This window comes from Pyrus communis, chromosome 9, assembly GCF_041283825.1.
Source record: "Pyrus communis isolate YQ-2024b chromosome 9, ASM4128382v1, whole genome shotgun sequence".
Lineage (NCBI taxonomy): Eukaryota > Viridiplantae > Streptophyta > Magnoliopsida > Rosales > Rosaceae > Pyrus > Pyrus communis.
The window spans coordinates 9,326,933-9,397,479 of record NC_142573.1 but is presented as its reverse complement, the minus strand read 5'-3'; the positions used below and the strand labels follow the sequence as shown (position 1 = coordinate 9,397,479).

Sequence of the window (70,547 nt, the reverse complement as noted above, 5' to 3'; positions counted from 1 at the left end):
TAATTTTAACATAGATATAATTTTTTATCTAATGCATGAGTATGTGAAATGTTAATACGATAATATATTGGGCAACACTACGTGATTTAAAATGCGAAGAGAGACAATGAACCATGTTTGATATTTTATTTGTGTTGGTTGTTTTAAATTTGAGCTTTTTTGAGTTGGATTCATGTGTTTTGTTTAAGATACCATTTTTGGTTTATGAATGGTTTGCCAGTGTGAAAGTTTGCATATTTTTTATGGTTGGATTCATGGGTTTTCTTAAGCTTAGAAGTTCTTAGTTTTAATCAAGAAATTTAATCTGGGTTTCATTTATTTGTGAAACTAGCACTTTTTGTGAAGATTTTCAGTAAATGATTGCTTATTTGGCTTTAAATTTGATCTCTTTAAATTTCCAGGTTGTTCTAGACTTTGTCAACAGTGCAGAGTTGTCTTCGGCAGAGCTCGATAGCAACTCTAGGTCAGTCTGAATTGCCAGTAGATATGATTTTTCTTTAATTTATTCATCTTCTTTCAAATTTATGTGCAAATATTTTTGAAGCCCAAGTGATTCAAAGTTCAAATTTATTTGTAAAGTATAAGTGTGGGTGTGGACACCCAATATAACTTTTACATGGTGTTGCTATCTGGTATTTGATAGAATTATATTGGGGACTGTCTAAATTTTGGTTTTAGCTGCAGATGAAGCGAAATAAAAAGGTTATAAATTAGAGGTATAATTTAATTAAATGAATACAGTAGGAACATTGATTTGACGTATGTGCTTTCGTATGGAAAACTGAATTTTTTGTGTTTATAAGTGCGTATATACTCAATAATTATTTTAATTACAATGGAATTGACTGAAAATTATGGAGAATTAGTGTAAGTTTACACACTTGAAGAAATAGAATGAAAATGTAAGTAAAGAAAAATTAGAATGTAATACATAATATCTTTGTGTGTGTGTGTAAGGGATTGATGACTAAATGTGCTACGTTAAGAGATTGCTTATTTCGTTAGTTAAGGGCAGCAGTTGATAGAAGCATAACCAAACCCAGGTAAGAGTCACATTTTGGTTGCCTTCCTATCCTTATTTTTTGTATTTTTCACTTAGCTCTATGTTGTTAACTGCAAATTTTGGTATTTTGTTCCCTTTAGTTTTATCTGCTAATTATTGTTCTACGAATTGTATTCTTCAGTTAAATAATGATTAACTAGAATGTTCCAAAAAAAAAAAATAAATAAATAAATAAAATCAAGCATTGCAATGTTCGGGATGATAATTTATATCCAATATGATCATTAGCCAGTCGAGAACCTAATTTGGGAATTGGGTTTTAAAGTTTTAATAGTTTTGTTGTGTGTAAATTTCTTGCTTTGCCTACCAAGAATCTAATAACAAAAGGCTTAGTTATTTTCCCCAAATGGTTTTCAATTTGTTGTAGGTAAACAAGAGCTACTGGACTATTATGCACAGGGGAATGGAAGGAAAGTAAAAATTCAAGCTTTTAATACAAATTGGAAATTGAGCGGCACTAAACAAACAATAGGTAAAACTAACCACTACTTTCTTTCCATTTAAATATAAATCAATTGATTAAGTCTGTGTTTTAAAATGAAGTTTCAATTGTTTTCAAATTCTAACAACGATCTCCTACACGTTAAGATAATCTATTTAGAGTTTTGATCCACTTTTGATTACACAGAATTTCAATTTTTTTCCATATAAAGTTTCCATTTTTCTTTAGAGTAAGAGAAGAAGCTTTAATTTGGGTTTACAAGTTTTCCCTTTGTAGATTTTCAAAGTAGGACCAAGCTTTCAAAAGGCACTTCAGGTTCTGGAATTTTTTATTTTTTTTTATTTTTTTTTATGTTATGCTTTTGTTATATCAGGTTCTAAACTGCGCAACACAATTTTTCCCTTTGTCTAATCTACTCCAAAGACAGGCTGAGCAAAAGGAGGAAAGGTTTAAGCAGGTATGTGTACCGTGTGGTTTCATCAATACTTTCTCAGAATGTGCCTTCATTGTTGGTTTCTGTACTATTTTTCTGTCTAAAAATTTGAAATAAATATGATCTTTTCACTATCGCTTCTCCTTCCAAGTTTTTTCCACATATAATAAAACAACAAATAAATATTTTGTTTCCCTTTCTCTACTTTATTCTTTTGCAGCAAAACAAGCATGATTTTGTTGGTACTGCTTATTTAGTGAAGCAACGGTTTCATATTGTGAACTGTTTTGCGTGTTTATCACTTTATTCTTTATGGTTTCAGTTTCCTAAATGAAGTTTGACATGTATGGAATATGACAATTTACAACCATAAACTTCATTTCGCCCATGGACACCTATTTTGTTCCTTATTGTTGATAGAGTTGTAAATAAATTTGCACATGTATGTAAATAGTATTGTCAACTGTATATACGTATATAATTTTTTTAGAACTTCTATACGTGTTATACAATTTTCATTCCCGCAGCAACGCGCGGGCATCCTTGCTAGTAATGACTAAAGGGGTAAACAATAATTTTTTATTTTAGTAACTTTTTGCTAGCATGCATGATCTCTAAATGAGGACCCAAAAAATGAACGCTCGGATTATAGAATTACTTTGTGAAGTATACCCAAACAAATAATTAATGTCGTATTAATTTATTAATCAGTTGAGCACTTATATATAGTAACAAGTAATGTAACGAATTCGCGCATGTTATGAATTTAACACACAATGCCATTTTTTTTTTGTTAGGAAACATAATGATAAAGTTAAGGTTCAAATTTAGGGTTTAGATATTAATGGTAAATGCACGCATAGTTTAAATACAATGCACTATATCAACATGTCAATCACATACTATCATAAGTAATTTATTTCACTTAACAATATCATACTAACTTTCCACATAATACCAAAATGTTCTTTATTTTTATAAGTAATATATAAAATTCTTTAGAGATAGGCCCTTACAACTCTTATTTACTAGACAAAAACGCATCTAGTTTAAAGCATCCAAATAAATTTCTAATTTCACATAAACATAAGCAAATAAGTTACCTATCATTATTATATAGGCCAAACTGCCGATCCCCCCTCTAAACTTTCACTTAGGTTTCGATTTCCCCTTAAAAATTCTCAATAGGAAAATCAAGGACTTAAACTAATTTTTTGGGCCAATTTCTCCCTTACTGCTAGTTTTCCATAGATTCTATCCAAATTAATGTTAACTCTTATCAAGTGCACACCACGTGACTCTGCTTTGAAGACAAAAGTGTCACTTCGCTAGACCTTCAGGCACAAAAGCTATAGAATTACACAAATTTGCATAGGTTAACATTTTAGAAATCTAGGGTTTTCAATTATTTTAAAGAACAAAGCGACTAAACTACCTTCACATGTTGTGCACATCCTTCCATTTAACAAAAATTTGGATGGAATTAATGAAAAACTAACAGCATGGGGAAATTGGCTAAAAAAATTATGTTGAGCAATGAGTCCACATAGTGTTCCACGTGTATATGTTAATACCAAAATGTATGTAACAAAATGTACGAAATGAAATGTATGTACTGGAATATATTATATTGAATTAATATACCTAAATGTCAATACCGAAATGTGTGTACCAAAATATACGTATTGAAATGCATTATATTAGAATTAATGTACCTATATATTTGTATTGATGGATATACCAAAATATACCAAATGAATTAATGTACCTAAATGAAGAACAAACAAATTGTATCCAAATTTATTATAAAACAAAAAAAATTAGTTTACCTAAATGTAGACATCAAATATATTATTATGAATGAAATGGAAATTAAATTTAAATGAAATTAATACATTAAAAATAGGAAGAAAAAGAGAAATAAAATATCAAAATATAATTAATAAATGAGATGATTAAATACATTAGGGACGAGAAAATTGGATTTTAATTTATGTCACATCCCGGCCCGGGGCGAATCACTTCCCGGGCCCGCTCCACCACTGTAGCACGATATTGTCCGCTTTGAGCTTACCATTCCCTCACGGTTTTGTTTTTGGGAACTCACGAGCAACTTCCCAGTGGGTCACCCATCATGGGATTGCTCTAGCCCCCTTCTCGCTTAACTTCGGAGTTCCTACGGAACCCGAAGCCAGTGAGCTCCCAAAATGCCTCGTGCTAGGTAGGGATGAGAATGTACATTTAAGGATCACTCCCCTGGGCGATGTGGGATGTTACAATCCATCCCCCTTAGGGCCCGACGTCCTCGTCGGCACACGCAAGGCCAGGGTTAGGCTCTGATACCAAATTGCACATCCCGGCCCGGGGCTAATCACTTCTCGGGCCCGCTCCACCACCGTAGCACGATATTGTCCGCTTTGGGCCCCGACCACACCCTCACGGTTTTGTTTTTGGGAACTCACACGAGAACTTCCCAGTGGGTCACCCATCCTGGGAATGCTCTCGCGCACTACTCGCTTAACTTCGGAGTTCCCATGGAACCCGAAGCCAGTGAGCTCCCAAAAGGCCTCGTGCTAGGTAGGGATGGGAATATACATTTAAGGATCACTCCCCTGGGCGATGTGGGATGTTACAATTTACACAAGGTTATAGTCTAAAACTCATTTTTTTGAAGAATTAAAATGAACTTTTCTATTGCCACTTAGTACTATGGTTTAGTGGTATTCCTCTTCACTTGTAAGTTAGAGGTCTTATATTCAATTCTCGCCAAATGCGAATTTAAACTACATTATTGCTAGCTCATTATGAGACTAGGGTCACCGTCTTTCCTTAGTGTAGATAATATCGTTTGTTAAAAAAAAAAACTTTTCTATTTAAATAATAGGAATTTTTTTTCTATGAGTAGAATGATATAGTTTACACTAAAAGGAGGAGGAGTTAGGCTAGGCCGTATAATGAACAACCTAATTTGGTATCGAATTCGCTATCTACTAAATTTAAACCTAAAACTTCTCACTTATAAATAAAAAAGAATATTATCAGACTATAATACTATATCATATTTAAATAATATGATGACCAATGACAAGTTTTATATAAAGAAAATTGAGGGTGAAGAGATCAAGTCAACATATAAATCTTATTTTATTAAGTTGTGCGATCAACTTACCTATTTTTACCTTCTACATTCACTTTATTAATTTTTATTTTTTTGATATTTTTTAAATTTATTTGATCTAATATTTAAAAATTAAAAAAAATATGTAAAGACAAATAAATGTGTTTATAGCATCACCCATTTTTTCATTCATTTTTAGATTTGATGTTAACATGATCAGGAGAACATTTCTCGATAATATATATATATATTAAAAAAGAGAATATAAACTAAATATAAATATAGGTCAGTGTGTGGGGGATGGGGGTGACATAGAGAGATGGTAGTTGAAGAGAAATTTTTTATTGTGATGAGAACATAGATAGTACATTATATGTCTTTTTAAAAGTAATGAAAAATTTTATTTTTTTAATTATTAATATTTTAATAATATATTATATTTTTTAAATATAACACGTGATATATCATTTCTGTATACCGATCATATTTAAAAATCTCTCATAATTGTCTGGGGTCACTTTAGCATTTTGGGTAGGGGTCTGTCAGGTCTCTGTCAGTCATAAATAAGGGGGAAGCAAAGCAAAGTGCTCCTGCTCGAGAGAGAGAGAGAGAGAGATAGAAGACAGAGAAATACCACGACCTCTTCGGCCCATGAGTAGTACACTACTGCTCTTCAGTTTTCAGTCTGCCTGCTGCTGTCCGCGCTTTTCCTTCAGTCCTTCCCTCTCTCGAGCGGGAAAAATAAAAAATAATAATCCATTACACGCACAAACCGAAAGAAAAGTGAAAGCAGGAGAGAAAACAATATATCCAGCTTTCTCTCCTCTCTCTTCCTTTCTCTCTCTATCTCTATCCTCTAAAGCTATTGATTCTCTATAGCTTCTACCTACAACCCTTCTCCTCATTTCCCCTTCTTGTTCTCCTTCAAAGAACATCTTCTTCCAATCAAAACGACCATGGCTGTTGCGTTTGATGGCTTCTCCATCCGGTAAGCTTGCTTGCTACCTCAAATTTAGCAACTTTTCTTTGCTTTGTTTTTTGCCGCTCTTAAAAATTTGTTCTTGTGTTTTTGTAGAGAATATGCGGCGAAGATGCGAACCGTGGACGTGCTGAAATGTTATCCCTTCGCGGTTGCGGACAACCACGACGACGAAGATACGAAGAAGAAAAAGGAAGCAGAAGCGGCGGCGTTGCTTCCTCCGATGACCGTGACCAAGTTCAACTGGTGGTCCCACGAGCTCCACCGCTTGAAAAGATCCAACAAAAACCAAGAGGTACTAACTCTTGTCAACAAAGAAAGCTCAGATATCCCCAGAAACGACATCGAATTCACTGCTGTCGAACAACGACTTGACGAGGTTGCCGCTGCTGATGGTGATGGTGCGGCTGAGAGCGAGGAGACCCTGAAATCGTCTGACGACGACTTATCGTCGTTGGTTTGTCCAGTTTGTAAAGATTTTGAGGCGGCTACCGTGAACGGTGTGAACGCCCATATCGATGGTTGTCTTGCGTCGAGGGAGGAGCGGAGGAGGCAGATGAGGAAGGCAAAATCGAAAGCTCCCAAGAAGAGATCTATTGCGGAAATATTCGCGGTGGCGCCGCAGATTCAAACGCATGAAAAAGAAGATCTCTGTGAAAGAGATGACGTTGATGGAGATGATAATTGTAAGGTGTTGGGTGAGAGTGGCAGTGTTTTAAAGGCAACAAAGAAAGTAAAGAAAAGGAAAAAGGAAAAAAGGGTTATGTTATTGGAGGAGGAGAACAACAAGAAGAAGAAGATTATTAAGATGATGAAGAATGATGGGTTAATTGCAAACAAGGTATGTGATCAACTTTCATACCACAAAATATTGATTAAACAGTTGGGTTGTGTGTGTTTTTTATGATTATATAATAAGATTGTTGTTGAAGTTGATTACTGTAGTGTTAGTTTGATTACTTTGTGCATAAAATTATACTGGTAAAAAAGCTGGGAGAAAACTATGGAATTAGTTTGAGGGGAGCGAGTGCGTTTGTTGTGATTGTACCTTGTGTTTTATGTGTTCTTACGGGGTTATGGATTGTCCAAAAAAATTCATCGGGTTATGGATGGGAGAGGGTGGTGATCCAGCTGTACGGTACGGATTCAGCAGAAAAAGGGATTTTATAGGGTGGACGATTTTCTTTGTCCTTGGTTTAGCAAGTATATAATCCTAGCTACACTAATGATGATGTTCCCCCCCACACGCACAGACACACACTGTTTGAGTACTAATCTCTTTGGGAAGAAAATATGCTCCGATTTCGATCAAATTAGATTGACTGGATATTAGATTTAGAAAGAAGTGGGCGTCTGTATAATTATGTTGCTTATTAAAATGTGGTAATAATTTTTGAGAGCTCTACTAGCTATATATCCACTTACGAAGTTTTACAAAGATGGTTGCTGATGAAATTAATAACTTTATACGTATGGTGAACGGGTTTCTGATCATCGGGAAATCATGCGATACGGATGGGCATGCAGTAGTACTGTTTTTTAATTTGTGTGATCTTGGTTGTTGCAAGAGATTGGCAGTGCATTATTTGTGTCTGTCCTTGATTAAATTTGGATCTTCTGATTGGCTTTGGGGATTAATTAGATATCCTTGACCTTGGAATATCTAGAATAATGGATCTTGTCTGCTTCTTGGTCTGATATGGTTTGGAAGACTATGAATGCCCAAGACTTGCTAGCTATATATCAGTACTGGGAAGTTAAGACTATTCGGGTCCACATGATCAACTTCTGAAACAAGAGATTTCAGTATATGTATCACTGTGTATATGTATGGTGTTTGAATGGTTGCAGCAGTTATGGAGGACTGTTTTGGGATCTTACTCCAGCTATTCAGTCGGGGTTTGGTCAAGCAATTATATGCTAGATCCATATGCTGGTTTGTAATTGGATCACATGCATTGAGGATATAATCGATCAAACATTTAAGAGATAATCGATCATACATTGAATCAGCGATCAAATGAGCAGTGGTATTTGATTCAATTTATCTGAATGTCGTAGATTAGTGGAATTATGAATGCTAGACTTATATGCCTTCAGGATGGCATTTTATGTCTAGTGGTAGTGGGATCTTTTACAAATCGTTTGGAAGGATAATTCCATTAAGTGAAGGAAGAGCTTGGAGATAATGCATGCCTGGTGATTTTCATTCTTCTGTCATCATATCATCACAAGAATGTGAGTCGAAAGGTGAAACATCTTTATCGTATGGATGTTATCTGGTCAAGTGGAGTTTATTCTGCACATGTTAGCTTTTTGGCTGGATATTGTGTCTTGAAATCTTGGATTCAGTTAAGAAAGAGAGATTGAATGGGTGTTTGTCCTTGTATATCATGCCTTTAACTTCTCGGTCTGAACAACCTTTGTGGCATGGCTGATAGTTCAAAAAAATGATAGACATATTAAAGAATGATATTTCAGTACTACGCAAGGTTGGTCTAATTGTTCAAAGATAAAGACGATGGATTCCTTTCTGCAGAATAATAACTATCTAAGAATTCTAAAATTGAAGCAACAATGGTCACTTTGATCTTGCGGTCTGAAACAATCACACATGAAGTCTTACCTAGCTGTGCGATGTCATTGGTTCCTACAATCATTCTCTTACCCTAAATCCTTTAGTTAAACAGACTCTTTCAAGAGAAGCATGGAGAATCTGAACCGATCTTTCATGAATGAGCTATGTCCATTAAAAGGTTTAATGTGAATGTTTCGATTGAGAGACAAATTGTTTGGACAAGAACAATCTCGGGGAAGCTGTATTAGTTGCAATATGATCTAATAAGCTATAATAGATGTTTCTTGAATCAGCTAAATTGTTTGGACAAGATAGAGAGGTATATATGTGATCAGACAAGTTACAAGCCTTTGTTACGAAGTAGGATAAATTTCATCTTACTTGCAATGCAGCTAAATCCCGGGACTGCTTTATCTGGATATATGGTAGAATGACTTCAAGTTGTAATCGGGTGATGGATCTATTTGATGGAAACTATCAATCGGCAGTTGAATATTAAAGTTTTTGGTCTGAGAGAGTAAGTATTAACTGTTGCTAAGCACAAACTTCGGCTGGGGTGTTTTATTTATCTTCTTCTTGTTTGGTATTGGCATTTATGCAAAAAGGATGCAAAAAGTGTTTCACATTACGCTAGTATATTTCTGCTGGAATTTCTTTTTTTTTTTCTTTTCTTTTTTGACAGAAGGACATACTATTGGTCTATTCATCATAGATAGTACAATGGATTGTCGGATAATCAATAGCTTTAAGTGAGCTTATGATTTGGCAGTCTAGAATACTTGTTGATTTAGAAATTCCCTTTGCACTTAAGAGTGCTTTTAATCCAATTAATACATACTGATATTGTAGCTAAATAAAATATTTTCTAATGCTTAATTAACTATGATCAATACAAAGTTTTACTGAACCAACGATATAGATTTATGTAAATTTTCTTGTTTTGTTTTAAGAATTTGAATGCGACGGTGTAATGACTTTCTTGTATGAATCAGGACCATTCTTGCAAACTTAAATTGCAAAGTTCAGCCAATTATGCCAAAAAGCTGAATAAGAAGTTTGCACCGGATATTTGGGATTCTGCAAGGACACCAAATATCAAATGTTTATCTGCAAAGAAGCGAAAAGTTGTTCAAACATACAAATCGTTTCCAAAGCATAAAAAACCAGTGTTTGCCGTTCACAGCATTCTCAAGAATCATGATGTTTGTGGGCAGAACTCCACTTATTGCGGCATGCAAAGTGATAGTCAATCAAATCCTTGTGGTATTCAACATTCAGAAAGGCATGTTAAATTTTCTGGGACGGATCACAAACTTAGTCCGAGGAATAATGGATTGTCTTCCTTTGAGAATAATTCCAATTCCTTCGCTAGTTCATCTGAGAAGGACCAGTCTTCTGACAGTAATAAAGAAGCAGCCCCCATGGAGGTACACAGAAGAAAAAATGATGTTTCAATTGACACAGATATTGGAACTGAGTCTTGCAGTGTAATCAGAAGGAAGGAATTGCCTATAATTCCTGATCATGTCGATATTCCAAGTTTTCTGAGGCCACATATGACTCATCAAGAAAAAGTAAATCAAATGCCAGATAAATCTGTGCCTTCAAGTAGTTTTGCGGCTGAAGATAATAATTTGAGGATGTTCGACCAAGGCTACCTACCCCCCACACATAGACCTGCAGATTCTTGCTTTCCAAGACCGATATTTGCTCTAGAAGAATGCCGTGTAAGTACTAAAGGAGCTACTGTTTCCAGAGATTTTGAGCCCAGTGGAAAGATGATTGATCGTGTCGTACATCCTACGCAAGGAGTATCTGCAATGAGTTCAAGGGAAAATACAGGAGCATTTCCTGTCCCTTCTTCATCTAGTTTCATTTTCAATGAGAAAGCAAAGGGGAGGTTTCCATTCCTGTCACAATCTGAAATCGATAAATTCAGCGATTGTGGTCTGCACTCCCAATTATTATGTCCACCCATGGACTTGATGGGTGGCTCATATCCCTTTCCGAAGTGGAAACAAAGAACGGTTACAAATAGGGAAAGGTGTGCAGAAGAGGACTTTGTTGGCTTGCCTCTCAATTCACATGGTGAGCTAATCCAGTTGAGGAAGTCGAATGCTACACCAGGGTCCTCCAATGGCTTGCCTACACAGAATTTTACGCACTTGACAAGTATCAGTAGCTTACCGACACAGAATTTTACCCATGTAACAAATACAGGAGATTGTTCGACTGCATGCAACAAACATTTTTCGGAAAGAGAACTTCCAAATGATCAGTTGAACTTCTTTCCTATGCAGAATTGTGTTAAACAGAATCCTAGGTCACATATTCGAGATTTGTTTGGTGCTACTTACTTGCAAAGTACTCAAAGAGCAGATATACATCAGTTTGATTTTGAGAGCGGAAGCAGCCACTCTTTTCACCCTCTTGTTTCAGACCAGAACCTGATGAATGTCTCTATCAGTGGACGCGGACAATTTGACCAGGTGAAGAACCAAAAGATAGGTGGAATGATCTCTAAGGAAAATTCAGGCTACACACCATTGGGTGTGAATCAACCAACAATGCGGTTAATGGGAAAAGATGTGGCAATTGGTAAAAGTAGCAGAGAGATTCAAGGGTTTGAGGATGGAACATTGTGGACGGATAAGGAAATTATAGCAGAGCATTGTCCTTCAAGTACTGCCTTGGATACTCTGTCGTTGAACAGGAATTTCCAGCATAACTGGTTTCCATGCACAGCATCGGGGAAGTTGAAAGAACCTGCCGCACAGTCGTTTGAAATTCACAGAGAACATGCCCCGCAGCAAAATTTAATGATGAAAGCTCCAGAGTCCAGATTTCCCCACGCTTACCGCAACTGGCAAAGCCATTCCATGTTTGAAAATGGCTGCCTTACCGCCAACAGAAGTCCAAGTTCTAATTTGATCCGTTTTGCTCAGATGCCCACTTCACCTGCAATGTTTAATGGGGCACCTAAATTCCGAGAGCAATTCATGTCTGGAGCTGAATCTCTACAATCCCTACAGTTTGGCTCTCAACTACCGATATTATCTGCTCCTCCTAGTACCTGTGGGCATGGGGTTTTAAGACCTGCTGAACTCAATTACAAGCAGAATCCACCTCATTTTGCAAAATCATCATTCGGCTTCCCTTTCCTGAATCCTGAATGTAGAGACAATAATGTGGAGTCATCATGGTTTCAGAGCTCCTCTATGGGCATGCCGCCTTGGTTGTTACATGCAACACTGCAGGTAAACCCCCCAAATGCAGCTTCTCAATCCTTTCCAAATGTGGATAGCAGACACCATCAGCATATTATGCCGAGAGCTAACTTTTTTAACGAGCATCATTCGTCGGAAATTTCTTATCCTTGCAATTTCATGACCTCTCATTCACAAGTGAGGGAGAATGTACCTACTCAGGCGACTACAGTTATGCCTCCTCTTGCTCTAGCTGTTCAAGGAGTAAATCTACAACCAACATCTGGCACCGACATGGACAGAAACAGAATCAAGATCAAAGACAGATTAAAAACAAAATCTTTCAGTATCAAAGACCCATATCCCTTCAAAAAAACCAAGAGACTAGCAGTGAAAGCTGTAGATTCAACAAAGGCTGCCAACATGTTGCGCTTAGAAACACAAGAAAAGTTGAGTGCTGCTGCAGGATCGTCAAGAGGGAACATTTTAGATGAAATGCAGTCTAATTTGAGAGCACTTGACCTTGACTCCAGTTGGAAGAAAACAAGCGATTTGGATTGCAGCCAACACGACCTTCAAGAGGATGGATTCAAAACCTTTGGAGTTGAGTCTTCCAAAATGGACAGCGTTGTGAGAACTACAGGCCCCATTAAACTTTGTGCAGGAGCAAAACACATCATAAAACCGACTCCAAATGTGGATCAGGATAACTCCAGGTCAATCCGTTCAACAATCCCCTTTGTTGCAGTAACTAATGGTTTCAGAGAACCACAACCTCAGAAGAAAACAACAAAGATTTACAGGTTTTAGAAGTAAGTCTTCTTAAATGGATATATGTTCCTTTCCGCCGCATCATTTTTTGTTTTTTGGTGTCAGATGCTTATAAACATCACATTTTGTGAATGCCACAGGTTCACTGCTTAGGCCAGGATACAAGAATGTTCATGCATGAATGCCAGAAGCAGCATTGTTCATAGGATTTCAGGTTGTTGCGCTTGCAGTAACACTTGCCAAATTAACTGTCGAAAACTTATGTATTTTCACATCTATTTCTTAAGCCATGTTACGATCTCCACATTGCCGGATCTGTAAAATATGACATTTTAGCTTATATGCTTTATCTTACAATTTTATTATTATTTTTTTGTTTTTGCCGGCCGAAGTTAAGATTCTTGTTTTCTTGAGTATAAGGGAAAGTGTTATTGGCACTTCAAAAATCTCATTCTATACTCATCACAAGTTTGGAGTGTAAAATAAGATTTTTAGAGTGCTAATAATAATTTCCTATGTAATTTTCGAAGTGCGAAAATTCTAGTCCCTCCATGAGCAGGAAAAATTTTGGCCTTTTTTAAAAATATTTTTTGTCCAAGATTTTGGTATACTGCAATAGAAATTTCACTTTTGCTGTATTTCTTCAAAGTACATTTATCGACATGCATTTTCTCCAATACTTGAGAGAAAATAAAGCATATATAAGCTTCTAATTACATTGATCATGAAAGAAAGTTACAAAGACTAGAATGCACATCTCTTCTATATGTTTGTAGCTACATAATTGCTGCATCGATCAGTATCTCCTAGCTTCTTTTTCAGCCTGCGTATTTGATCACAGATTCATTAGTGAACTTAATCTTTCTTAGAAAGAGATCAATAGATATTAATTCTTTGATGATGATCGTAATCAGTGTTTGTGCATACCGCTTTGACGACTCTTTCGAAAGCATCATCTCCATGTTGATTGATGAAGCGTTCGACGGACTTCCTTGCGTCGAGGCTCATCATTTGCAGGACCTTCTTCTGACCCGCTGTATAGTTTGAGCTCGTCGTATCCATTCCAAGCTTCACATACTTCCTCACAACGTTCTCATAAATATAGGCTGCCCCATTGAAAATTGGCAACACCAACCAAATGCAAAATAACAGCTTCGTATACGGCCATATTGGAATCCTATACATGCCAATTTCCAAATAGATATATAGTTTAATCAATAGTTGCATGGATAGTTATTAGAAAACTGTATATATCAAAATAAAGAGAAATGATTTCCAGATTCTATTTTTCTAACAGTTGGAATGAATAAATACAAGCAGAATCAAGAGACAAAAACAAAGAGATCGATGAGTGAAGAAAGTGAAAATAAGAGTGTGGAAATTATCTCCCTAAAATAAATGTGCATGCGCGCAGTATTTTGTTGACATACCAAGCTAGGACTTTCCAGCAGGATAGTTCGAATAAGGTTATGAAAGAGTATATAACCCAATATGTTAGCCACTGCTGATCGTCGAGTGCTGAAGGGCTCTCGATTGCTCTCATTGATGCATACCTGTTCATGCATGATCACCAAATGGAACTAATAAATATATCAATAAATTAGTCAATTTCTAGCTGATTATTGCCCTTTTTCGTCGATTATTAAGAATTTACTTACAATGGATAAAGAAGCATAAGGCCTGGCCTGCAAGAAGATCAAAAGAAAAATTCTCAAGATTAATCGGTACGTAGAAATGAAATATCAATTAGTAAGCTCCGGTTATGATATAATAAAATACACATATGTATATATGTTCGTTAATGCATGTTATTATTCATATTTCTTGGATATATTTAAAAAAATTACCCATAATATTAACAATATTGGAAGCTTGAAACCTTCAACTATATATTTAATTAAGATCGTGAAAACTTGAAGGTCAAATAACTGTATAAAATTTATAGATTCAAAAAGCTGATATATATTTCAGATAATCTTACTTATTGTAGCAATCACACGAATATATGTGTTGTCTAAGGCTTTAATGTGACATGAATATAACCAAATACATTTCATGCATATACATATATATTGTACGTTTTTTATACTCTTTTTTTTACTGATACATACGGTATTATTTTTGTAAAATATCTCTGCAAATATATACACACATACCAAATCAAGATTAACATATAAGGATGAAGCCGTGTGTGCTTAATTACTTATTTATTCATGAATTGGAAGTTGACATTATTCAGATGAAGACACCACCCATATAAACTTTTTCCGCACCTTTTGTAATAGACATGCTTGTCACATTAGTATCAATGCATGGAGGATATGATAAAGCAATTATTAAAAAAATAATAAGAATAAAAACAGATGATGATATTTTAGGTGGGTCTTTTGCTAAATACCCGATTATTGTATCCAAATTTTTAGCAATGGCTCCAAGAACACCCATGCTGAAACACTATAATTTGATCTGGTCCAGCCGCGCACTCGTTTCTTCTTAAAAATTAATCCTGAAATATATGAACAATAATTTCCTGAGAAAATGAGTCGATGATGGGAAGTACAAGTAAGTCGTGTATTTAAAGGTCCGTGGATTGTTGAGGTTGATTTGATGAAGCCAAGTAAAGAATTTTTGCCCCATCAAAGGGTTTTCTTTTGGTGATCTCAATGGCATTGGCATATATACCTTAGCTAGCTTTTCTTTCTCTTTAACTTTTCTCCTTTTTCAAAGCTACTTTTACGTGCGTTAGCATCTTATAACATACACATTTCAGTTTTTATTTATTATATATGCATAACATACATATTAATTGGTTATTAAAAAAAGGATAATAATTATAAAGATTGGTGTTTATTAATTAGTGATGCACTCATAAATTAAAGGCTTTGAAAGACCAAGAAGACCCCAATAATCACAAGCTTCATGCTGCAAACTCATGAACTTGTATTGATTCCTCTAATGTTCAATACGCTGCATGCTTATTATATGCATGTTAAGGTTAATAGCTATATGGATTTAATTAGTACAATAAAATGCGTGCTATTAAAAATAAGACCCAAAACACATACTCAATTGATGAAGAAATTTGCATGTAAATGCGTATCTTTTAATTAAAGAACATGTGTTTTTTTTATTTTTTTTATCACGATCACATTCAGTCTCGCATACTCATTAGGTGATTAGTTAATGTGAGAAAACAAGTAAACACATTGCATCTGAATCTCTCTTACTCGGTTACATATGATTTATATTTACTTTTGAAAGAAATAAATAATGAAAAAATGGGATTAAAAAGTTAATAAAAAAGAAAGAGAATTGTTATTGACACTTCAAATTTCAAACATTCTACATTTCAAACTTTCTATATTTAGAAAGAAAAATAGAACGTAGAATAAGATTTTTAAAGTGTCAGCAACAACTCCAAAAGAAAAAAGCAAAAGAAATTAGAGCAAGCAAACCCTGAAGGTGGTGTGTAGGTAATAAAAAGCGACAAGGCATGTGATGGACAAGCAAGTAGGGCAGGGAACAACAACGACAACATATTATTTTGTGGTACAAAAACAGTAGCCTTCCTTAATAATTCCAAAAGCTTTGATCATTACACGTACTTTGTCCATTAACTTTAAGAGGTGGATTGTCTACCCTCTTATTTCTATGCTCTTTCCATACATTCCTGTAATATATGGTCACGGTTAAACCATATTACAATTTTATATTAATTTTTTATATAAATAATAAAACAAAAGGTAATAGGAATATAATCTACCTCCTTAACCGTAACTACACAAACAGAAGTGTATGGAGAAAGTATAGAAATGGGAGGGTAGACAATCCACCTTCTTAACTTTAACTTGATGTAACCCCAACATGTTATGTTAAGTAAGACCTAAATTAGATCCAAGGTTATGTTATGTAAGCCCTAAATTAGATCAAATTATATACGTTGAAGAATGTTAGCTATCTTTTTCATTTGTTTTTTTTTTTTTTTTGGCCTTTTCACTTATTTTTTAAACAGTATATTGTTTGCTTGCTTACCATCATTCATATGGTGGCTATATGTAAAAAAATATCTATTCATTACACTTTAGACAAATAGAGACGCTTAGATGATAGTTACGTTACGCTTGCTGGGTTGAGCCCACTTACTTATAATTCTGTTAACTAGTGCACTCCTACTTGAAAGCTACAAAGGGAGATTACGGGCTGACAAGTATTTAAAAGAAGAAAAAAAAGTTTTTGAAATGAGTTGAAAGCGGAGCAAATGGAGGAGGAGTTGGCTTGTTTGTTGCATAGAGCACACATTAAACTAGAAAGTTAATATTCTAAACTACAGTTTTTTCCCTTTATACCCTAAAAGTTAATTTAAAATTTTTAAAATATAATAAAATTCTAATCTCCTCTCTTCCCAACCTTTCTTCTTCTTGACGAAAAAAATAAAAAATTACCTTTCCTCTCCGTTTCTGCTTCTTACTAGGTTGAAGATCGAATCTTCAAAGTTGATATTCTTATTTCGCCGGATATGTAGAGGAGGGAGGGACAATGCGATACAAGAGGTGGGTTTGTTTTGGTGTTTGGGGATTGAGAAATCTGAGAGAGGGGGGAAATGGGCAGAAGGGAGATGACTGATTTTGTCCTGATTCTTGCCTTCTATGGTGTGGTGTGGAGTGGGCATCTGGGTTTTCCTCGCTTACACATCGTCCATCAGCGATAACTGGCTTCAAGTTACATGATTCGAGATGATTTTGTGCCAGGATGGGTTTGAAGCCAGAGTTGTTGAAGAATGGGTTGTTGTTGGCGATCACCGGATCTAAAACCCATTCGGTGCTACATCTGACATTAAAACGACACTCCGTCATCTGTAATTGAAGCTGCATGGTTGTGGATCCACTACTATGGTGGTTGTGAGGTTAGAGAGAGAGATGAGAAGCAGATGGGTGGTTGGAGAGAGAGATGAGAAACAGACGGAGAAAAGAGATGGGCAAGAATGAAAAAGGAAATTTGGGAATGGGGAAGATGAATATCAAACTCGGTGCAAGGAGGGGAAAAATAGAATTGGGGGACGGAAAGGAAGACACGGGGATAAGGGAAATGGGGTGTGGACCCCACGGCCACACAAAATCCTCACATAAAAATAGTAATATTAAATAAAATATCATAATAATAATATAGTATTATACACTTTTTGGTCATTTCACATAATCACAGTTGTTTTTACATAAAAGTTTACCAAACAGTATCATACTACCTCTTTTTTTTTTTTTTTTTTTTTTTTTCAAAAGCACTTTTACAAAAAAGTTTACCAAATATTCCCCTGCTTTATTTCACAGCTGCTTATTCTCACAGCACAACAGAAGCAGTTTTTTTTTCAAAGCACAACAATACCAAACCAGCCTTATATCTTCATGTTTGGGACATTTTTCTCTTTTCTTTTTTATTTTGTTGTCAAAATGCTTGGTAAGTTATTTGATCATAATTGGGATCGTAATATGCTTCAATATAACATTCCAAATTTTTACTAAGAGAATACCAATAACTCTTTTTGTAACTTGTAAGTAGAATGTATTTATACAACATACAAGTTACAACGAATCAATTATAAAATGACACATACAGAAGCGGAGCTAGAATTTCATGTATGATGAGGTTGGGAAAAAAAAAAAAATTGAATGTAAAGAAAGGTTTCAATTTTTCAATATTATAAGTATTCACCGGCAGAGCCACATTAAGGGCTACCCTAGGTTGTAGCCCATGTAGCTTTCGGTAGAAAATAAAATTATTCATGTAGTTTTAATTGATTTTCAAATGTAGTCCATCATATATTTAGTTACTGATTCGAATTCTCTCGGTTTGATTATATAATACAGTTTACAAACCATCTCTTTTTCTCACATCTTTTTTCTCATCGCTTCTTGTACGTTTGAATTTGTTTGAATAATGAAAATTCTTGGCCCACCTTGTGAAAAATTTCTTAAGCTAACTGATACTGTGAAAAATTTTCTTTGTTTATAAAAATTTAAATCTTTAAGCTAGCCTATCCGGTAAAAAATTTCTAGCTCTGCCATTAAAAGTATTTATTACATGTGGAAACATATCAAATTGAAGATATATGTGCAAAGAAAAATGATAAACTAGAAATATTTGATTTTCGAAAAGCCCCATTCTTTGACTTAAAAAATAGCGAGTTTGACACATAATTCGATGTTCGTAATTCTGAGCTTTACAAATTTTGGCATTCAATTTGGATGGTAAAATGATAAACTAGGAATCAAATGGATACCCATTCTACTAAGATTATTTTTCTTTAAAGAGTTTCTTATTTTTACGCAATTTTTCTTACAGAATTAGGAACTCCATGACTATTGTGAATTATTACAATTTTCATAATTCTCCTTAGTTTTTAAGATCTCAGCCCCACAATTCCCTTTTTACACTTATCAACAAGTATAATCTATTTCAGTGATTCTTTCATGGTCATTACTTGTCACATGAGCACCTCGAAAAAATTGCTAACAAAATATCACATCTCGCTTACGCGTCTACTAAGTTAGCATCCCAAATCCGTGTACCCATGCTTCCAACACCTTTCCATAGAACTTTCTTGCTCCTATTTATAGTCATTCAATGAAAATTATTTGAATATTCTGGTCAGAATAAGCATATAAATTCAACCAGTAGGTAGAAAAAAAATTTAGTGTGTAACTTAAGTTGTATAGGAATTCTTGAAACCAAGAGTTTTTTTTTTCTTTTTTTTTTTTCTTGAAGTTAAGAATAACAAGTTCTTCATTATCTAGAATAGAATAACCACTTAGAATACTGAAATAGATTATACTTGTTGATAAGTGTAAAATTGTACATGGATGCAATCCTTCTTGTGCATCTTGATCAATTTGATTGTTTCTTTGTAGATCTCCATGCAAAGCTTTGTAAATATGTTTCCGGACATTCCCTTATCATTTCGTCCACGCATTAGAGTTCGCTTAGCCTGACCCAAGCCAGAGTCCATCTAGCCTGACCCGAGCCCGAGTTTGTCTTTTTACAATTGCAAGTCAACGGGCAAAGGGACGTCAACATCTTTATATTAATTTTTTCAATTTGTACGTCTTGGCCTCAGTTTTGTGTGTATTATTTGTTGGCTATTGCTCTTTTTCTCCCTTTAATATATTGTAATTTCCATGAACAATAAAAAGGTTGAAAGAAAAAAAAATAAAAATAAAAAAGTGTTTTATTAGTGTTGGCAGGAGCCACGGCAGAAAGAACCCTATCTGAGTTAGTTGCTAGTTGCTATAGAGTCCATGAATCTCAGTCACGAATAATACCTAATTTCCATTTTGAGTATGTCACAAATTATATTATATTATATTTACTAAAAGTTAGTTGAGCCTGGCACTGTTTAGAAATAATGTCCGGACAGATCTACCCCTGGTTTGTTTGGGTTTTGGTGCTGATTTCTTCCTTTTCTATAGTAAAATTCCTACTTTGCCCGCGCTAGGTGGGTGGTTTTCCAGTGGCCGAATTGCCCTTCGGCTTTTTCATGCCTTCTGATTGTTTTTGGTGGTTCGGGCAGGGACAAGCTGGGAATTGTATGTGACACGTGTCGGTCATCCTGCTGTTCTCTTTTGGGGTTTGTTTTGCTTGCTTTTTGTTTCCGTTTCTCACTTGCATTGGTAGTTTTCTATCACTCTCAGCTTCTCTTTTCTTTTGGTTCCCGTTGTGTGCTTCTCTTTGGCGCGCTTTTGTGTTTTGTTCTTCTCAACTGTGGTTTTCAGAACGTCGCAGGTGTTTCCTTTGTCTGTTAACTCTGTGGTGCGTGATTTTTTTTTTTAGATTTTTGTTTTCCTTTGCAGATTTTTATGTTGGTTTGCAGAGTGGGTTTTCTTCTGTTGCGTTTAAAGAGATCTGGACTTCGTTGGTTTTTTTCAGTACATCGTTTAATTTTTTGTGGTGTTCTTTGTTTGGGTGATGGGTTTGAATGGATTTTAGGGTTTTAAACTGTGAAAGAGGTTTTCTTCTGTTGCGTTTAAAGAGATGTGGACTTCATTGGTTTTTTTTTAGCAATTCATCGTTTAATTTTTGTGATGTTCTTTGTTTAGTTAATGGGTTTGAATGGATTTTAGGGTTTTAAATTGTGAGAGGAGTCAACGCCTGTGGCGAGAGAGGTCTAGGTGCGTCATTTGGGGAAGCAAAGGTTGGGGAAAGAGACGTAGGATGTAAGAAGTGTCGTTGCAGGTGAGCATTTGAGGTTAGTCACTTGATGAAATTGTTATGGGTCTGTAGTTTTTGAGACTTTGGGTTTTTTTCGCATGAGGGAGTTGGTATTGGTTCATGAATTAGTTGGCTATTTTTCTGTTTTGATTTTTATTTCTTCTTCGTCCCCTCTACAACACCACCGCCAACATCACTTTCGTTAAATGAAGGTGGAGATATTTTGATATATATTAAGATGCAAGAATTGTATTAATAATTTGGTTAATAAATATAACCTTTTGATACAGATGTCGAGGATCTCTACCATTTGAATGTTCTCCTTTTTTTTTTTTTTTTTTTTTTTTTTTTTTACATCTTTTGTTTGAAATTTTTCCCTTTTTTTTTGGCCTCATGATTGCCGTTTTGGTTACGTGATCAACTCTGTCTCTTTGTTTCACAACATGGATGAATGGATTGCACATCATTTATAATTTTTATTGTTTTTTCTTTCTGTGGGTTTGTGGGAATTTCTAATGTGTCGCTGTAATTTCCTCTTCATAGGATAAATGGATAACATTCGCCCAACTCCTGTTAATCAGTTAAGACCATACACAAAGGCAGATAAAATCAAAGTTCGGATATGCAGAATTTGGAAATCCATGATCCCAGGAACTGTTTAGAAGTACACTGCCCTGCACTGTGTGTTCATCGATGAAGCGGTGAGGAATCATTGTTTGATTAGTTTAATCAAAAGTAGAGGCAATGACAATTAATTGAGTAAATAATGTTCATGTCGAGATGGTTTTTTACATGTCACATGGTTAAAATTAGTTGTCTTATGGTTAGCGAAATGTGTGTGTCGACCATCTGTTTCATGTCTTCGTTTATTTTTCTCAATTTTTCGGCTTCTTTGGTTATGTTTGACACGTGGTGTTTTCTATCTCAAATTTTTGTGCCCCCATAGATTTTTTTTTTTTTTTTTTAACATCTTGCCTCAGATTATTTAACTGTTTTGATTTGTTGAGTTTATTTTATGGTAACAATTTGATTAATGAAATGTGAAGCAACATGCGGGGGAGGGCTGTACATCAGATGGTGATCACAATGTTATGGCCTCCAAAATTGAAGCCGGTGGATGTTATGAAATCATGGATTTTCGAATTGTTAAAATTAGGGCACAATACAAGGTAGTACCGCATGAAACCCTGATTTTGTTCACCTCGAAAACAATGTTTTGAAAATTAGCAAGCGTCTTCCTGCCTATCCCTCACCATCGATTTTTTCTACAAGATTATAACACACTGTACCCTCGCTTGAACAGTGTTGACATTCTCACAGGTACTGTTAATCTATATGTGGATATGCATGGGTTCAAGTGTGTCTGCATTTGTTTTCCAAATTGCTCTTTAACTTTGTTTATGTTTTAAATAATAAGATGCCATTGGACATATAAGCGTTGTACAACCTCTTGAATCCAAACAGATTAATAAGAGGATTGCATACAAGTGTGATGTCGGTATCGAGAATATAAGGTTATATTTTGTTTCATATGGATGTTCGTCACATTTGTTTTCAATATTTGTTAATTTGTTGCATTACAAAAAAAAGTGATAAGTTTATTCGTTGTTCCCTTTATCAACAGGAAAGAGGAAGTGATGGTAACGTTGTGGGGGGACATTGGAAAAGCCTTTTCTTCTTTGTCAATGGACGCGTTTTCTTTGCCCTTTGTTGTTTTCACAAGTCTGAAAGTGAAGCTTTACTTGAGTATTCTGTTTTCTTAAAAACTTAATTTTGGCTTATTTATTTTGGTGTCTGCAAATGTTGTTTCATTTAAATTCTCTAGATGTTATATCGTTTTGCACTTTTATTATCTGTCTTTGCTCCGATTTGTCATTATATGTTTTTCTTCTTTGTCATCAATTAGTTTAGAAGCATCTTAATATATCAGTCGTTACTGATTGCTACTGATCTCTTTCTTACTTTGTTTTCTTTTTTATTCAATCATGTCTGTTAAGTAGATTTGATCATCGGTTTTTCATTAATAGTTAGAAAATGATAAATATTGTGCTATGAATGACTTAGTTGGTTTGAAATGCACCACATCATACAGCTGATTATCCCACGATTTTATGAAAACTTTTTAAACAGTTGGGTATCTACGTATTGTAGATTATCTCTATTATGTAGTTTTTGTCACAAAATGTGATGAGCCACCTTTATTAATATTTTCTTTTTGTTTTCTGTGCTGTGATTCCAATGTGCAGATAAGATCACTTTAAACAGTACTGGTTCGTCCCTTTTTTTTTATTGATCTAGACATCCCCAAAGTCAATGCATATAAGTCAGTGTGAGTGTATTTCTCATTGTCAAAACAAAATAAGACTGTTAATTCTTTTTGGTGGAGTATGGTTTGTGTTTTTTTTTTTTTTTTAAATTGTTAAACTCATAAAATGTTTTGATGCTTGCAAGTTTTTGATTATACAGAACGTTTGAAAATGCTCCCTCCCTCTTCGAAACAAGCAAACGAAGCTGAAATTTTGCAGACTGCTAAAAGGGTTACAATTGATGAATTAGCGTTTTTGGATTCAGACTTGCACAAGGTATTAAACTTGACGATTCAATTTTAACATTTTCAACATAACTAATTGTGTTGTCATTCTGGCTATTACAAATAAGTGACAAAATGTGTTACAAGACGACACATTTCTGTGCAAAGCATCTATTAAGCGTTTTGACAAGTGCTTCGATTGGTGGTACAGTGCTTGCCTGTATTGTGTAAAACAGATGCACAAGGATCTAATTAGTGGCCAGCTCATTTGCCAAAAACATCCCAACCAGATTCCAACGCCTTGGTAATGTTAAATCGAATGTTTAAAGCAAAACGAATAAAAAAGTTGGCTCTTTCTGGGTGTCCTGTGGTTTGTTGTTAGCCAATTGGAACAAATAGATACAGAGAAGGCTAATGACATTCAGTACGGAATATACAAATTTAGTTTCATTCTTTATGCAGTCACACTTCAAAAAAAATTTAAATTTTGGATTGTGAAGTGTTTTTGCAATGGATGTCCAGAATGGTTCCTAAACATGATGTTCTTTGAAAAATTATTTTTGTTACCATTGTTTTCTCTTTGGTTTGTGTTTTTGTCTCATTTACATCCTATAAACCTAAATCTTATAATTTTTTTTTCCTGCTGTGGCAAAACTTTCTTTTTCCCCTTTCTTTCGTTTTCCTTTTTCTTTTTTGTTATATTTGGTTACATATGATCATTGTATAATTCAATAAAGTTTTTGCCTGTGTGTCACATCCCGGTCCAGGTCCCCACGACATCCTGGGCTTGATTCCACCGTAGCAAGATATTGTTCGCTTTGGGCCCCGACCATGCTCTCACGGTTTTTGTTTCTAGGAACTCACACCACATCTTGGGCTCGACTCTACCGTAGCACGATATTGTCCTCTTTAGGCCCTGACTGCGCCCTCACGATTTTTGTTTTTGGGAACTCACGAGAACTTCCAGTGGGTCACTCATCCTGGGAATACTCTCGCCCAAACTCGCTTAACTTTGGAGTTCCAATGAAACCCGAAGCCAGTGAGCTCCCAAAATGCCTCGTGCTAGGTAAAGATGAGAATATACATATAAGGCTTAGATGATCCACTTCTCTAGACGATGTGGGATGTTACACTGTGTGTGATCTATTTTAGTTCTACTTATTTAGGTATTTAGTTTGTGGCAATTTGTGATTCTCAAAAAATCTCATAAGGTTGAGTTTCTAAATGTAGGTACAAAGTTAATCTCATTCTTGAAGATGAAACAAATGAAATGAATGCTTTGATAATCGGTAAATGCGGCGAGAAACTTTTTGGCATGCCTTGCAAAGACCTGGTAATGAATTAGAGACTGGTGGACCAACAACTATTACCAAACGAGTTTCTTAGGCTTATTGGACAAAAGAAGATTTTTCGCTTACGATTTGTTAATAGGAGGAATACTTTTAATGCGAACGATGTGCTCATTCACAATGTGACTGAGGATACGACTATGCAGCGAGTAACTCCACAACCTTTGTCAAGAGAAATCACAGTGTCCTCCACCACTGTTTCATCTTCTACTTCAACAGCTGAAACCACTAAGTAATCATATAAATGAAAGAGGGAATCAATTAGGAGAGCTCTTTTTACTGCTGGCGAACAAAGGTTTGTGCCGTAACAGCTTTTGCAACTATAAATTTCAAATTTCCATATATTCATACTATTTAACATTGGGAACCCATTTAAAATAGTGGAGCCGAGGAAATTTCAGACACAGATCTAAGAGAATTGGATGTAGTGCCGATCAAATTGCTTAAGGAGTCATCCCCGACGGGTGAAAAGTTGAACTCCGCTGCTCCAAAAAGAAGCTAGGTCACTATATTTTAACGTTGCCTTTTTATTTTCTTTTTTTTAGACAAGATTTATTCCATCGTATATTTAATAACGATCTTACCCTTTTAATTTCTTTCATTTCTCTAGGTTGGTTTTTCAAAAATGGACAGTGCAATAGCAGAAGTTGACCGCAATGCCCAAAAATTCTGATGGTTTTTTGTTAATCTGTATCAAACAATATTTATCTTATTTGGTTGTGATGTAAATATCTCTCTAATCTGAACTTCGTAATATTTTTTGCCTGTACATAGACCAGCATTTGCCAATTTTTTGTATCCGAATGCTGGTTGCGCTTGAAAGGTGGTTCCAAGTGCTAAAATCGAACACATGTCTGTAATATTTTTTTGTTTGTATGTAAATAAACAACTTTTAACCTTTTGTATCTGCATTGTACAAATTAAACATTTTCTTTATAACCCTTTTGTGAGCTCTCTATTTTTGATGCTGTCAATGTTTTGTCATGCCATTTCTACATCTTCTCAGCATGATGTTAAGTATAGTTTCCCACTTGCAGTCGGTTTGAAGTAACGTTCGTCCAAACTATGGTAAGGCCTCTTTTCTTGATCTTTCTTATTTTGTTTTTATTGTTTTTCTTTTTTAGATTTTTCATTTACACATACATTTTACATTTAAATTCTCTTTTTATCATCTACAGATTTTGTCTCTGTAATTAGATGCTTCATATCGCTGTCTGGTTTCGTTCTTCTTCACTTTCAAGAACGATCAGTGTTTATTGAAGGTAAATAATCCGTTCAGCCATTTAGTTTTCAATGTATCAAATATTTTGCGTTGTTAATTTTCTGTTACTTTTGTTAATGCCTCTCTTTTTTCTGCTATTTTTTTCTTCTTTTCCCACTTCTCTTTCGCTTTTGTTCAATCCATTGTCCTCAGTTGTAATATTTCATTGCATAAATTTGATCACCTGATCTATTGTCAAGCAATATCTTACGTTTTAACTGTTTTAACCAATTTAATCTTAAATTGATCAATGTTAACCCCAACATTTTATTTTCATTTTGTGATCATTGCATACATGTCCACCCAAGTTTCTACCTTTCCTCCGTCTTTGCTTTCATCGTCGGAGCAAAGCCGATGTTTCTTAGCAGCCTCACCGCACCTTCAAAGAATTCTCAAAGCAAATTTTCTTTTGGATTTGTAATTGATCCTTTTGTACCTGATCAGTTGTGATCCAATTATTTTTTTCGCGCGTTTTGATTTTCCTGTGAATTTATATGGGTTTAGATTTTTATTGTTAATTTACTGATGTTGGGGGATCATTTTGGCTTATAGATTGGTTTGAACATTTTTCTGTCTTTGTTTTTGCCTTTGTGTAGTTTTAGTCAGATTGAAGTGTTCTTTTCAATTTCAGGTTTAATTGAAGTGTTTAAGATTATCTACATATATATAATCAAATTTGAAATTTTAAACTAAATCATTATGCTGCAATCAAACCCACAGATTGTTGGGTCCAAAAGAAGAAGAAGAAGAAGAAGAAGGAGTGACCAACACGAAATTGGCTTGGGGTAAGCTTCCACTCTTTTCTGTGTAGAAGTGATTTTGGTTTGTGCTTTCGAAAAAGATGATGGCAATTTCATATTTGGACAGAGAAAACAAATGGCATGTATAATGAAGTGGAATTTTTCGTGGTATTATCAACATGCATGTTATAAAGAATTCTTCATTTAAATTTTTTTGGGGTTTGTTTTGTGCTGTTTCATTTGTGAATTGTGTGTTTTGTTGTATCTGATTCCGGTTTTTGTTCTACCCATTACTTAAATTTTGCTGCTTTCCGTTGGATTTTCAGCCACGAGTATACATCATTGAAGAATGTTAATGAATCCAAACATGGGTTTTGGGGTGTTCTTGCTAGAAAAGCCAAAGACATTTTCGACGATGATGATAATGGAGTTCAGGATTATCATTCATCTCAAACAACAAGGACGGATATGCTGTCTATGCCAACAAGGGGGTAAGGTGAGATATAGTTTTCGTCATGTCTTTATAGGCAGCTTGGCATTTTCCAAGGACTTTTAATTGCAGCTGCATTGTTGAATGTATAAAGAATGATGCGGTAAACCGGAGAGGGAGTCATCAGCTTATGGATGTGTTAACACATCCAATGTGTTGTAATCTTTTCGCTACTTAAACATGTTAAGACATCAATTCTAAAAAACACTTGGTCTGCTACTTATGCATTGTTGGTTTAATCCAATGATAATGCCTAGCTAGGATAGTCTTTCTTTATGTCTTAATTATTGATAGTGCTATCATCATGGCAGGCTATGTTGGAGCAAAAACTGTGCAGCCAAATACATAAGAGTGATGGATTTTGGAATGAAATGCAGAGGATATCGTTTTGTGCTGCTTAAGTAAAAGTTTCCTCTTCTGTTATATCTGTGTGTTGGATATTGTAGAAACTTAATATAAGTTGTATATTCATGATAACTGACTGATTAAGATTACTTATAATTAGCTATCATTGACCGTGCTATTAAAATTTGTATGGAACTCCCGATTTTTGTTCTCTCTCATTTTTGTTGCTCTACTGTGGTTACATTTTTTAAGTGATCAAGCTTTGTGATTGCGTATATATTGGTTGATCTGTTTCTTAAAATTGTGGTTAAAAGAAACCTTTTTGAGATTATGTGAAAATCCATCAATCTGATTAGTTAAATGTCTCTTCGGGTATGATTGGGTCCCAAAAGAAGTTAAAAGACTGCAACTTTATTGAGGACGGAATCATAACCAATTCTTCTAGCACTTTCTCCGATTTCCCAAAAGGTGAATTACAACAAAAGTGCTCCTCCTTTCTTCAGTGGTTGTTATTATTACCTCAAAACATTTGCATGTATGTGTTTTTTTTGTAAGAAGCTCAAAGGATGACTAAGAAGAAAAGGAAATCATAGATTATAAAATAGATGGACAAAGAGGCGATAGAAATTTCTATGGTCCCAGACCCGTGACATAAAAGGTATAAAATTGTTAATTGATAATTTAACATGAATGCACTGATTATGAATAAGTATGGTTGCTTTTGTGCAATGTATTAAAAGCGTGAGGTGTGGGCAAGGCGTCCGAGGGATAGTCCGGCCTAGGGAGGCGTGAGCACACATATAACAATGCACGCAGATAGCACACACATTCATTATATAAAAAAATAAAAATCAGAAAAAAAAAGTAGAGAGACGATAGTGCAAGGAAGAGGTATAAGACAGTTAAAACCTACCCAAAATTTGGGTTTAAAAAAGTTCCTGAGGCGTGACTAGGCGACTCTGGCGACGCCTTCCGCCCACTCCATCAAACAGAGATGGTAACCCTCACACCCAACCTCAGAGGACGCCTAAGTGCACCCTGAGGCGAGCCTTTTAAAACATTGCTTTTGTGTCCTATTGAATCTTGATTTCGTGGTGTACATTTGTCTGATGGATTATTATTGCCCAATTTGTCCCATTTTTGTTTTCCATGGTACTACTATGAATTTCCACAAAATTTTGTCCGATTCTGCTTCTGTTTATTTCCAGAGAAGGGAAATTATAATAGTAGAATAAATAACCACATTAGAGTTTTGGGTTTTCAAGAGATTAATTTCTATGTTAAGAATTTTGTTTGTTTTGACGCAGGAGTGAACATGGGGAGAGTCGGGGAGACGAAGAGAGAAGAGAGGAAGATTCACTTCGTGTTAGTTCCTTTTACTATGTCTTTATACTTTCAACCAAATGAAATTGTTACTAGATTTTGTAAGGTTACATGTTAATTCTTTATGTAACTTGCAATTTTTTCCAATAGGTTTGTTGCTAATAATCTATTGTAACCACTCTTTTTGCCATTTTCCAATAAGTCATTCTCTCTAATTTCTCTATAATTTTTTTCGCATTTGCACAAGTTCAATTGTCTTTCTTATTATACAATATAGTTCATTAGTTTGTCATTTAATAAGTGCAACCGTACGTGCAGCTCTGAAGTTTGACGATATAATTATTCTTATAATTTTAATTTGGGTAAAGTACAAAAAACTACCTCAACTATTGGAATCATGACAGTTTCATACCTCATCTTTTAAAATTGACAATGTCATACCGCATCTTACAAATTTGTGACAATGTCATACCTCCGTCAATTTTTCTGTTAGTTTTTCTGTTAAGTGCTGACGTGGTAAGAGACAGGGACCACTCACTAATCCAGCTGGATTAAAAAATAATTAAATATTAAAAAAATTAAGAATAAAGAAACAAAACAAAAAACTTTCCTATGGGTGCGGGGACCCTTTCCCCTCTCCTTCTTCTCCTCATTCTTTTTCTTCTTCTTCTTCCTTCTTCTGGTTTTTTTTTTTTTTTTTTTTTTTTTTCTGGGTTGCAGTTTCCATTTTTTTTTCCTCCTCCTCTTCTTCCTCCTTCTTCTTCGGTTCTTCCTCCTTCTCCTGGGGGGGGGGGGGGTAGGGAGGGGGGGGTGTTGGGTTTTCAAATTTTTTTTTTTTTTTTCCTCCTCTTCTTCCTCCTTGTTCTTCTTCGGTTATTCCTCCTTCTCCTGGGGGGTGGGTGGGGTTGGGTTTTCAATTTTTTTTTTTTCCTCCTCCTCTTCTTCCTCCTTCTTCTTCTTCGGTTCTTCCTCCTTCTCCTGGGGGGCAGGTGGGGTTGGGATTTCAATTTTTTTTTTTTTTTTGTGTGTGTGTGTGTTAAAGATTAACCAGATGATGATGAAGATGGGGAAGAGAGAGAGGGGGAGGGAAGGGACAACTAAGGTTTTTTTTATTTTTTATTTTTATTTTAAATTTTACTTTTATTTATTATTTTAATATTTAAAAAATATTAAATATTTTTTTAATTTTTAATAATATTTTATTAATTTTTTAATAGAAAGTGGTCCCAGTCTCTTGTCACATCAGCACTTAACAGAAAAATTGATGGAGGTATGATATTGTCACAAATTCGTAAGATGCGGTATGACATTGTCAATTTTAAAAGATGAGGTATGAAACTGTTATGACCCCAATAGTTGAGGTAGTTTTTTGTACTTTACCCCTTTTAATTTTGACATGTGAGTTTAGCTTACTGATTAATGTTGTTTCAGAATTCATGGTGTGTTAATTTGATGAAGTTGCTTCCTATTGTTTTGGTTATCATATACTGGAATTTGAAATGTCAATTGATTCAAAGTTTGCTCTTTTTTTAACAAAATAAAGAAAGGGTTTTTTTTTTTTTTTTGTGGGGTTGTTGCCCACAAATTCTCTTTAGGCCAAAGAATAGACCTAGAAGAGTTGCGGTTTGCTTTCGTTTAGTTTCCTCTATTGACTGCAAACACGTTGCTAATATACTTGAATTGATTCTAAAGATGGTATCTTTTATGGGTTGTTTTACAAAAGAATTTCCCTTCCTTTTGATTCAGTTTTTGATGTCTTTTACTTCAAGCAAGTTAAACTAAGGAATTTAACTTTGCAATACAATATTTCATACAATTTTCAATCCCGTAGCAACGCGTGGGTACAAATTTCTAGTAATACCTATTTTCCATTTTGAGTATGAATGGACTGCAGAAGCTCCAAGTTCAACCTTTTAACCTAAACTCCTTTTCGATACTAAAACGAACCCCTAGTGTGTAGAACAATAAAGAGTCTTGTACCTAAAAGAGAGTCTAAATTAGCGTTTGTTTATATGTCTTTTACTGTTGTTGTACAAATAATTTCTAATTTTTCTCCAGAAAATCATATATCCCTTTAAATGCACGCTGATTTGTTTTAAGTGCTAACAACAGCTTTCTTTAAAATATCCTTTTACACTCATTTTATTCCTTGTATTTTAAAATTGGAGTGTATAATTGTCTTTTTATTTTTGGTCAATAGTGTATAATCGTTTTTACCAACAACTATGCATAAAAAGTATTCTTTTTCACATTAAAATTGTATTTAATGGAAAAACATCTTGCCACACATTTGGGGGATAGGATCCTCTCCGGACCCAATTCCTCTGGATTCTTCTTCTTTAAAGGCCAAGTCGGCGTCGTGCCTTTTCGGAGTCGGCGTTGTGCTTCCCCATAGTCGGTGTCGTGGCCTTCCCAAAGTTGGTTATTGGCAATATCGTAATAATCGTCGACAACAGACTCTAGCTCGTGGTTCCAAAAACAGATCGTCTAGAAGTTTTCGATAAACAAACAAAACAAGTGAAGAAGAAGACGCAGGATTGAAGAAGAAGGATTACTAAAGAAGAAGAATTGAAGAAAACGAAGTAGAAGCAAAATTGCAAAGAAGAAAGAAGGAGGATCTTGAAGGATTGGGTCCGGAGAGGATCCTTTCCCCACATTTAGGATTTGTTTGAAATGGTTTTCGTTTGAAATATGCGTTTTTGAGAAGAAAAAAAAAAATGATTGTGTGTCTACAAGAAAAAGACTAAAATGTGCTTTTATAGACAAAAAATAGCTTTAACATTTCTATGTCAAAAAATATCAAAATTGCCTTTTGTTATAATATTATGAGCCATTCAATGTGTGGATGGCCAACCCACTACATCCCACTCATCCCACTGTACATGTCCTTCCAATAGGAGCTGCCGCTGCTTGCTTTTGGTGCTCCTGCTTTGCCTATAAATCAAAGGAGATATGAAGAGAATAAAAAGATAAAAGAAAAAATGGAAGTGAGAAGCCAGAAGGCTCATGGTAGAGAGGAAAAAGAGAGGAGATAATAGAGAGAGTTATATTTGTAATCTTATTATTTCATATTATAATGAAAGCACCATTACTGCCCCAAGGATGTACTCCAGTCACACTGACTGTAGAGGAACCTCGTAAATTTTGTGTCTTGTTTATTTATTCCACTGCACACACCATCAATTTTATAATACGTTATCAGCACGAGAAGCTCTCGTGTCAATGGAAAGAACAATGCCACAAATCCAGTTCATCTATGTTGCCTGGAATCTCACAGATAAGAAAATCTTTTCATTTCATTCTAAAATCTTTGTACTACTGATTTTCCTGAAGCAAATATATATATATATATATATATATATATATGTGTGTGTGTGTGTGTGTGTGTGTGTGTGTTGTTGTATGACTGTATATCATCATTTGCAAAAGCAAAATAGTACAGACTCAAAATTCGTAGAGAATCTGACAACCATGTAAACAACCTCCGAACTCCAACTTGCAGACCTTGGATTGAAATAGTTTATTCTTCAAAGTTGTTCGTCCACCCAGTACCTACAACATATCAAATTTTCAGAAAATTCCAACGGTGCGATCATCCCAGATGCCTGAAATACCAAACCAGTTTCCAATTTCCGCAGAAAATTGGACAGGCACCTTATGAGTACCAAAACTCCATTTCAGTAGCTCAGATTGAACTTATTTCTTCACGAAAGTTTTTTGGTATCCTCTTATCCATATTATACTAAAATTTGAGCTAAATCTAACTATTTGATTTTCTTATAAGTTGTAGACACCCTTGGCTCCAAAACTTATGGGAACCGTTTCGATTTTTTCGAAACTCACCGGAGGAGGAACACCAATTGGAACTTAGTGTTACTATTATTTCCTGAATAACTAAAATGACTTCGAACTGTGAAATAATAACAAAAGTAAAAGGGATGAAATAAAAGAAAATGGCAGACCAAGAAAAAGAAAAAAGCAAAAGATAAGGACTTAATCATTATATTTTCTGTTTTTGTATATTTATGTGCATGGTGTTGGTTTAAAACTCTATCACAAGTTCTATTTATTTAAAGCAACTTATTTACAGTGGGTAGAATTATTGCTTTAAAGCTTTGATATTTATGTGAATGATGCTGAATCAAAGCCCTTGTCACAAGCATTATTTACTTAAAAGCAATTTATTTACCATGGTTGGAATTACCGCCTATTACTTTAATTTATTTATTGTACTTCTTTTTGTTACGATACATACTGGACTCGAAGTTTCTTGATCAGATAAGAACATGAAGTTTCTTGATCTTCATCACATAAAATGATTAGACCCGAAGTTCCATTATGCAAAAAGATCAGGAATGAAGTCCCTAGATCCTTAAGATTGGACATGAAGTTTCTTGATAAGTACCTTAAGTTTGAAGAGCCGAAGTGCCACAACTTAAATAAGAGTCCCAATTCATAAGCTATTAAATAAGGACCAGAAGTTCATTGATGTATGATACATTTTGCTGGAGAGTTTACATCTCGAAGTTTTGATGATTATTTCATGTCATTGGACATTGATGTTGGACGTCATGTTCCTCATGTTCATACTCAAAATTATTTAGCAGAAGCATTTATTAAGCGGATGAAATTGATTACCCACGCTCTGCTCATGAAAACGAGATTGCAAGTTTTCTACATGTGGACATACCATTATACATAATTCACTATTAAGTTTGGTTGAGACCAGTTACCAACCATCAATATTTCTCAGTACAACTCGTGTTTGGGCACCAGCTAAACATTACACATGTACGAGTTTTTTATTATGTTATCTATATGCCTATTGCACTGCCACAATGTACTAAAAATGAGGCTTGAAGTCAAACTAGGAATTTATGTTGAATTTGATTCATCATCTATCATTCAACATTTGGAACCCTTGACTGGGGATATGTTTACCACGCGGTTTGCAAACTATGATTTTGATAAGACAGTTTTCCCGCCGTTAGGGGGAGAAAATAACATCGTTCCAGAAGAATGAAGAGAATTTGTCTTATTTTGATTTATGAAGCAATCAATATGAAAAACAAAGTGAATGATGCAACGATATGCAAATCAAATGCTAGATGCATTTAATGATGCAACGAAAGTAATAAAATCACATATGCTTGCTGCAAATGTGCCTACATGAATTGATGTTCCTGTTGAACAAAATAATGTGGTAGCAAATCTGTTACACACTTGAAGTGTGGTAGACCCTTAGATTCAAAAGGTGCAGTACTTCGAAAGAAGAAGAATATGACACTACTGAACTATTACATTCCCAAAGCCTAAATGTTGCATGCTGGAAGCATGACAGTCGCCGTATGGATACATGTCCCAAAAAGGACAATCCACGAATATGGGAATATTCATGTCTCATGCATGAAGCATGATAGACATATAGGTTCCAATGACTCAACTCCCGAAAGTGGAGATTAAAATCCCAGCTCTATAACGCTCAAGAAGAGGTTATGATCCGTATTCTCTAAATTATGACTATCTTGGAAGAAATAGTGTAATGCCCTTGAAGAGGCAATGGATATCCAAAGAAATGAAAAGCTTTTATGCATGTACATGCGCATGAGAATATGGAATCAATGATTGATAACAACCAATGGTAATTTTGGTTTTTACAAATAGCTACTAAATTCATCAATGAGCTGTATTGATATTGAGTTACGTTCTTTTGTTCGTCGACGAAAGGAAATATTATTTGCCAAAAATGGAGAAAGGCAATTCCATTACAATCTCGTAAGAACGTAGAAAAATAGGCCTATTTATATGTGTATATAATACAAATAGCCAAAAAATGTTGAACCAAAGGAGGTTACATATGGGCATTTGTAATACGGTGAATTACACTCACATGATATTACACAAGGTTACTAATTGAAACCTGAAATTGTGCTCTTATAAACAAGTTCATATGAATGGAGAATTATATACAAAAGGTTATGAGTCGCCCACATCATATCTCCATAAGTAAATCCCTCAAATATACATGGAAGCAAGTTGATCTGTATAAATTCCAAAAAAAAATATGTCATGAAGTGTAGAAAATACTTGAAGGATTCAGATTGCTTGAAAAAAAACCTGGAAGGGTAAAGCATAAAATATGTACTTAATACCAATAGATGGTATAAATAAATTGCCTTAGTGAATACTATCATTATGATATTGTTGTAACATACTAAAATCTCTTGCAAGAGTCAATAATATTAGATTTAGACTCCTGAAAAGTCTAAAAAGTTTATAAAGTGTTGAGAGAGATATTGTTTCGAATTGCAAAATTGAACAATAGGCCAACACGAATCTTATCCATGATGTTTATAAAGAATCATATGGATTGAAGATTATGAGTTAAATCCTCAAATTATTTAGACAATAAAAATGATCATTTATCTTCGTGAAGGTAAAGATAAATTGATATGTGGTCCAGAAGTACCACATCTTAGTGAAGTATATGCTTGATTGTATTTGGTATAATACATTGAATGAAATAAAGTTTATCTATTTATATCTCCGATAAATTACATACACATGAGTTAAAACAAACAAACAGGAGGAAACCTTCACAAATGTTGCTCATGTGAAGCCTCAGTACTTGGAAGTACCCTAGAAGAGGGAGGCACCAAAGGTTGATTATTTGGAGCCTCAGTACTTGTTGAAACTCCAGACAGCTGAGACAATGGATGTCTTTGGAATAAAGACTCGAACCCCCGATTGTCCTTTTTAGTCCAACCTTTGGATTCCAATAATTGGTCGAGCTTTCTTTTCTTGCTCGTCGAGTAATTATTTGCAAGCATGTGTAACATTCTATTTTCGTGCTTGAGCCCTCTAATATCTTGTTTAAGACTTGCCACCTCAGCCATCAATGATTCAACTTGGTGAGTTCGAGCAAGTAGGCATTGACCCATATTAGAAACAGAGCCCACACACTAAATATTGAGAGCTAAGGAGTTTTGAACTGCCGACTCATCAGACCGGTTTGAAAAGATTTTGTTATCCTTGGGAGTGAGAAGATTCCTAGCTACCATTGTAGCGGTTAAGTCATTCTTCATCACAGAGTCCCCAACCGTAAGAAGACCATTAGAAGATAAGAAAGACGCGTGCCATATATTATTTTGATGCAGCTCGTCTGTACCACTCCTAAAACTTAAATCTAAGCAAATGTTAGATGGGTAAGCCATTTTTCAGAAATGATGAAGGAAAAATGAGGTCAGATAAAATCTCAGAAGTGCAAATAGGGAAAATTTCTGCCGGCAACAATTTTCTGAGTGTATCTGAAGAAAATTGATATATCTACAAAAGAAGAGGTAACAGGGTCACCTGTTCAAAAATTGAATAGACACTGCTCTCTAAATTTCAAAAGCCAGATTTTCAGGATAAAGTTCGTCAACATTTCTTAGACACAATCTCAGCTTTTGGATACTGCGTGCAACTTTGTCAAAGATTTCTGATAAAATTGAAAACGCGTGAATTTTACTATTCTAATTACGCCACAGTTGCTGACAAGAGTAAAGACATAGCACTACTACCTGTTATTGGGAAATCCTTATATATGTCGACCTCTATCTTCCATAATAAGGCAGACCTATAAAAATATTTAACTCTTCTTTCTTTCTGAGAATGCATCTTCAACAAAGTATCTCGAAATACTCAGTTTTCTTCCTTTTCGAGGATACCTCTTCAAATAAGTCACACCAGAGCAAGAATATCTCATATCATCAGGGACGAGAGCAAAAGTATCTCATATCATGCAATCTCCCTATCCTTTTCTTTATCATTTTTCTCACCTAGAGGACTAAGGAGAAAAAAAGCAATCAATCAGAACTTGAAATCAAATTTCCAGTCAGGAACCGACTGTCTGGAAACTTTCTTAATTGCTTATCTAGCATTGCTCTCGAGTACTCATTTTCAACTGCTGATATGATGATTGGAGCTGCCAAGCATGATGAGTCGCTGAGAAGTGATGTTCTGAAAGACCTTTCAAATGCATGGTTTGCATTCCATTCCTGCATTAGAGGACAAATACTGTAAGAGAAGATGCCAAACCTGCATAGGGAAATTAGCATTTCTGCAAGGGGAACAAATAAGGTAAGCGAAAATGATACATTGAAGTATGTGGAGACAAGCACAACAAAACACGAACTAATCAACGGAGCCGAAGATCACTTGTCATGTGGAGCTGCTCATGGTTCCATTTCATTCAAGGACAAGTCCCAAGGATCTTGAAGAAATCACAAGTCTGATTCAAGATCAAGCATCCAACACCTTTGAATCAAATTCCACTCTAGATAAAAGGAGTAAATTCATAAATTTGGTGCAAGTCTAGCAGAAAGCCCTCCAGCCCAGTTTAAGAAATATCCTGTGGAAAGTCAACAAGTACAACAAATGTGTTATTACTCATCAGGGGGAGCATCCAAAAATAGATCAAGGTTTTAACGAGTCAATCGAAGACTTATGACCATCCAATGGGAGTGCTATAATATTATGAGCCGTTCAATGTGTGGATGGCCAACCCACTACATCCCACTCATCCCACTCTACATGTCCTTCCACTAGGAGCTGCCACTACTTGCTTTTGGTGCTCCTCCCTTGCTTATAAATCAAAGAAGATACGAAGAGAATAAAAAGATAGAAGAAAAAATGGAAGTGAGAAGCCAGAAGGCTCGTGGCAGAGAGAGGAAAAAGAGAGGAGAGAATAGAGAGTTATATTTGTAATCTTATTATTTCAAATTATAATGAAATCACCACTATTGCCCTAAGGACGTACTCCAGTCACATTGACTGTAGAGAAACCTCGTAAATTTTGTGTCTTGTTTATTTATTCCATTGCACACACCGTCAATTTTACAACACCTTTGATTATTTGGAAATGCTTTCATTTCTTCACGGAACATCATTTTCAAATGAGCCTCCTTATCTTAATCTCCAATTTCTCCGATATTTATATTTTGGAATTGTAAGGTCCACCCTGTTAGAATTCCAATGGTGGCTACTACAATTGGTAATGAGTATTACAACACTAATAAAAGCTCAAGATCAATTCATAATTTCGATGTTGTTCATATATGTTCTTAGATTATTAAGTGGAAAGGCCCTCGTGCACCATGGCTAAAAATTAATTTTGACGGTTAAGTGGTAGGATCTCAAGCGGCTATAGGTTTTGTCATCAGAGATCATAATAGGTCTCCTATTATTGTTGAGACTCGCAATCTTGGAGAGAATACTATATTTGTTGCTAAAGCTCTTGTTTTACGTGATGCGTTGAAGTTTGCAAAAGTCAAAAGGTTTTAAGGATATCTGTGTTGCAGGTGATTCTAAGCTTGTTATCAATTCTATTTTAAACAAGTGAAGAATGCCTTGGCAATTGAAGACTATTATCGAGAACATCAAATTGCTTGCATGATCATTTTCTTTTATATCTTGGACTCATGTCTTTTGAGGAGGCGAATTTTCTTGCTGATGCCATTACTAGTGTAGGACACTCTATTCATGTTACTTTTATTTAGGATAGGACTTTACCCACTACTGCTAGAAATGCTTTTCTCTTCAATTATATTGGTGGCAGTTGTAATCGTGATTTCTCTCTTTGAATGAATTTATTTTTTCATAAAAAAAAAATTTATTTTTTGTAAAAAACTTTCTAAAATGAAAAAGTAAAAATAAATTCCTCATTTTAACAAGAAAGGGTAGATTAGTAATTGAATTAAGTCTTTGGCTCGTTACCCATTCCCACCGCTGCGCGCCTTGTTACCAAATTGCTCTCCCGCTTCCATATTTACCCACACTGCCACTCTTTCTATCTCAGTTTCACACAACACCCGCAAACCCTAGCGACCCCAATTCTTCTCGTCTCCCTCGCAAAGTCGGCGTCTTTCAGCTTCTCCCACAACTGTACGTCTCCAAACCCTGATCTCGCTATTTCTCCTCTGTTAATTTTGAAACATGTCGTTGAATTTAATTCAATTTTATTTATTTATTTTCGGGTTTGAACCCTAAAATTGGGTCCGAATCCGAATGTAAATTGGGGCTTTATTTGTTTCTGCGTTTGTTGTGGATTCTGTTGTATTGTTTTTATATTTGTATGTTGGGATTCCGATCCAAGAACCGCAATTGAGTTTTAAAGTGGGCCCTTTTGACCCGTCCGGCTGCGACCCACTTCGAGTCGGGTTCGGTCAGTCGGGACCCGGAATCTGGCTTCGATCCGGCGAGTCAGAAGCTCGTCTTTCCCAACCTAATTACCCGTGTCTGAAATGCCCGACCCAGCTTCTTTCTCTAGGTCATGGACCCGGGTTCAATTCTCGGGTCGAATTTCTGGACCACTATTATGTTATGCTTGTTATGATTCCTTCAATATGTTCTCTTTTCCCTCATGCTTCCTTCTTTTGGTACAAATAGAAGAAGTAGTCATCTTTAATGTTCTTAGGAATTTGTTGCAAACCCGTAAATTTTCAATTTTATGATGCTTGGCATGGTAAATTTTCTAATGCATGGTTGCTTTGCATATTGCGTTACTTGTAGAACGATTGCACGAAAGTCGTAGTTATTTTACGGCAACCCTTGTTCCGGTTATGGTAGAGAGTGATTCTGCCTGTACTGCCTGCAGTTTCAGAGATGGTGTCTTGCTTCATACTCATTAATTGCTGTAAAAGTATGCGGTATTCGTTGTGTGTTCTTATTGAGACTACTATGTGCCCATTTCTAACTTCAACACATGTGGTTAATAACACTCTGGAGTTATTAATGCCATTTTTCTGCTGAAAGAAGAGAAATGCATTAGTCATCAATCCAAAAAGCTAAATCGAGATTTGTGTTCTTTTTACTTGGTCATGGATGGCATGGGTCAAATCGTGTTTTTGATTTGCGTCATAACAATTCATATTATAGGCCTGCTCGATTCTGTTAATAATTTCTCTTCTTTTGACGTCTCTAGCTCAGCCTCTTTGAATTGGTTGATGTTATCTTTGAGAAATTTGTTACTTTGCAACCTGCATAACTTTTGCACCTAAACTGTTGGATATGGATGCCCTATTATAACCCGAGACATATATTTTATTTAGTGCCAGCATGAGTGTAGGGTATTTGGATAATTAGTTTACCAATCTTGCCTATACAGACATGCATAGACAGAAGCCTACCGCTAATTTTTGTCGTATCATTGTTGTTCGCCATAACTATGAGACTATTATTAAGCCTTTTAGATTTTTTCACTTCTGTTGTGTGAAAATGCACGGGCAAATGTTTGTGAATTTTTCTTTTAAAAAATAATATGTTATTGTATGGTAGTCATATCTTTGAGTCGACTTCTTGTTTTGATTCTTTCTTTTCCTTTTTGAGTTAGCAATCCTACCACTAATAATTTATAGATATATGTTTTTGATGTGCAGATACTGGTGAAGTACTAAGTCAATGCAATGGATATGTCTGATGCGGTGAACATCAAATCAACCAGATTAAAATCTGTCGTGTGGAATGACTTTGATAGGATTAAATTGGCTGATAACACATGTATTGCTGTTTGTAGACATTGTAAAAAGAAACTCAGCGGATCAAGTACCAGTGGGACATCGCATTTGAGGAATCATTTAATTAGGTGTCAGAGAAGATCTAGTCTTGCTATACCTCAACTCTATGCAGCAAGAGGAAACAGAAAGGAAGGAACTTATTTCAATTTGGATCAACAGCAGAAAAAGGATGAAGTTATTAACCTTGTGAATATTAGGTTTGAGCAAGAGCAGACAAAAGATGACATCAACTATGGAAGTAATAACTTTGATCAAAGGCGGAGTAGATTTGATCTTGCCCGAATGATTATTTTACATGGGTATCCTTTGGATATGGTTGAGGATGTTGGATTCAAAGTGTTCGTTAAGAATCTACAGCCCTTATTTGAGCTTGTGACATCCGAAAGAGTTGAGGCCGACTGTATGGAGATCTATGTGAAAGAGAAGCAAAAGGTGAATGATGTGTTGGATAAATTGCCTGGTAGAATCAGCCTGAGTGCGGATATGTGGGCTTCTTTGGATGGTGCTCAGTACTTGTGTTTGACAGCACACTATATTGATGATTCTTGGCAATTAAATAAGAAGATTTTAAATTTTATTGTCGTTGATTCTTCTGATACAGAAGACAAGCATTCAGAAATTATCATGACATCTTTAATTGAATGGGATGTTGATCGTAAGTTGTCTTCTATGACCTTTGATAGTTATTCCACCAACGACAACATAGTCATTAGAATCAGAGACAGGCTGTCCCAAAACAAGTTACTTTATTGTAATGGTCGGTTATTTGATGTGCGTTGTGCAGCAAATGTTCTCTATATGATGTTTCAGGATGCTCTAGAAGCACTTTGTGAGATAACTGATAAGATTCGAGGAAGTATACGGTATGTCAAAAGTTCGCAAGCATTACAAGCAAAATTTGACGAGATAGCTCAACAAGTTGGAGGTCAGAGTAAGAGGTTCCTATGCCTAGATAATCAAATGCAGTGGAACTCGACATATGTTATGCTTGAAATTGCTTTGGAGTACAGGGACGCATTTTATCTTTTGCATGCAAATGACATTGTCTACACAATGTGCCCATCCGATATTGAATGGGATAGAGTGAGTGTCATTACGAGCTACTTGAAGCTCTTTGTTGAGGTTACCAACAATTTCACAAAATTCAAGTCTCCAACTACAAATTTGTATTTTCCTGAGCTTTGTGAAGTATACTCGCAGCTGAATGAGTGGTGCAAGAATCCAGATGATTATGTCAGGTCTCTGGCTTTTAAGATGAGAAGCAGATTTGAGGAATATTGGCAGAGATGTAGCTTGGGTTTAGCGGTTGCAGCCATATTAGATCCTCGATTTAAGATGAAATTGGTAGAGTATTATTATGGGAAAGTTTTTGGCAGTGGCGCTCCAAGCCATATTTCTGGTGCTTTTGAGTGTGTCAAGGCACTGTATAATGAACATTCAAACTGCTTAGCTTCCCTTGATCAAATTGTGCCTTGGCAAGTAGGTGGTAGTTCTCACTTTCCCGGTTCTGAAAGGGAGTCGGGGGATAGGCTGAGTGGCTTTGACAAATACATTGAGGAAACTACTCAAACCGATGGAACAAAGTCAGATTTGGACAAGTACTTGGAGGAGCATGCCTTCCCTCGTCATGCACCAGGATTTGACATATTAAATTGGTGGAAAGTTCACACTCCTAGGTACCCTGTCCTATCTATGATGGCGCGCAATGTGTTGGGAATTCCTGTGTCAAAAGTTGCGAAGGACTCAGCATTCAACACTGGAGGAAGAGTGCTCGATCGTGATTGGAGTTCCATGAACCCAGCCACTGTCCAAGCATTGATGTGCGCACGGGACTGGATACGATCTGAACTCGAAAGTTAAATTAGGTCAATTTTGTTCCATTTAATTACATTTTCGGTGTCTACATCTTTCATGTATTCCGGTGCAAATTGGAAAGCCAATTGTATGGGTCTCGTTTCAGTTTTTCTGTCTTTCAGTAGGTCTTTCCATCTCTCGGTAAACTCCCCTGTTGTAGATTTTTCCAGATATTGTACATAGTACTGAAATATTATGTCAATTTTTACAGAGTTGGATTATGATTGTAGCATTAAGGCAACAAATTTTTTATGCAGTTATGATTGTTTAGACCATATGTTTAGTAATGATAATTTAAATTCAACTTTTTGGTGGTTGCAAAGTGAACTTGGCATTTTCAGTTTATTTATTTATAAAAGAAATGGATAAAAGCACTCTTTTCATTTTTTCGCATACCCTTGTTGAGTCTTGTTTGTTGTTTTCGTTTGATTTATTCAATTTGACAGGCATAGATAAAGAGGGGTGTGAGAGAAGCTAAAAAGAGAGTGACAAAATCACTTCCCTTCATATGAAGTTGATATTGGAGAAAGAGAAATCAAACTCATGACCTCGGGTGCAGGGGTGGATGTCGCCCTAAGCCCCAAGTCCCATTAGTGTTGATAAAAGGTTGACAATTTGGCAGGGCAATGCATGATATAAGAGACCATATGATATGCCTCTACATGGTAAATGCTTTTCCATATTTACTGCTTATAATTAAACTTCTAACTTGTCTTGTAATTGAAGTTCTGGCTAAAGAATGTGCTTTTCTGAAAAGCATTCTCACAACACATTGGAACTTGCTTGCTTTCTGTATAAGCCAAAAGAAAGAGAAAAAGTGAACAGAATATGGTGTGTTGGCTAGTTTATGGACTAGCATTTATTCAATCAAAGAAACACTCTTCAAAAGCAGTACAGACTACAAACCAACCCGCAGAGTGCAGAATGGGAATAAAAACAGCAATAAATTCCAAAACCAGAGCCAAAGCACTACTAAAACATGGCCTACAAACAGATTAAGCTTAATTGGTGGAACATAAGATATGCATATGATTACAAAAACAAGTGGCCTTTGTGTGAGGATGTGAAGAATTGTTTCATATCGGGAAGATGAGAAAACCGACGTTGCAAGGGCTTTACAAGGTGTTGGCTCACTTCCTCCTTGCCAATTAATTTTAAAATGAAACATCAACTTTCTTCGTAGTATTAAAACAATACGTTTGCTCACGTGAGTTTGGCAGGAAACACCAGCAACTTTCCATTGGAATTAAGCCCAATGAACCCATGTTTTCAGAAACCTTTAAAAAACAATTGATCTCTATCCAAAACTAGTTTTGCATTCTAGCAGAAACAAAAGCCCCTTTTCTTGTTTGGTAGGAAAAATTTAGGCGATTTCAATTGGGAATAAATTCACCATGTTATTTCTTGGGGTGTGCTATCCACACACCATTTTTTACTTCTTACACACCTCTTATTAATTTATGTTCTTTGATCTTGTTCAATTCATCCGATCCGACGGCCGAAAATTAAAAAGGTGTATGAGAAGTAAAAAAGAGCGTGAATATCACACCCCTATTTCTTTACCACTTCTAATTTCAGCCACCATTTCCACAACAATTGTGCTACAAGGGACTTCAACAATTGGCACCCAAGACAACTGAAAAGTGATATCATCTTGTGGTCATCACTATTAGTCAATTACAGCCAGAAGCATCAAATCTCAAAGGGTGTGAAATGTTTTGATGGATTTTTTTGGTATGTACCGGTGTATAAAACTTAAAACATACTGGGGTCTTGGCCATTGAATTCTTTGTTGTTGAATCCTCATCCACAAATCGAACCATTCATTCATTAGTTACATGTTATAGTAGAATTTTTGTGTTTTCTAAACATGCCTAATTATTTAGGAAATGCTCAAATTCAAACCAAATCCTGTTTGCAATTATACCATTAATTTAATTTGTACCAAGGTCTTTGCAATTCTTCTGGTATACATGTAACATGAAATTATCAAAATTAGAAGAAAAATTCACAATGTCCTTGTAAGTTTGTTGTCACATAAATTATACTCCAAGCATTCCAATTCCTCTTTTATGTAGGAATGTGACAGGGTATGTGGCATTTATGGTAGGTATAAGCATTGAAAACCTGCGCTTCTTTCACCATCATTTCCAAGTTCAAATGTAACATCATTGTTGTAGCATCATTGTGGTCCCTCTCATACCCTTCACAATATGTCATTCAATATATAATTATTTACAATTTTTACAGGAGAAATGCAAATACCCTTTTACCCTCTTCAAAATACGATGAATTTTTTCAATCCGATAGTGAAAATTAAAGAGAAGCGTGGAAGAAGGAAAAAAAAAAAAAAGAGGTTGTCTTAGATTATCCAGCCTATCAACTAGTCTGATGTTTCTTCATCGTTTGATATTTTAAAGTCAATCTTTATTGTTCATTTTTCGAACTAAGAAAAGTTGAAAAAAAGTGTTTAGTTATCATTTGCTTTTTACAATGCATGATGCATTGTGGCTTGTACTTCATATTGCCATTGGTTCTCTCTCTCTCTCTCTCTCTCTCTCTCTCTCCTCCAGTGGAAAAGAAAAGAAAGCAGAAGGTGATCCTATTTAGCAATGCATCCTATTCAGCTTTGTGCCAAATTTTGCTTTTGCCCACAACTTGCGCCTAAAATGACATGGGGGATGTTGTGCATAATATCTCTTTGGAAATGATGCTTGTCATTTTGTGATACACCACTTTAAACTTTTAAGTTGTGAATTTTGTTGCAATCACTCGTGCGCGACCGCAACAATACGCTTCATTTTCTAGGAAATTAAGATCTTGAAGAATCTGTTAAGACTTCAAGTTGGTCAAAACTTAGGGTTCATTCTTTTTTGTGTATAAAAAGGTGTAAAAAGAACGCCATTTCTATCCTCCTTTAAGTATAGAACCATTTTTTTTAACTATCAATCACAATCTCCTCATGTCCAGAATGTGAGGATGTGAGAAATATCTTACATCAAAAGTTTACCAAAAACTTACACGTCCTTATTACTCCTCATATTTCTAATTGATTTTATGGTGGAATCTCAAATTTCTTTATGATATTAGCTAGAGTAGGTTAACCCTTGCGTGACTCTCTACAGTTACACATGATGGGGGCACATGGGCATGTAAAGAGATGTCTCACATTGTAAGTTTACCAAACCTTACATGCCCTTATAAGGAGTGGAACAAACAAAATTCAATCTTATATCCAAAGATACGTGATTAGCAGAACTGGAATAGTGAAGACATAGTTAGCTTGAAACAATATATATGCATCAAATAAAACTATATAAAACATCAAATCTACCCTCATAAATCCATCTCATGTATTGATTGTTGTTGCAATCTATGTACAAACTGGAATATAAATTCAAGAAAAATAGCAGGAAAATGCAGTTGAGAGGAAATACGTACGTTCGGTCTTAGTGTTATGAGCTTTCATACGTGCACAGCAATTATAGCCTTGTACAATGTATCATGGCAATATAGCCGTTCGTAATCCACAAACCATTCTTCAGAATTTCTTTGAATATGTCCTTGAATTCATCCGGGACGTGAGCAAAACTCAGATTGGAGAAGAATATGGTCCGTGGTTGTTTAGATATGGTCAATTTAATATCAAATCATATCTAAGTAGATAGGGCAGCCTAGCTATTGTAAGACCATTAGATTAGGGTTAGAATTAGGATGGTGGCTATTAATGCTACGTGGAAACATCACCTGTATATCAGGTCCGTGGCCCAATCAACTAGTACTATAGCTATACATAGCGAGGGATAACTAATTAAGATCCTTCTGGGTGCATGCATGCACGCATGGCATGATATCACGTAGAGACTGATCGATCCATATGCATTGCAGGCCATGTCGAATGCATATAATATTGCACATAAGTATTATTATATAATACCAAACTACATGAGAAATACCAATGTACATTTCAGCTGACAAGTTGAAGTGAAGCTGTTAAGTAAAAATGAAAAACCCTAGTAGCTGCATTTACGCACATTATGATAGAACAGTTTTAAGAAACTTACTTTGTTTACAAGAGGAAGAGGTCTCAATTTATCCACTATGTAGCTACTCAAGGCTTTAGTTACCTGATCTCGTGGATCCATAATTCTTCTTTACAAACAACCTTAGTGCACCCAAGGGGGAAATTGCTAGGTCTATATATGTTAACTTTTGTAATTAAGTCTTCAACTCCTTCAACTCGGCTAGCACCATTCTATACGCTGTCTGAGACATAGTTGTGCTCGAAGTGGCTTGATAACAATATTAAGCTCTCGCTTAAGAGGCAACCCCAGAAGATCTTAGAGAAACACAAGCGAAACTCCTGCACTAAAGGAGTGTCCCCAGGACTCACCTCACGCATACTTGTATCAATTATGTGTGATTAATTTTGTATGTTATACACCTCTTTTGGAGCAAGTCTCCGCAAAACGTAACCTCTAGTCATGCTGGAATCTAAAAAAAAACCAACTCCTTAGACCATCTCCAACTCTTGGGCTAAAAGCCAAATTTTTTAGCCCGGAAAATTTAGCTTTTAGCACAGAAACAACTTTTTTGCTCCAATCCTTATGACCTAAAATTTTAGTCCGGGATTATTAAAGAATGAACTTTGGCTAATTTTTTTTTTCTTAAATTAACTTTAAAAAAAAAATTATGTAGACTATCGTGAATTAATTTTATGAACATTTTAATCTAAAAATATTTAAATTCCGATAAATATTGAAAAATCACTAAATCTTTCCACAAAGTAAGCCTTCGACTTTCACTAATTTTTCAACTTTCACCAATCTTTCAACTTTCACCAAACTTTCAACTTTCATCAATCATCCTCTATATAAACATAGGTCCAATATCAATTGATCACACAATCTTTCAACCTTCAATCATCCTCTATATTCATCAATCTTTCAACTTTCAAAGTGTTTTTGTTTCCTAAAAATCCTCAATATCTCATCAATGGGTGATAGAAGGTGTAGCAGGGCAATGCAGATGACACAATACCAAGCAAGGCTTGACATTGAGGATGCTGAAATGATCAACGCCGAAGTTGAACTTGCAAACTCGCTTATGCAACATGAGCACCATGCCGAATTTAGCCATCGTGGTTATGTCATGTGACATTTATTTGTGCAGTGTGATAAAGAAGAATGTCATGACCGAATGATGAAAGATTATTTCATCGAGCATCGAAGATTTCCTACTCATGATTTGAAGGCAGTTTCAGATAAGGAGAAAGTTTTTTGAAATCATATTGAACCCAGTTGTCAATCATGACCACTACTTTGCAAGGAAGATAAATGCCTTAGGCCGACAAAGTCTATCACCTCATCAGACGCTCACATTTGCATTTCAGATGCTAGCTAATGGGTGCTCTGCAGACTCAACTAACGAGTATTACCAACTTGTGAAGACTACTGCTATTGAGAACCTGAAGCGCTTCTGTCAGGCAATTTAAGCCATATATGGAGCCACTTACCTCCGTAAGCCAAATCGTGAAGATTTGAAGAGGCTTCTACATAAGGCAGACAAAAGAGACTTCCTTGGCATGATAGGAAGTCTCGATTGTATGCATTGGGAGTGGAAGAATTGTCCTACTGCTCAAGGGCCGTCATAACAAGCCAACCATCGTGCTCGAAGCTACGGCGTCTTATGACACATGGATTTGGCATGCATTCTTCGGCGCTCCTTGATCAAACAACGATATCAACGTTCTTTGGTCTTCTCCTCTGTTCGATGATGTTGTCAATGGATAGGCACCAGAATTTCGGTACAAGGTAAATGGTAATATGTATGAGCTAGGTTACTACCTAACTGATGGTATTTATCCTAGTTGGTCTACCTTTGTCAAAAGTTTTTCTTATCCCAATAGTGCAAAGAAGAAATTATTTTCGTAGAGGCGAGAGTCTTACGAGAAGGATGTGAAAAAAGCATTCGGGATCCTACAAGCTTGATGGGCCATTGTTAGAGGGCCTGCACGACTTTCGCTCAATCTTGCAATTCCGGTAGCAATGTGTCCACTCGAAGGATCTTGGAACTTCCCTTTTCTCTTTGCTTCATTTTGCTTATCTCTTCCCGGGGGCCTTACAAAAGAAGGAGTTGGGGTCATTTCATCGATACCTTCATCGACACCTTCATCTCCGGCATTTGTCGGTGCGGCTTTACGTTGAAATAATCTTCCCCATTGTTGGTCCGCATCAGTTCCCCACCTCGGACAATCCTTGAGGATGTCTCAAGCATGTTGCAACTTAAAAAATTGATTTGTCACCCTATGCAAAAAATACATAAAAACAATTAGTTGCAAAATAATATTATGTACATAACAAATAAAATATCAAGAAAAAAACTCACAATTTATGTGTCGCTCCTTCCATTAGCCATGCCAACCACGGCTCTCTCCAAGCTTCTCTTCCATAAAGTGCATGCTTTGTTGATAGTCTTCCACCGATCGTAAACACCACCATCGTCCCTCCCGCCGCCGTTGCAATTTTCTTGAAACTTTGTAATGATTTTATCCCACAAACCTTTTTATTTTGATTTGTGCCAACTGCACCATCTTCGCTAACAGAAACTCATGCCAAACATAAAGCAACATCTTCCTCACATGTCCAATTACGACCTCTAATATGCTCTCTTGCCATCTTTAACAATTTGGAAATGGAAAGAAATGGTAGAAAGAAAAATTGGAAGAATTGTAGGAGAAATTTGAGTTTTGTGTGGATGTTTGAACAAATACATAGGCATTTACAGAGTTTTTAGGTGAATTTTGAGTTAAATAATTTTTTTAATTATTTTAGCCGTTGGATTTAAATTTAGGCCTTTATATCCTCTCTTTTTTTACCGTTAGATTTGATTATATTCGATCTCAGCCGTTGGATTCAATGAATTTTAAAATAACATTTTTTTTTTAAAATAAATAAATTTTGAATCTGGACCGTTGGAAGCAGAAAAGAGCCGTTGGGCTCTGGGTTATGGCCAACAACGGCCCTGATAGTGGGCCCCCCTGTCTAGCGCTAAAGGCGAGAGGGCCGCGTGGGGCGAGTGGGCCAGTGAACAAGTCGAGAATGGGTATTTTTTGGATGAGTCCATGCGTGTGTGGGCTAAATTTGGGGGGCGGGGGTGTATTAGGCCCAGGTTTAGCATTTCGCTTTTAGCCCAATGATTTAGCTTGGGTTGGGTTGTGTTTTGTGGGGGAGGGGGAATAAGTGGGGTATTTTCGCTTTTAGCCTAGGGTAGGAGACAGTCTTACAAGCATAATGTATCTCATTTCTAATATTGATGTTAATTTCAACATTAAACATAACCAATATGGCTAACACTCTTCCTCACATCCTGAACAAGTAAATTCTCTTTTTCGGTAAATACAACTAATTTCCCTCTAATTGATGGTGGTCATGCATTGTTACATATATATGCGTGCATAAAACATCTCTTAGACGACCTACATTTTGTGGCATTGGCACCATATTGATGTAAAATGGTAGCACAATGAATCAAAGAGGATGCTCCATACTTTCCATAAATGAACTCAAAAATAGGACATTGTCATGAACACTTCACAAAAGATCACATGGGAGTCTTTTTCAGTTACGTCACTACCCTTGTTAGTAAATATATGTTCAAATAATGCAGGGGGGGGGAGAGAGAGAGAGAGAGAGAGATGAAAAACTTTGAACAGAAGTAGTACTCTTGGGGAGATCAGAAAACAAATCTAGAATAAAAGGCCAATTCAAAAATCCAAGAAGCAAAAACATGAGAGGTCCTCTCATTTTGTTTTTTCTCTTCAAAAAGACCATGACCTCCCCTCTCCTTTTTCTTTTCTTTATATGAAAATAAAGCTCTTGAGTGCAACTTCCAGAATAAATGGGTCCCATTCCAAAAACTCCATTCATAAAAATAGGTAACTCTCCAAATACCCTTTTAACACCTTCACTTTTCCCATACATGAAGAGATGGACGGTTAATGGAGCGAGAAAGCAATACACGTCAAACCCTCTTCTGTTTTCTCCATCCCTCTTTATATTTCTACTACTTCCTCTCCTCCATTACTATATAATCCAACCTAGCTAGGTAGATAGATACACATATAGTAAGTATATTTCTAGACTATCATCCTTACAAAGCAAATAATGGAGGATGTGTTGGGTGATGGTTAAGACGTCCATTTTTGCTGTCCAATCTCTTTAACCAAAAAAGTTACCCACTTCCCACTTCTGCAATTCTTCCTTCCGGTTGCCAATTGCAACCCCAAAAGAAAAACTCAAAGTCAAGAAGTAATTATTTTCTTTGTGTTTATATGTCCCTAATCCTCTATTCCTACTTTGCCTTGTTTTCTTTTAAAAGTTGGTTTAGTGGTCTTAGACAAAAATAAAGCTCACACATAACTCAATAGGTTAATCTATGTCTATTGCTTTATTACAAAATATAGTTGTCAACTGATCTTGATCATGCCTTTTAACTAGAGAGTGGTTTTTTGGTGTTTTTCTTGGCTAGCTAGCTAACAGAAAGAACCACAATTCATCTATTTGGAGGGGTTTTTGCCATTTTTCATCCTTGCAACAATGGAGTTCCCAAATCAAGCACCTGAGAGCTCAACCCAAAAAAAATTGGGAAGAGGCAAAATTGAGATTAAGCGGATCGAAAACACTACCAATCGACAAGTCACCTTCTGCAAACGCCGTAACGGATTGCTTAAGAAAGCCTATGAATTGTCTGTTCTTTGTGATGCTGAAGTTGCTCTTATTGTCTTCTCCACCCGTGGCCGCCTCTATGAGTATGCTAACAACAGGTTTGCATATTACTTTGTAATTGACATATTTAACTGTTTTGTTCTTGCACTTCAGGGTCTCTCTCTCTCTCTCTCTCTCTGAGTTCTTCTGATTTGATCTTCAAGTAGTCTTTTCCAATTCAATTAATCACTATATTCCTTTATATATATGATCTTAACTTTTCAGCTGGAAGCTAATTTTGATTATTTGGTTACACATAAAATTCTAACTGCTAACTTGTTTTTTTTTTTTTTTAAATCTCGCTGTTGTTTACAAAATATTAAGACTGGTTTAGGAGCAGTTAGACTAATTATTTTGTTCTTTTGGTTTTGGGTGTGGCTAGCCAGGGTGAAATGAGTAATTTTCTTTTGAGTAAGCTTTGAGGTATATTTCAGCTTATCAACCAGAAAACTTTGATCTTTGGGGTAATATATTATTTTTTATATTTTCTTTATATTTTGTGCCTATTCTTTCTATAGCTTAGCTCTCTGGATGCAGATCTGTTGGATCACAGATAGAAATAGAGGAAGTTGTGTATTAATCCGAGGAGTTTTTGTATGACAACAATCTTAGGGTTCCAAAGAGTTGCAGGTCTGTTAGATCAGCTTCCATGTATCTCCATTGTTGTTAAACTACTTCTCTCTCTCTCTCTCTCTTCACATGTCATCTATCAGTAGGCCATAAAATGTATGTCTGCAGATCACAAAGCTGTCCAACTCTCATTAGCCAGTTCCCTTCATCTCATGACGCTTCCTAAGTAAACATGTCAGCTCAGCTAAGAAGCAAATTGTATGTATTTTTTGGTCCAAGTAAAATGAATGTATATACAAGTTAAAACCCAAATAAAAACTTCAATCAGATTGCCAGACCTAAGTAAATTCAACACCTTTTTTGTAGTTATGTTCTATACATTAATTTTTGTCCTCTTTGACCCTTTCTGGAACATAAAGGAGGAGGCTAGGGTGTTGTTAGCTAGGGTTTCAAAGTCAAATTACATATCAACCAAGCCATGCTTCAATCAATCAGCTGCAAGGCTGAGAAATAGGTTCAAAAGCCTACTGGTACCGGATGTCTAAACTTTTGTCTTATCTTCAACAGAAATCACACAAGAAATAATTACGACTAAAAAACTCAAATGGGAATCTTGAAACCTTGTTATAATTCTTTCATTGTATTACTTTCCAAATACCATAGAATATGTTGAAATTCACACAAAAAGATGAAGACTGTTTTCATCATTGTGGTGTGTCTGGAAGGCTAGATCAGTAGATCTTGTGTTTAGGGTTTTAAAACCCAAAGTCCAGTACCAATACTTTGGGGGTACTTTTCTAGTATGCTCGGGGGTATTCTATACTCCGAAATTTCTGATGTTTAGATTCTTCGTAAAAAAATACAATAATCTGGATCTAATGGCCCAAATACTCTGGAAAACAATAGAAATTTCGCCTGTTTAATACATATATACATATATATATATATATATGTATATTTATATATATTAGGAAGTGGTAGCATGTGCCTAGGGTTTCTTGTGTGAGTGAGCGAGCTGTATTGTTGTTTCTTTGAGTTTACAGCTTACGAATCTATGGTCACGTCAGACATGATGTTTCTGTTCTTCCTGTCCGGACAAAGGGAAAATGATCCTCGCCAGATTTTTTTCCTGAGAATCCTAGGAATTTCACGATCGTGACCGTTCATCGTATATCATATGGTCAGTTTTTGTTAGGTACTATTTATATTTAATTCTAAATTTTAAATTTTGAAATCATTTCTCATCTCACAATGTACGATGAACGGTTACGATCATGAAATCCCTAGGATTCCCAGTAAAATGATCCACGATGATCCTTTTTCCGGACAAAGAAGCTGCTGTGGCAAAATGATTCCCTTCACGTCCATCTTCTCTTCTCACTTTTTATCATTTTTCCAATATCTTCCCTTTATTTTGTTTCTTTTTATTTTTTGAGTTCCTGTGGTGAAAAAGATGAAAAATAATTCTCCTTACTCTTATTGTGTGCATTATAATTACTCTAATATCTATGTATTGTTGAGAATAAATCTCACATTGATGGAGTATGTACCTAGTGTGGGCTTATAAAAAGTTGGGCTACTCCCCATATTGTCAATTGGTTTTATGGTAGAATTCCTCGACTTTCTTTGTGGACACATAAAGCAATTAGTCATGAGTTCTTTCATCTTTCTGGAAACAATGTCATCAAGAAAACAAAAGAGACTCTAACTTATGCTTCAAAATTCATGTGTGTGTATATATATATGTGCATATATCACTGCAAAACCCCAGAAGAGGGAGAATCGTGTTTAATTGTTATCATGCTTTTACTGAACCGTATCTATACATAGATTTGTTTATTATTTTCCTGCATATACTCCAAGAAAAGTTGTCTGACTCTGTGAAAAGAGAGAGATGAATGAAGGAAAGATGAAATGACTCAGCGGAATGGAGAAGATAAGTCTGTGAAGAAAAGAAAATGCTAATAGTGGCTGCAAAAACAGACATCTTTCTCTCAGAGATTCAAGGACATAAAAGGAAATAAATTCTTTTATATGAATAAAATTCACTTGTTTAATACCATAACTTCGTAAAAATTTAAGGGGTCTTTTGGTGTTTTGGGGTCATCAGGTGGGAATAGGACTGTTCCTTAGGGTTATTGGTCATTGTGTAAAGGTTTACTGACACGTGGCGTAGATTTAGAGATTGTGAGAGGGGAGCCAATCATATTTGGGGATCTTCTGCCAGCATGGCAGAGACAACCAATCACTACATGGCTCGACAAAATTAAGGTAACAACTCCCCAAGAGTACAGTGAAATTGAATGATTTTGTTTGATTCTTTTGGTTTTTCTTTTTTGGGGTCAATTTTTTGTTCTGTTCTATGTTGCATAACATCAACGGTGGTTGAGAGCCACATCTGGCCATACAGCTTAGCCCCTCTGAAAATACTAATCTATTTTGTATATTTGGTACCATTGGAAAATTTATGTGTTTATATTTACAATGTTGCTACTTTTTTAAGTTAGCAAATTTGGTCCCACAATTTGTTTTATTCAAAACATATCGTTAAGCAATGGAGTTGAATTGGTGGAAGAGTCGCTAATATATAATATTATCAAAGAGATATTTTTTGAAATGTCATATAAATTTATACACAATTTTTACATTGTCATATGAACTCAAATTGTAAGCAATTTGTCATATTAATTTTTGAAAATCATTAATTTGTTATCTTATAATTTTAATCTGAAATAAGTCATGTGTCTTGTGTTAAATGTTATTTTGGACATTCGACTCCTTTTCGTTTCGTTTCATTGCTTGCCATGAGCCGTAACTTGGCAAAAATGACAAATTTGATATTTACCATTGTTTTAGATGACAACTAATATACTTCAAGAACATGTGTATATTTTGAAGACTATATTGTTTGAGAGAAAATCGATCAGGATTCAGTCATATCGTTATATTAGGTTTCACTTTGTTCTACAATATCAACTTTCAAATCATGAAATGATAGAATTGGGAGGGATACGTTTTCTTTATGATCCTCTTCTATCTTCAACTATGACAAAATTTGGGCATTAGCATCCATTATTTCTTTCTAACAACAACATTAAATCTAGTGAGTTATCCAATTCAATCTTTGATACCAAACGACACGTATAAGTATTCATAAATCGATGCTCCTAATTCTTAACCCTAATGTAACGGTGTGTTATAGCTAGGCCTAGGCAATTAACAAGTAAATTGTTGGTGGTTCTTGTTTCCGTGTGTATGTATCTCAATGTCTATATATGTGTGTGTATTTCTTGAGGTTCTTACATTATTTCTCCGAATTTGGATTTTGCAGACATTCTTTTACTGATTAACTTCCATAACAGTTGTTCTGAGTTGGGTCCATGATCAAACAGGAAACGATATTCATGCTAGCTAGTCCATATACAAAACGTTGTATATCTATAGGGTATCCATAACGTTCATGATTAGTTCATATAAAGTATTGAAAACGCAATTTCCATGTGATATACACCTAAAAATATACATTGAGGATGATAGTTAGGAGTTTTACCTCACATAGAAGCAGCAAGAAACTTGATCTTTAAGAATCAAGACGTCCACGTAAGATTGCTTCGATTCGATGATGCCACAAAGGTTTTTCTTCCCCGACACGATCGACCAAAATAAGTCACCAATTAAAAACCCTCAAAGATTTGATGATGGTTCACTTGGAACTTTAATATTTCTCAAGGCGAGAGAATCTGAGAAAATATGCAAAAGGCTTGACAAAAACGTTGGGTTATTTGTTTTTGTTGTACTGCAATTCTGCATGGTGACTAATAATTAGTAAGAGAGTGAGATGATAGAATAAAGAAATAGGGTTTTGATCTCTCAATGTGTGGGGCAGATTTATTTGACTTACGAGGTGTTATGGTTGGCCTCTAGGCGCCTAGCTTATCCCTTTTAGGGCAACATTCTACAATATTTCCTATATTGGTGCCATTTCTAATTAAAATACCTAAGAAATAGGGCATTTTATTCCAAATTATTTAAGTGTTTGAAGAACCACATAAAAATTTGGAAGTTTAGCTTAATTTCTTTTTCCCGTTGCAGCGTTAGAGCAACAATCGACAGGTACAAAAAAGCATGCGCTGATTCTACCGACGGTGGATCTGTATCAGAAGCTAACACTCAGGTAAAGGTAAACTTCTTTAGATGATGAATAGAAAAGGATAATGTTTTTTATAGCAGGCTTGGAAGTGGAAGTCCTTATGTAGAAGGAAAGCCTAATAGTTAATTTCTTTATAAATTAACTATTTATATCCAATTTTGGTCACCTAATCCACATTATTGGCCAACTAATTGTAACCCTGAACCCTAGAGAAGCAATTGTAATGCTCCTGATCCAAGTTTAAGCTTCCTATTTTCTAGACATTAATTTCGTCCACTGTTTATTCATTTAATTTGTATGTACTGAAACGGTACAAATTGGTTTTACGAGTTTGTCTAATGCTGTCACCATACATGGCCTCAGTTTTATCAGCAGGAAGCATCGAAACTGCGAAGACAGATCCGAGAAATTCAGAATTCAAACAGGTAAATTAAGTTGATTTCATTAATAATTAACTACATTGTCTAATTTCTGTCCATCTAAACATTCTGCCTCTCTCTCTCTCTCTCTCTCTCCTGCAGGCATATACTGGGGGAATCCCTTAGCACCTTGAAAGTCAAGGAACTGAAAAACCTAGAAGGAAGATTGGAGAAAGGAATCAGCAGAATAAGATCCAAAAAGGTACTCCATTTCCCTATTTTAATTGCAAAAATCTGTTTAATTCCTTCAAGTTTACTTAATCCCTACTCAAAATCTCAACTGACGTGCTCGGATAAACCGCAGAATGAAATCCTGTTTTCTGAAATCGAATTCATGCAAAAGAGGGTAACTCTATCTTCTACTATACAGTCTATACTACTAAGTTCCCTTGGTGCCAAATTACTTTCTTCATGTTACTTATACAATATGCTACTTCTTAAAAACAATACTACGTACGTTCGTGCATGCAGGAGACTGAGCTGCAACACCACAACAATTTTCTGAGAGCAAAGGTGAACATTCAAATGCATAAGCCAATACCGAAAAGTTAAACTTAATTACGAATACGAATGATAAAATTAATGAATGAATGGTACAGATAGCTGAAAGCGAGAGGGAACAGCAGCAGCAGCAAACACATATGATGCCGGGAACTTCCTACGATCCTTCAATGCCTTCGAATTCGTATGACAGGAACTTCTTCCCTGTGATCTTGGAGTCCAATAATAACCATTACCCTCGCCAAGGCCAGACAGCTCTCCAACTTGTGTAAGTTTTATTACCATTACTAGTAATACAATTTATATTTTCTTTCTAAATCACATACAGATGAGATAATTAGTTACTGTTTACTTTTGGTCTTTGGATGCAGTTGAAATGCTGGACTGCCGTCTGATGTTCTTCTATCCATATCCTCTGATCTGTTTTCATAAATCTATGAGATAATTGACGTTGTAGCTTTTATGTATATGGGAGAACCAGTTGGCTCATGTTCTAAATAATATATATATATGTGTGTGTGTGTGTGTGTGTGTGTGTGATGATGTACCCCAATTCTGTGATAACATATATAGTAAATTTTATTTTCTCACCCTAATTAAAGTATCATCTCTATTATCTTGTTCATCTGCATAAATTCCTAATTTCTGCAAATTACAGTTTCAACACGCATGCATAACTTGACAAATATACACATAGAATAATACGTGCACACTATAATTGACCGGTAAGTAGGAATGACTACTTCCAACATGAGTCAAATATTTTCCCTTCACAAATTAAAACAAAGTGAAAAGAAAAATGTGTGCACACATGTCATACCATTATACAGTTTACAAGTAGTTTCCACAAAGTTCGTTTATATTTTCGTTTTGTAAAAAATGGATTATAAGGTTGAGCTCTGTTCTCCTGCGCATGAAAGAACAAAAAGAAGTGGTTGAGACTTAACCGTTCACTCGGCGAAAAACCTGCGTGGGAGAAAATTTCTGGTATAATGTTTGCCCTAGGAGCCAAGAAAGTGCATGGCCAGGGTGACAACTAGGTTTTTGACTTTATCGAAGAGAAAATGGGCCATTGGGGGAGGGTAGTTGCAATATTTCGATCACTTTCGCGTGAGCTGCTCATCTATTGCAGTGTGCCCAATATAGCCCAACTGCATAACATTGTGCTTAACGTATTCAATTATTTGGAATAAAATCCATTGGAGGCAAGCAATTGTAGGCAAAGGCAGTGGTACCACTCTACCATATACTTTATTGGTAAACGTCATTTTCTGCGCATGTAAACGACGTATGCATTTGGGACCAAGGACGCTAAGAAAATTTGTATATGTGAAGATAATAATGTGGATACATTTTATATGCGTATGGTATACCACTAGTTAGAACACTTTCAAACAAAAATAACTTCATCATCTTTCGTTATGTATTAGGGCAGTTAGGGTAACTCTCGCATCAAATAAAAACTTTGTGGAATCATATGCAGAAAGTCTCATGCTTTTGCAAGAAGTGTCCTACTAATAACGTGATCGGACTGTCTTTACCCAAAATTTTCTTGCCCACCAACATACTTATTGTTGTGGTAAAGAATGCTTTGAGATTCGTGAAATAAAGAATTTATAATAACAAAAGTAAGTCTACGCAATGTTGACAACACATCGTCATCCCTTATTGTATGGGCATGTGACTGAGCAGTTAGATGCATTACAAGACCCATTTATAATAATGCCTCGTAATCACAAGATGCATAAGCAACTGATGCTAGCACCGCCCAAACCATTTATTTATTGGCGGCCTTGTTCTCCTTTTCTTTGTTTCTTTTTAAAATACAGCAAGTAAAAAGAACAGGAATAAGATTACTCTAAAACTCGAGCAATTATGGTAGATAAGCCTTATTAACAAGTTTCATCACTGATTAACTAAGCACTTCAGTTACCTGAGTAAAATTTACAAAATAACGTCAGAGAGATGCATCCATGAAGCTTTACATCCCTTATATGCGTTGAAGGTTGAATTTGAACATCCTGATTCTATCGTATATTCGCATCGTACCTTCTTCGGCTATTGTCTACTATGATTTATGAACATGAAATAACACCATCTGAAGTGTCCAGAGCTGAGTGTGAGCAGAGACTGAAGCCGAAACCTTCTTCCCTCTGCTTCCCCAAACTCTGCTTTCGGGATTTGTCCCAAAATGAATATCGGAGAGTTAAAGGACTTCGTCCTCTTCACCCCATGATTCTACATTTCCTAACAAACTTGTTTGAACAATTTACATGCTTGTTCCACAAGCCTCGTACCCCTGGAAACCCAATCTCGAGCCATGGCTTCGCTGGGCCACTGAAGTGTATAACGGAAGCAGCTTCCAATATGTCTTCGGGAACCTCAGGGGATCGAGAACCTAACCCAGCCACATGCCACAGTGGGTCAATAGGATGCACATGACCCTCAAATGCAATTAAGGCGGGCGGAACTATTCCTGGATGCCACAATGTCAACCCAGACTTCTGGTTCTGCGAAGTGCACATAAGATATCAGTATCATGGTATCGAGTCTCAAGAGTCCACAAATATGAATGTTTTCTTATTTACAAGCAGTTTCAAGTCACAAAATACTGGCTAATGTGAGAATATACTTACAAATTGTAGCCATTGATGATATGTTTCTGTAATATTGGTCCGCCGCCAAGCTGCAAGATCAAAGACATTCATGCCATACAGCCACGCACAACGATCATGATCGAAGTTGGATGAAATGATAGGGTGTGAAAAATTGAAGTAGTCATTGTAAGTTCTTCCCGGGCAACAGTTGTCACCACACCATGAGTTGACAACTGCACCAACAACATTTCCATTGAGATCCAGTTCCCACAAAGAAGATAGATCCTGCTGTACAACAATATCATCGTCCAAGAACACTATCTTGTTGAGATCTGGAAAAAGCTGTGTGTCCAATGAAAATTAAATGATATCGTTACAAATTCTATTCAACATCAACCATTCCTTAGGGAATATCTGTGAAAGAAATAGAGCAATTACCTCGGGGATATAAATTCGAAGAAGGTTCATAAGGGAAAGGCAGCTGGGGCTCAGAGCTTCTAAGAATCTTTTATGTTCTCCATCAGACTCAAAGTCATCATCTTTCAAATTTCTATAGTAATGTCTCCAAATCTGGCGGTGGATCTCTAGCATCTCCTTGACTCCAACATTTACTTCCTGAGACCAGTCGTATTGGTGTAACCCTTTAACTTCCACCACTGCTGATTGAAAAGAATTAATTGCAAACCATGCATGCATAGGAGTATAAGTTTTCTTGTCAGTCACTATGTGGAAAATCAATTTTTCAGGGTTGGCTGATTTTTGGACTGTGGATGAGATAACGACAGAAGCTGCGAGGACATTATCAGTTAGAAGAACAAGGTGGTGAAAGGAGGGATCGGAAAGTCGAGAAACATATTCAGGTGGAGGTAAACGAGATCGAGCTATTGCATTTACAGCATATTCTTCAGCTAATTTGAGGCAAAGACAATGTATGCTCTTGGGCACACCATGTGAGGCTAAGTGCCAGTAAACCAATTCCCGCTGTCTGGCTGACTCAACCTTGTGTTCCATTCTTGATAGCTGCATTAAGCAACAAGCTATTCTTCAGTTAATTAATTAGTATATTATTATCAACAGATATTCAAACTGATAGCAAGTCATAAACAACTAATTCTGGATCAATAAGAAACTTCACCCTTGTATATTCTTGAATTTACTACTCAATTTCAGAATTTTAACATATATTATCTGCTAGTTATCACAAGTTTTATCTCAAATTTTTCAAAGAAAAATTTACAATAGGGCTGACGAATGCATATCTTAACTCTCCACTAGAACTTTACTTCAAGACAAATTTTGAACTTGAAAAAGCTCATTTGTCCAACTAAGTGCAGCTAGCAACAAGTGGCCAAAGTTAACACGGCAATTTAATTGCAAAACTATACAGCCATTCAAAGTTCTTGCGGTCCAAGGGCTGGCACATTCAGATCAAAGGTAGGTTCCTACTAAGAACTAGAAAGTAGAACGTGAAGTAATCTAAGTGAAAGACGCTTAACTACGAGATTTTGCATAAATACAACATAACACGGAAGAAAATTGGCATGGATAGTGATGGGACAACAATCTTTAATCTACTGTCATCAGAAAAGGACACCTTGAGCAAAAATAATGGAACACGAATGTATATTCTACCCACTACTGCTAGAGAAATATTATATTCGTTTTGAACAAACGGTCAAGGAACTCTGTAGGTAGAGAAATGGAAATTGTTTTGAATTGAAACTGGAAGCAGGTAGCTGACTAGCTTAGGTTCCAACACACTGGCTGCACCGGTTTTGGACCATCTCTTTTTCATTCATATTAATCAATGAGTTTACATATCTGTCATCATCCTCCTTTTTTCCTTAACATACAAATGCCAAAGAAGTTCACTACATGGACAAGGAGTCTTCTTAATACAATTATTTTGTAATTATGCAAACAAATTAAATTAATTATTGCAATAATAGAAACATATTAAATTAGATTTGTTTGAGAGTTGACCAGACCGAGGTACAAGACAAATACTATTAGGTCAATAATCCCAAAGGGGTAGGTGGAAGTTAGGGTTTTGGATCAATTTACCAACCCGAAATTGTGGACTAGACAATAGACATTGCATCACCCTACCAGAAAACAGACAAAAGTAATAAAGGAAAAGGAAACAAAACTAACCGCTAGCTATTGAGTGAGTCTAGTAAAAAGTTAAAAACGAGTGAGTTTTTACCATGGCCTTTGTTTTGAAAGCGAATGCTTTGACATCTTGTTGCTTCAACGTCATCTCCTGGACCAGCTGGTTAAACGACTCGATCCCTTGCTCGTTATTGTTTACGTTACCATCCTTTGCTTCCAGCAGTGCCCTTGTCAACTCCTCTCTGAGCTTCATTAGCATTAAACCACATCAAAACAATACCTATTAGATGATTAAATGAGCACGATAACCATTGACGGAGCCAGAATTTAATAACAATGGTGTCACAATTTTGGCCAAAAAAAACTTCATTGGATCATTTCGTTGAGCTTCTGGTGGGTATCTGCCAACTTATGCCGAGTTTTGTCAATTTTTGATTATGACTATCGAGTGAGGCTTTTTACCGAACACTTGTTGCGCACCATAAGGTCACACACAAGAAAAAAGATAAGAACGACAAAGGAAAGAAAGAAGAAAATTTACAATAACCATACGGGGGGTTGTACAAAAGAAGTAGTTTGTAATTCATCGTTTTGACTCTTTTTTTTATCAGTTTGCCGCAATTTGTGTATAGTTAGTCATATTCAAATATACAGATAAATATACATTGGGGTTATGAGCAATCAATGATCCTATGTTAATTCTGCCACTGATGATAACCGTTTTTTATTTCTTTCGGAAAAGACGATTATTCTACCCTAATTATGAGGACGTGGGTTCAAAATCCGACATAATAGCCTAGCCAAGTAACCTTATCCACGTCTGTAACATGACAACCGTCTGATTGCACCAAACCGTGTTGATGTGAAAATGAAAAGGCTAAAAACAAAGAGGGTAATGCCAGTTGGTTCCACTCAAGCTAAATGAAGGTTTCTTTGGCAGACAACTACGTTTTATGGACGTAGTGGAAGCAGTCACAGTTCTGGTTCTGGAAATAGGGAAGAGATCCTCTCCGGATCTCTCCCACCAAAGCCACCCAATCCATTAATCCAGACCATTAAAATTTGATTCAACAGATATAATTATTATAATTTGTATAAGAGCTTTTTGTTTGTAGCTGTTGAATCAAATTTCAAAAATCCGGATTAATGAATTTAGTGGATTTGATGGGAGATATCCGGAGATGATCTCTTCCCCCGAAATAGACGTTTTGGGCAAATTATTGTATGTCTTGTTGGCTTTTATTTTAATATTTCTAAAGATCAAGTTGACGAGAATACTATGAGTGCAATACCAACTGGCCACGCGTCTACAAAAGCAACTGACGGGGAGTGAAGGCAAATACCGACACTCCCTCAAATGTGCTTATCCACTGACTGTGCTCTCTATTTTCCTAGTACCAAATTGCCATCACCAACTACATCATTTACCAGAAATACCATTTATCAATTACGAAAAATCAAGCTAAGTATAGAAATATTCTTATCAAAATTAAAATATTTTTCTAAATTTAGCCTTAATAAAGTTCAATGGTCAAATATAGTCTATTATGCGCCACATACGAATGCGCCAAATAACGAGCAGACACACAATTCTAATCAACTGTTGTAACTTATGTTTATCATAGTTTATCACATTAACTATAATAAGTGTATTTAGAAGTGATTTTAAAATAACTGAATCATTTTTTACTTAAAAGTGTGAGATCCCCTTAATGTAGATATAATCGTTTTTTCAGAAGAAATAAATAACTGAAAACGTTTTTGATGAAAATATTTTTAAAACCCCTTATTAAAAAAATGAGTTAATCCTAAAATGCTTTCTACAAGAAGCATATAATGGTTCATCCAAAATTCAATTATTTTTAAAACACTTGCAAAACAAAAATCTTTTAGTTTTTCTATTTTGTGCAAAATAATTTGTTTATATATATATATATATATATATATATTATATATAAAGTAAAATTGAAATGGTAATATTGTCAATAAAGTAGTGTAGTGGGGGAGCACTTACTAATGATTCGTCACTCCCGCTGAAAAACCTCCAACCTACGCAGTCTGCAGCATTTGCCAAAGCCAAACACAAAAAAATAAAAATAGTATGTAATAAATCTGAATTTTCAGCAGAGCAGAATTCAAGGTACATTCAAAGCATTAGTATTCAGAAACAACAAAACTTGCAAGAAAATCCGCTTCAGAAATCAGAGTTTATAAGGTACAACAGCCGACAGCCAGATTATTACATAATTGCGATTACGCACGCAGCGACCAAATCCAAACGTACAACCACGTCACAGCAACCCGAAAATCCTCTTCAGATAATTCTAAAATATTTCAATTAATTTATAATTTTTACCTAAATACTTTAAGAAATTAAAATAAATAAAATAAAAAAGCTAGAGAGAGAGAGAGTTACCGAGCGTGGAAGAGCAAGCAGTGGTAGATTCAAGGACAATGAACGCAATTCTAACGAAAAGGAAGGGCAAAACTAACGCGAGCACCAGCAACAACGGCAAGACCGTCCGGCCGGAAATCCTCCGAGTCGCCGCCGTCGAAGGAGATCCCTTCCCGGCGCCGGCGCTGGATATCGTCAGCCTCTTTATCCCCGTCGTGGATATATAAAACTTCATCTTCCCCGACAACAGCAACTCCGCCTCTGCAGCAGCTTCATATCAATGCGACGGCGATGATCGGCCGGCTAGAGAACGAAGAGCAGCTGCCCCGAGATCACCCCGAGATCACTGAAGCTCCGGCGAGATCTGACGGGAGATCCAAAATTCTAAATGTGAGTGGGATTCGATGTTCGGAATTGGGAGAAGGAGGAGGAGGTCACGGGCTCTATTTGTGGAACGAAAGCCAGAGAGAGAGTCGACTCAATAATCAGATCACAAAATTTAGAGAGAGAGAGAGAGAGAGAGAGAGAGAGAGAGAGAGAGAGGAAAAGCCAAAAGCAGAACCGCGTTGAAAGCCGCGGGAAAGAGAATGAATTTTATAGGGTATTATTTTGGAGTAATCCTATTCATACCATGTTTTTATATCACATTTTCATAGCATTTGGTGTAGACATCTGTATTATTTGAATTAATAAGATTTTTTAATTTATTTTATTATTTAATAAGCTAATAATTAAGAAAAACTTGTTAATTTAATGATAATTGTAATATACGATAAGTCTTTCTTCTTCCTTTCTTTGAATTTTACTATTTTTTCAAACGATGTGATTAGCCACATCAGATGCCACCTAAGGTGGTATAGGAATATGATATAAAAATATGGTATAAATAACATTAGTTAGTTAATTAGTTAGTTAACTAATAGTTTGTGGACCTCGGATTAAGGGTTAATTAAGGATTTGGCCTTGGCTTTTCGCTAATGGCACCGACAAATTGTGAGTGTTCCCTCGCTTTTGTTTTGTGATGGGCTTACGCTATGGGCTACTTATGGGCCCAGCCAATGGGTCAGTAACTGTAGCTCTGTTTTTGTGCCTGCAGTTCTTCTTACCCGTCCATCATGGTAAGTTTCTTCTTTTTCTTTTACTGTTGAGATTTTGTTAACTTTTTTGGTGTATAAAAAAAATATTTTTAGTAAAATAGTTAAAATATTTACATCTGATTTCTTTGCTCCAATCTTGGCCTTTTTTTTTTTTTTTTTTTTTTTTTTTTAACAAACAATATTATCTATATTAAGAGACAAGAATGAGAGTGGACTTAGCCTTATAATGGACTAGCAATAATGTGGTTTAAACTCGCCTTTAGCGAGAATTGAACTTAAGACCTCTCTCATTTGCAAGTAAAAAGGAATACCACTAGACTGTATACTAAGGGCCAATTTGGGATTGATGCGCTTTTTTAATAAATTGTTTATGATGTGCTTTAAGAATAATCAGCTGCAAAATAAAACAGTTGAGCGTTTGATAAACTGTATGGTTAAAAGTGTTGTGAATATGAAAGTAATGCAAAAACAGTGTCTGGAAGGATAAATAATGTCATTGTTTAAAATTAATGAGCTTATTACAGGAATTAAAACTATTCTAAAGGCTCAACTCCGTTTTTTATTAAAATAGTTTTTAAAAACAACTTGTAAGTTGTTTTTTAACACTGATGTATGAAGGTCATTGCTTTAAAAAAAAAAAAAAAAAGGTTGTATATTTTATTTTTATCAAATATTTTTTTACTATTTAACTTTAAAATGAAGTAATTTTTTGTGGAAAAAACACAATAACAAACTGAGCCTAAGTGAATGCTCTAACCTTGTTTGTTTAAAAAAGAATACACGATCAAGTCATTAGTGTTATGAAATGACGTCGGGTTGCATCCCTTTTCATCGGAAAATGATCCTCACCGGATCTTTTTTCTAGGGATCGGAGGATTTCGTGATCAGGATCGTTTATCGTATATCATATGGTCCGTTTTCGTTAGGTACTATTTATATTTAAATTTAATTTTGAAATAATTTATAACCGTACAATATATAATGAACAATCCTAATCACGAGATCCTCGGAATCCCTTGAAAAAGGATTCGAAGAGGTTCATTTTCCCTTTTTGTCATCAATTAATGGCAAGTGATCAGGAGCTAAGCATTATCAAACGTTGATTAGACAACTTTAATTAACTTTCGTTTGGAAAAAATTAACATTATAGTAGCCATCAAACTATTGTGTCTGACATTAATTATTTTTAAACACTATTCCTAATTTAATCCCCAAACGGTTGATAGATTTTTTTCAAGTACCCAGTATTCGTTATTTCACATATCATAATACAAATATATATTTTTATGTGTCTCTTTTTATTTTATAACATGTAGAATACCTGCTTAAATACTGGACACATGAAAATGATTCCCCAAACAGTGACATGAATTGATGAATGAAAACTCTAGAGTAGTTGTACATTTCGTGACTTAATTAATTAAATGATAAAATGACTCGTTTGAAATTGTTTTTAAAATGATTGAACCAAAAGTGCTTTTGCGTTTCAAAAACACTTGAGGTGCTTCATGCAAAAACTACCAATTATGTACTTCTTGCATAAATGACTATAAGTATTTTTTTTTCAAGATTCATTTATATTTTTACTAAAAATTGCTTTCAAATTTAAAACATTTTCATCATACTAAAAATACTTCGTAATGTGCCGTAAAAATATCGTTGTGCTCGAAGTTATGTATTTGATTCTTTTATTTTCTATATTTATGCATGATAGGGACTAAAAATAGAATAATAATCCATTAAAGCAATGCAACCCACCATCACAACGTGTAGAATGTTGACAACTTGGCTTGAGAACAAAACGTATGATATGACACAAAGCAGTATTCATAATTAAATTGACGACGATCGATATCCACTACGGACTCGCCGTTAAGATTTATGCTCATATATAGTTGAGTGAATTGATTTTTCTAATCTATGGGGTTTCAATTGGAGATCAATTAACGTATATACTGATATTTTACTTTATTTGTGGGGTTTTAAACTCGATTTTCATAGATAACAAATGCAGTATAACATATAAAATAAAGAAAACTTGATTTTAATCTTTAAATAAGATGAAGTTTAGATAATTTCTCGTGCAAGACTCAAACATTGGTCTCATAATTCTATTTAAATGCCAGCATTTAAATTCCATGTCTTTTTTTTTTAAATTTTATAATTTCATGATTTCTTTAAGTCTACACTAATTTATTATAATACATTTCCGTACATATATTTTAGTATACAAACTCATTATAATATAATTTAGCACAGACATTATGATACAAACATTTAAGTATACTAATTCATTATGATATATTTTGGTACAAACATTTTGGTAAAAAAAGTTAATTTATATATATATATATATATATATATATTTTTAATTATTAATTATTGGTACAGTCATTTTTATACACATACAAGTATAGAAACTCATTAAAATATAATTCAGTACAGATATTTTGATACAAACATTTAGATATACTAATTCATTCTAATAGTACAAACATTTCGGTAAAAAAAAGTTAATTTATATATTTTTTTTGAATTCTTAATTTATATATTTTTGTACAATCATTTTTGTACACTTATGTATTTATATGTTTTTCTTATGTGTCACTAATTTCATTTAATGTTTTCTCATCTAGGTTTATTTATAATTGGAAGAACTAAAATATGCATATTAATAAAATCAAAATTTTAATGTGAAAAAGAAAATAAAATAAAATACACATTAAATAACAAAAGTAGAATATTAATTTTAATTAAAGTAAGTTCAAAGGATTAAAATCAATATGTAATCCAACATTAGCTTTGTTTTAAATTTCAATCTTTTTTAACGCTTAATGTTCAAAACTTGCTAAAAAAATATATGTATTTATATAGTATTATATTCTGCCTCAAGATTTTACAAAATTAGAGTCAAATTATGTTAGGCTCATCAGTAACAGTCAATAGGCCTGGCTTTGGCTTTGGTTTTTCTCATTGACGAACAAAAATGGAGGCACCAATCATGACAAAGCATGCAGAAACATCTCTGACTTGCCGTGAAAAATTGGCAAGTCAATCGTCGTCATTAATTCTGTTATTTTCACGGCGTTACTTTGTCACAAGGAATTTATAGATTCAAGCCCCTCTGTCTTAAGTTTGCCAGACATCGAAAGTAAATGATTGTACGAAGACATAATTTTGCATGTCCTATAAGTATAATGTTTCTAGTATAATATGTAACGTTAATTAGTTCTTAATTTGGTTACATCTCTTTGTGCTCAACACATGGCTCTGTAATCCGATTATATCTCTACTTTCAACATAAGGACACAAAAGAGCTTACAATTCAAGCGTTCAACCCCTTCTTAACCAGAGGCAAAGCCATGAAGCGACCAGATGGTTCCAGGCCCATCTTAATATTTTTTTACTTAGAAAATTTAGTTGTATGCTTATGATTTTTAAGGTTTTTCTGTATGCTTAGGTTCTCAATCTGACGTTTTTACTTTAATTTATTTCATGGGGTTTGATTTGAGGTTGGTGGCTCCTATAGAGTTCAGGCAATCCGTTTACTTGTAAATTTTGAGGAAGCCTCTGATATGAGGATCAGTGGAGGGAGAGAGGAAGAAACTAGAAAGTTACAGAGGTTCAGGGTTGAGGTTTAAGTGTAAGGAAAAGGATTATGAGGACAATACTATGTCTGACCCGAACAATGGAAGTCGGTTGCTCACCACACAGCAGAATAATTTTTGTAAGATCATAAAAGCATTTCAGATTGAGACTTTTTGACAATTTTCAAGCTAAAATTCTAACTCTACCACTATTCTCAACCATTGATTAAAAAAAGACATGAGATGAGTTGTAAAACAAAAACTCTAAAGGCACGAATATTTATGGTCGATTTGATGAACAAGTTAGACGTATAATATACTTGACTGGAAAATAGGAGTGAAAACTGGAAACGTTTTTCTAATTAAATAGACAATAATTAGTTATGTCTAATGACAATGCATAGAGTACTTGATCAAGTATAAACTAATCATGGTGGGTTAAATTAATTTGAATAATTTGGAAGTGACCTCCTCAGTGTTGTAAATCCATGTCTGCATGCACATGCATAACTTTCGGCTTTCTTTGGCAAGATCTTAGACGGTCCAATAAACTAGTTCCCATGCAGCAGTACCGAAACGATAACTTTTAAGTCTAGGCAAGTATTGTCCCTTGCATGTGGCCTTTGGTGTTGTGCATATTCTTAGCACAAACAAAATGTGAGGAAACAAAAGGGATTATTGATGTTTGAAGTTGCATTTTTGCATTAACTCTACGGTTAGGGAAGTGTTATTGGTATTCCAAAAATCTCATTCTACACTCCTTACAAGTATATTTTTTTTCCAAATATAGAAAGTTTGAAGTGTAAAATGAGATTTTTGAAGTGCCAATAACAATTCCCTACGGTTATTATAATTTATAAATATATAACTAGAGGGTTTGTCTTTCTGGATATTTTCTGATCCATAGTCTTATACGTATCGCCTGTACCGAATTGAATTTATAAGGTGATTAATTAGTAAAAGGATTTTTTTTAGATTAAATACCATTCCTAAGAAAAAAACAAATGAAAATTCTAATGACTTTAGCTAAAGGAACATTGCTCTACATTATAACAAGTTTATGGACTAATGCTAGCAATATTTTAGTTTAGAGACCAAAGCTGCATTCCGCTAAAGTTTAGAGATCATTGGTCTAATTATCTCTTAATACAAATATAAAAGAAAATTTAAGGGTGACAAGGGTGGATTTGTTATCCATCGTGAAAACAAGCCATTTGCTTAAACCAGTAGCTTGAAGCTCTACCCATTTATACCATAAGTTTGTTTAGAGCAACTACAAGTCCAAAATATATAACATTTGGAGATCTATTTCCCCAACCACAGTGATACAATTTTTAGTAAGAAGTAATACCTTAATATAAACAAGTTAACTGTAACTACTTAAGGTGCGTTTGTTGTACCGAACTATCTTAGATTATACTAGATTCATAACTAAGCTGAATTGACTTGACTACTTGGACTAAGACCTGGTTTGGTACTGAGGTGATTCTGAAAAAAGCTGGTATAAAAAAAAGCTGAGAGCTGTTTTTGTGTTTGGTAAACATTCAGCTTCAGCTTTTTTTCACAGTTTTGGGTGAAAAAAAGCCAAAAACATGAAGCTGCAAAACCTAGCTTTGAAAAACTGGCTTTTTTTCACATCTGTTTTACATAAAAGTTTACCAAACACTATAATACTGCTTTTTTTTTTTCAAAAGCACTTTTACAAAAAAGTTTACCAAACACTCTGCTGCTTTATTTCACAGCTGCTTATTCTTACAGCACAGCAGAAGCAGCTTTTTTTCAAAGCACAGCAATACCAAACCAGCCCTAAGTAGGTAAAAAATAGTGCAATGTTTAGTGGGGTGCCATATTATGTCCTAGACTAAATGAAGCAGGACAAGAATAGTTTGAGTAGTTAAGAGCTATTTGCTCGTGCACACGTAATTCTTGTTCCATCTCTCCTGCTCCGATGTCGCTTGTATAACAAAAAAATATCCAAATTTTTGGGGTGTAATTGAAAGGAGGTGAATTCTCTGTCCTCTTATTTTCATACTCTCCCCATATCCTCATGTTTATATGGTCACGGTTAAATCACGTCAACATTTTATATTCCTATTACTTTTTGTTTTATTATTTTTA

General features: G+C 35.3%; 5 protein-coding genes and 3 long non-coding RNA genes across 22 annotated transcripts in view; 6 read left to right on the top strand and 2 right to left on the bottom strand.

Annotated features, from left to right (window-relative positions):
- LOC148694197 (uncharacterized) overlaps nt 1–2,426 on the top strand; it is a 3,190-nt gene extending 764 nt beyond the window's left edge. Inside the window, exons 1-4 of one of the 4 annotated variants that reach the window (XR_015966261.1) lie at nt 1–463; nt 1,431–1,535; nt 1,879–1,962; nt 2,261–2,426. The exon at nt 1–463 is cut by the window's left edge and continues 764 nt beyond it. This is a non-coding gene — a long non-coding RNA (uncharacterized LOC148694197). Of the gene's footprint in view, nt 464–1,430; nt 1,536–1,878; nt 2,073–2,158 lie in introns of those variants that run through there. The other 3 variants (XR_015966260.1, XR_015966259.1, XR_015966258.1) reach the window with 3 other exon arrangements.
- Nucleotides 2,427–5,680: 3,254 nt separating this feature from the next.
- LOC137740189 (uncharacterized) lies at nt 5,681–12,958 on the top strand. The gene is made up of 4 exons (XM_068480015.2): nt 5,681–6,044; nt 6,132–6,876; nt 9,606–12,631; nt 12,731–12,958. The coding sequence occupies exons 1-3, from the start codon at nt 6,013–6,015 to the stop codon at nt 12,627–12,629; spliced, it is 3,801 nt and encodes a 1,266-aa protein (XP_068336116.2). The 5' UTR covers nt 5,681–6,012; the 3' UTR covers nt 12,630–12,631; nt 12,731–12,958.
- A 232-nt stretch (nt 12,959–13,190) lies between these two features.
- LOC137741170 (HVA22-like protein f) lies at nt 13,191–15,147 on the bottom strand. Its single transcript, XM_068480979.2, has 5 exons — nt 14,989–15,147; nt 14,249–14,275; nt 14,021–14,143; nt 13,518–13,767; nt 13,191–13,413 (listed from the first exon to the last, which is right to left on the bottom strand). Exons 1-5 carry the CDS (start codon nt 15,033–15,035, stop codon nt 13,387–13,389), a joined length of 474 nt encoding a protein of 157 aa, XP_068337080.1. The 5' UTR covers nt 15,036–15,147; the 3' UTR covers nt 13,191–13,386.
- A 6,599-nt stretch (nt 15,148–21,746) lies between these two features.
- LOC148694196 (uncharacterized) lies at nt 21,747–26,334 on the top strand. The gene is made up of 6 exons (XR_015966244.1): nt 21,747–23,118; nt 23,256–23,371; nt 24,550–24,963; nt 25,050–25,170; nt 25,279–25,736; nt 25,847–26,334. It is a non-coding gene; the product is annotated as an uncharacterized LOC148694196 (long non-coding RNA).
- A 59-nt stretch (nt 26,335–26,393) lies between these two features.
- On the top strand, nt 26,394–29,033 carry LOC137738872 (uncharacterized). Of its 3 annotated transcripts, XR_015966243.1 has the most exons (5): nt 26,396–26,714; nt 26,996–27,165; nt 27,471–27,972; nt 28,063–28,162; nt 28,812–29,033. It is a non-coding gene; the product is annotated as an uncharacterized LOC137738872 (long non-coding RNA). The 3 variants fall into 3 exon arrangements; XR_015966242.1 differs by having other exon boundaries at nt 26,394–26,714; nt 27,471–28,162; XR_011069066.2 differs by lacking the exon at nt 28,063–28,162 and having other exon boundaries at nt 26,400–26,714.
- A 9,561-nt stretch (nt 29,034–38,594) lies between these two features.
- LOC137740300 (zinc finger BED domain-containing protein RICESLEEPER 1) lies at nt 38,595–42,457 on the top strand. Its single transcript, XM_068480161.2, has 2 exons — nt 38,595–38,751; nt 40,245–42,457. The coding sequence occupies exon 2, from the start codon at nt 40,272–40,274 to the stop codon at nt 42,240–42,242; it is 1,971 nt and encodes a 656-aa protein (XP_068336262.2). The 5' UTR covers nt 38,595–38,751; nt 40,245–40,271; the 3' UTR covers nt 42,243–42,457.
- A 7,787-nt stretch (nt 42,458–50,244) lies between these two features.
- LOC137740202 (agamous-like MADS-box protein MADS1) lies at nt 50,245–57,266 on the top strand. Of its 10 annotated transcripts, none has more exons than XM_068480033.2 (9): nt 50,245–50,545; nt 50,770–51,060; nt 55,664–55,745; nt 56,085–56,146; nt 56,243–56,342; nt 56,445–56,486; nt 56,612–56,653; nt 56,740–56,909; nt 57,013–57,266. In XM_068480033.2, exons 2-9 carry the CDS (start codon nt 50,834–50,836, stop codon nt 57,014–57,016), a joined length of 729 nt encoding a protein of 242 aa, XP_068336134.2. In that variant the 5' UTR covers nt 50,245–50,545; nt 50,770–50,833; the 3' UTR covers nt 57,017–57,266. The 10 variants fall into 10 exon arrangements, with proteins under 10 accessions (XP_068336134.2, XP_088555628.1, XP_068336129.2 ...); XM_088699502.1 differs by having other exon boundaries at nt 50,355–50,545; nt 50,766–51,060; XM_088699501.1 differs by having other exon boundaries at nt 50,526–50,664.
- A 1,242-nt stretch (nt 57,267–58,508) lies between these two features.
- LOC137740844 (putative galacturonosyltransferase 15) lies at nt 58,509–64,351 on the bottom strand. The gene is made up of 6 exons (XM_068480649.2): nt 63,767–64,351; nt 63,365–63,408; nt 61,445–61,597; nt 59,677–60,258; nt 59,278–59,580; nt 58,509–59,151 (listed from the first exon to the last, which is right to left on the bottom strand). Exons 1-6 carry the CDS (start codon nt 63,978–63,980, stop codon nt 58,867–58,869), a joined length of 1,581 nt encoding a protein of 526 aa, XP_068336750.2. The 5' UTR covers nt 63,981–64,351; the 3' UTR covers nt 58,509–58,866.
- Nucleotides 64,352–70,547: the final 6,196 nt, after the last annotated feature.

Excerpts from the sequence above, each read along its gene's own strand:
- LOC137740189 (XM_068480015.2), top strand. The coding sequence starts at position 6,013 with ATGGCTGTTGCGTTTGATGGCTTCTCCATCCG. Across the intron at positions 6,045-6,131 it reads TTTGATGGCTTCTCCATCCG|AGAATATGCGGCGAAGATGC; the intron begins GTAAGCTTGCTT and ends GTGTTTTTGTAG. Across the intron at positions 6,877-9,605 it reads ATGGGTTAATTGCAAACAAG|GACCATTCTTGCAAACTTAA; the intron begins GTATGTGATCAA and ends TGTATGAATCAG.
- LOC137740844 (XM_068480649.2), bottom strand. The coding sequence starts at position 63,980 with ATGAAGTTTTATATATCCACGACGGGGATAAAGAGGCTGACGATATCC. Across the intron at positions 59,581-59,676 it reads TTCGAATTTATATCCCCGAG|CTTTTTCCAGATCTCAACAA; the intron begins GTAATTGCTCTA and ends TTGGACACACAG. Across the intron at positions 59,152-59,277 it reads ATCATCAATGGCTACAATTT|AACCAGAAGTCTGGGTTGAC; the intron begins GTAAGTATATTC and ends TGCACTTCGCAG.
- LOC137741170 (XM_068480979.2), bottom strand. The coding sequence starts at position 15,035 with ATGGGTGTTCTTGGAGCCATTGCTAAAAATTTGGATACAATAATCGG. Across the intron at positions 14,144-14,248 it reads CTTATGCTTCTTTATCCATT|GTATGCATCAATGAGAGCAA; the intron begins GTAAGTAAATTC and ends ATGCATGAACAG. Across the intron at positions 13,414-13,517 it reads TCGAAAGAGTCGTCAAAGCG|GCTGAAAAAGAAGCTAGGAG; the intron begins GTATGCACAAAC and ends TCAAATACGCAG.
- LOC137740202 (XM_068480028.2), top strand. The coding sequence starts at position 50,834 with ATGGAGTTCCCAAATCAAGCACCTGAGAGCTCAACCCAAAAAAAATTG. Across the intron at positions 55,746-56,084 it reads TATCAGAAGCTAACACTCAG|TTTTATCAGCAGGAAGCATC; the intron begins GTAAAGGTAAAC and ends ACATGGCCTCAG. Across the intron at positions 56,654-56,739 it reads ACAATTTTCTGAGAGCAAAG|ATAGCTGAAAGCGAGAGGGA; the intron begins GTGAACATTCAA and ends TGAATGGTACAG.
- LOC137740300 (XM_068480161.2), top strand. The coding sequence starts at position 40,272 with ATGGATATGTCTGATGCGGTGAACATCAAATCAACCAGATTAAAATCT.